Here is a 72,089-nt window from a genome sequence, read left to right on the forward strand (position 1 = left end):
GAGAGCTTGGGTTCAATTCCCAGCACCTGGCTCTGCCTCCAGCTTCCTGTCAATGCAGACGCTGGGGAACATCGGGGATGGTGTAAGTAAGTGGGCTCCTACCAACTGTGTGGGAAATCTGGGTTACATGCCCAGCGCCTGGCTGTGCCTCCAGCTCAGCAATGGTTCTGGGTTTTGGGAAGTGACCCAGCAGGTGGGCACTGGCTTGCTCTCTCCCTCTCTCTCTCTCTCTCTCTCTATCTAGCTATCTATCTTTCTATCTATCTGTCTTGATCTTTCTGCTCCTCAAGCAGCGGTTTCAAAAGAACTACTTCATGATAAGTACATGTGAGAAATGATTATGACAGACATGCTGCTTGTTCCAGTGCCAAGCAATTCTTCTGGGTGTAAGCCTTGCAGAGGTGGCGTTTTGAGGTCAGCAAGAAATAGCATTGCCTGCTGGCACCACAACAGGTCAACCAACCAACTACTTATGTTTTGAGGTGAGTATGTATGTGACAGACACCCAGAGGCACAGCACACTCGTCCATGAGCGCAAGTCACGCACATAGTCATCAAAGGAACTCATCGATTATCTGTAAAGATCGGGGCTAACGAGCTGTTTGAGCCAAAGGCCTCCTTCTCTTCCATTAAAACTCTACCCTACACACTCGCAGAAGCTGCTGTCATTCTGATGACAGCAAAGCAGCCCCCAGCTCGAGTCCATATTCTACAGAACCTGTACACACACTATCCCTTTAAAGCTCATGTAGCGAAGCAGATGTTCAGCAACTACAGATATTAACAGCTGCTTTTTTCACATGTTGCTTGCTCAAAAGAGCAAGACTTGACAGAGTAAGTCTCAGTCTCAGTCTCAGTTTCTATTTTTAGCCCTTTCTATGATCCATATATCCAAAAAGTGACTTGCCCTGAAGACTGCCTGGGACCACTCATGGCCATGAGGCACCATCCCTGGAATAGTGAAAAATAGGTCCATCTTGGCTGCCAGTCTTACCCACATTGGGTTTGGAGACTCTTGCTTGGGAACAGACGTGTGTGGGCCTCTGCCTCTTGGCTGAATTTCCCTACATCAGATTGCCTTCAGAGAGGACAAAAGGGAACATGTATCTCCAAACACAGCCCCTGCCTGCACCTGCAGGAGCACAAGCTGCCTTGTCAGACAGAGAAGGTGAGCAGAAAACGTGGTTCACATAGGAAGAAAATGTTCGGAATCTTCATCAACAAATCCCCTCCCTGCTCCTTTGTCAGAACCCCGTGTGTGAGATGCCCGGGAGCTTCTCCATGCAACCAGTGCCCAAGTCTGTCCCCAAGTCTGCGTCATCCAATTTGCTCTTGCTACGTTCACTGGAAAAGGCGTGAGAGGGCCCATAGGTCTGACAGCTCAGATGGATTGGCTTTTCTTCTTTAAATGGTCACTAGTTTTCAATGTCGTTTTCCCCTTGTTGACAACAGTCCCATTCTCTGATTTTTTATCTTTACAAAGTATTTGACCCCCTTTCAAAATGTTAGCTGCCCAACACGTTGGAAAACCTGTTTATTCAAGAACATTTTACCAACAGTTATATCGGTAAATGTCAGAGGTACAAACTCTAAAGTGCACACTCTCTGTAACAACACTGATGCCCGCAAATTGTTTAGGAGAAATTGAGGAATCTTAATAAGGAAACTCAGTGATTTCTTTTCTAAATAATTAATTATTTATTCCAAATGCAGGGTTAGAGAGAGTCTGAAATCGAACATTCTCTGGTTCATTCCCCAAATGGCTGAAACAGCCAGGACTGGGCCGGACCAAAATGGAGAGCCACGAACTCTACCCAGATCTCCCGCATGCATGGAGGGACCCAAGCACTCGGGCCATCCTCTGTGGCCTCCAAATCACATTCGTAGGAAGCTGGATCCGACGTGGAGCAGCAGGGTTCTAATCAGCACTCGTGGGATGCACTGCACGTGGTGACTAACGTGACAAAACACCAGGCCCTTGAGGCATTTTGACCGGGGTGTACTTTAAAGAAGAAAGATGTGTGGGAAGGAGAGACCAATGGCCAGTAGCTGGATTACCTTGAGAAAGAGTCATTGCATTGTCAAAAGGTACCAAATGTCACGGACAACTTGCCAGGTGAGTGCCAGCTGTTAACGTGACAAGGTTTTCCTTAGGCCACCCTCCTTCCTGGGGCTTGCACTGTGCTGCATTTACCCAGGCACAGGCCTGTCAATGCAGAGACAAGGTCCAGGCCTGCTTCACTGTAAACAGGCATGCAGTCACAGCTAGCTGGTGCAGGGTTGTTTATGGAGCTCACACTGCACCTCCTCATATTGGCTCGGATCTTGCAGATAATTTATTTAAAAGACTTAACTGGCCCCTTACGGCTGGAATCCATTTTAATCTCTAAATTGACCACTCTTCTCGATTGAATTTAAAGATGAGGAGGCTTGATGTTTCAGACTGGAATAATGAAGAGGCTTCTGATGAAGACTGTAATTCAGGCTAATGCACGGCGTTAGTCAACCACAGAAAACGTACAAAAATAGAAATGAAGTCACCGCAGCCCCCACCCCCAGCTTGCCATCTTCTGATGTTAGAATCTGCTTGCTTCAAGGTTTTGATTTTGAATCACAGTGGCGCCACATAAATGGCCCTGCATAAGTAATGCTGGGGGTTTACAGTTTTAGACTTGGAAATGTAGCTGGACATGCATGTCTGTCAAGGAAAAAAAAGATACGTTGGCTAAAATGAGATGCAGGAAAACAATGCCCGTCATGCAATGTTTGCATTAGAATATAATTCTCAAGCTGGTAAAAATGAAGTCATTCTTAAGCTACGTTACATAGATGTATGTGTAAATGTCCACAGAAGTCGGAATTGAAACATCTATATATACATATATGTGTACAAGCATGTTTCAGTTCCAATACACTTGTATGTGGGTGTGTACATATGTTCTTCATTCTCTGTGTGTGCGGATACAGCTGTATTCATGACAGTCCTTCCACCAAAAGGCCACATACAGGATGACAGTCCCATGGGATGATATCACGTGGTGCTGCCGTACCATCTGAGTTTCTGAGTACCCTCAACGTTCAGTCCAACTGGCCGTGTTAGATCTATGGCCATGTGAGACATGAGAAATTCAATAAATCTACAGCAGGCGAACTTTCTAAGCAAATGCTTGTGTATGACACACAAATGGTGTCACAAACATCCAAGCAGTAGCTGGCACAGAAAAGAATCCTCACTTGTGCTCTAAGATTGTCTCAACACTGAAATCAGTCAAAAGCACAACCCTCAGAGTGCAACTAAACCAGACATGGCTGCTTTCCCATAAGCATGCTTTACACGCACAATGTGCAACTGACACGTTGTGTTGGCTGTGCCTCCCAAGGCAGCCTGTCCGCTGAACTCCTCACATATCAGCACCAGTGTTTGCTGTCGCTCACTTGCTCTTCTAAAGTCACCCTGGCACAATCCCCTTGGGTACCAGGATAGCTCACAATGTCAGATGAACCGGCTCAAGGATAGGCATCATAATTCTATCGCGTCTCCCTCACTGGTGATAGAAATCAGATACATGACCTATGGAAGACTCACTCCAGGTCCAAGTACATGGCAGCAAGGGGCGACTTTGCAGGCCAGACCTCCCCTACATCACAGGACCCTGAGCTACACTCAGCAGGCCTAGGCCAGGTAACAGTGCCCCCCACCCACAGCACAGCCACAAACACTGGCTGAGGTCATTGTGCTCTTCTGGCCCCCTCAACGGGCTGCCCCCCGCAACGCCACTCTCCTTGAGAGACTGCGAAGCCCAAAGGAAAGGCAACAGCTTCAAATTATTCATTGGAGTCAACTACTGAAGCCACTGATGCTTCCAGGAGTATGTTTCTTGCTGGAGAGGAGAAGAATGCAGGGCCCCCAGGAAGAGTGGCTCACAGGCTCCGGGGAAGGCAGTGGCAAGCTTGAGCACTCTTATCCCTACCTTTATTGTCATCCAATTCCAGAGTAGAAAGAAAAGTTGTAAAGAAACTCCCAGCAAAGCCACTTGCAAAGACAAAAACCATGACCATCCGTGCTTTCAAAGATTCAATCACTAGTGAGCTTCAGAAGTTTGAATCAGGCTGTGCACAATTAATGACCAGAAACACCAATTTCATGTAAATTGATTTTAATTAATTAAAATTTTCCCTATGCTTATCTACAAGGGCTTATTGTCAGTGCGCCGGCAGTTTAATCGTTGGGTTTCTTGCATCACATGCTTTGCCTTTGAAGTTGAACAGTAAAACAAACCTCCCAGCAGCAACTGAATAGTCCTTCAGGGAGCAAGAAGATGGTGATGAGACAGTACTAACAGGGGGTGCAAAAGCAAGCACGTGAGGGGGCACCGAAAAGGCAGGAGGCCCATCCAGGACACCCCAACAAAACCTGCCACAGCATGATCAGACTGTTCAAAATTGAGAATTTAGAGTGCTGTCAATGAAACCACATCAGCTGTCAAACTCCAAAATATCCCACTTTCCAGAAAGTGAAGCATCTGTTTTGGGTCTGGGGCTCGAAAGCTGCACAGAAAGGCTAAAGGAGGAGGTTCTCTGGGGATGAGAAGTAACTCAAACTGCAAGTCAGGGCATGAAAAGAAGTTGGGTCTGGGAACCAACCTCCTTTCTCTGCCCCACTGTCCTCAGGAATGTCCCACAGGAGGACAAATAGACACGAGAGGAAAATTCGGCTCTCCAACCACACAACACCTCTGTTAGACTTCTACTTTGTAAACTTTGTAAACACCCTCTTTGAGGAAGAGCTGTGGGATTCATCTATTTTAAGTCTCTCCCACAACTCAGAATGGAAACTGTCGATTTTCTTAAACACCAGTGACACTTGCCAATGTCTTTGGTTACAGACATTTATCCCTGCTCCTACTCAAAGCCCTCATGCAGAGTGTAGAGGCATCCTGTTTGTTTTCTTGTATTACTGAGTTCTATCAACTCAGCCTTACCAGTGGAACGAGGTTTCCCTTGAGCACTCCCGTAATGATTCTCACAAGGCAACAGCTGTGGGCCGAGGGATCCCATATATTTCTGTGGACGCTACAGTTGTTTAGAAGGTCAGCCATCAAACAGGGCTCATTTTTCACTGGAGACAAAGGCATTGCCAAGGTCTTTTCAATTTGTACAGAATTAGGCCAGTTGTGCAGGAGTGACAACAGGAGCATTAGAACCATTTTCTTTCAAAAAAAAAATGCAGTAGAAGATTTATCTTTAAAAATTTATGAAACATTGATCAAGCAGTAAAGTTTTAATGAGATTTGTAAGACAAATGGTAAAACAAAAGCTATGGCTGTTTGTAGCCACAAAGGTCCTTATTAGTGAGATAATATAAGAAAATTTGCTACCGACTACACAAGAATTGTTATAATTAATGAGACAATAGGCCTCCAACACGGAGAATGACGTAACAGAAAGAGTACTAAGAGAATAGCTTACTTTGCATTTGTTCAGGTAAAATTTCCAAGGAAATTCAACATGGTCTCCACGAACAGTTTGGGGCTATGTCTCAGTCATCAACATAGGTTCATTGTTGGGGTCCGTGCAGTGGATGTGGGGGACACGAGGGTGTGAAGACATTGTTCCATTGTAGGCAGGGCCGCAAGGAACCTCCCGCTGAGGCAGGGCCCGGCGGATATCTACAGCCACCTGGATGCAGCTCCACCTTCCTTTGCATGGATACCAGACCACCCTGCAGAAGAATTCTAATCTGTCCAGGCATTTTTGCTTCTGTGAGACAGGCTTTTTACACAATGTGAGCTTGGAGGTTAATGTCAATAATAATGTCTTACAAAAGGGCCTTCTATTATTCCTACTGTCTTGGCTGTCCCCATTGACCTTATGCTAATCAAGGGACCTGTATTTAGGGTTTCATTCTTTCCTTAATCTTTAGGTTCTCCTTTTCTTTGTGATACAAGATTAAGTTGTAGAATAAGAATTGTAGCAGGAACTTCTATTGTTTTTGGGTAAAGCAGGTGGCAGGGTTGTCCTTAGAAACACCCACTTGACCATGACGTGGAAAGTCTGAGCCAGAGTTGGACTGATTCTGCTTAAATAAAGCGGACGGCATTATTGCAAAGTCCACTATCATCATGGAATCCTAGTGGTCCGTCTCTTTCTTTCTCTCTTTGCGCCGACTCCACGCACACTTCACGAGTTCTGAACCTTGGCTGGAGCTGGACTCTGGCAGTTCATAGCTCAAGTGTTCTGATTACACTTTCCTTTCTGTTCCAACAGATGACTTGGCCTGTTGTCTCGCTTATTTTTCAGCTTACCTTCTCCTCTTCTAGCATCTGGCCTCACACTCACCTATCCTACTATGAATTTTTTTCCCCCAGACAGCCATTATTCACTAGCTGGCATCATTCTACACACAGCACATGCTTGTGTATTTGTCTAGAATGTTCCGGAAATTCAGAACATTTCTCTTCAGCTGGCTTCTCTCGTTTAAACACAACCTACTGGAATTATCTGCATCTGCTGGCATGAATTCCTGCTTCCTAGTATCGGCATCAAAGAACTGTCTGACACCAGCTCCCTCAACATGTCAGCAGACTAACCTGATAAGTACAACTGAGCTGGTTTTCCTGTTGGCGAGGGAGCGAGCCAGGATGGCATCTCAGACAGGGTCGCATGCAGTCAGTAGATCGATCAAGGTCTGAAGTCTGGCTTAAGCAGACTCTGAGTTGAGGCAACTGGCTAGATTCAGCAAGGACCATGGAATGATTTTCCATTTCGAAGTGTTCTGAATTATCATTTTTAGGGGTGTACTTGCTATCCAACAGACCACATGTCTGTAGTGGAGGATTACACATGTTTTGGCATGTGTACACCTATGAAAGCACCACCATAGCCACGACCCTCTCTCTTGTTAGGTCTTACATGTTGCTTGAGAGCCCATCTCTCCTGATCTTCTCTGACGCTCTACCCTGCCCAACCCTGGACAAGCTCTTGTGGCAAGAGACTCATTTTACACAGATGGGATCTGATGGTATGTCTGGTAATCTTCCGTGTGGCACAGCTATCTTGAGACTTACCTGGCACGCACCACCAGCTTGCTCTCTTTACTACTGGAACAGAACCACAGTGAATGGGCAGACCACAATCAGCTGAAGCACATCTGAATTGTTTTCAGTTCTGTTTTTACAATGAATTTTAAAATATTACATATTTCAATACAAGTACTTGCAATGACATATGCTTTGATTCCTGTTGTGCAAGAACTAGTACAATGGTCAGATAATTCTTTTGGGGTTATTTCCTGAAGGAATTGCTTGGGAGTTTTCCAAAGTTAGGGGGTTAGCATTCCCACTAGCACTGCATGAAATTTCCAGTTTCTCTATATCCTCATCAACACTTCACGTTACATTTTAAAGTTTTACCCATTTTAAAGGAACATACAGTTATACCTTGGTGTGGAACTAACTATACCTCCTTAATGACTAGTAATGTTGAAGATTGTGCTGTTATATAGTGTTCTAATGAATGCTTTAATCAGGTCACATTGCTTTAAAGTATTGCTCGGGTATACAAATCTGACTTTCTGTCTACTTGTTTTACTCATTTTGATAAATGCCTATTGAAATTTAATCATGGATTTGCAATTACCTTTTGCAGTTCTTTCGGTTGTCAGTTCACATGCATTGGTCTTTCATCTTCAGAATTAAAAGGTTAAGTTCTTTTTGACTAATTGCCTCCCTTGTCATTATGAAATAAGCTCCTTTATCCCTGGTTATAATATTTCCTATTCTTAATGTTAATATAGACATTGCAACTTCTGCTGGGCCAGTCACAGAATGGGATGTATTTTTCTTTTTCTTTTCTTTTCTTTTTTACTGTGGAGTTCATCTCTTTTGTTTCACAATAGCCACTCTAAACATTGGCAAAGATGTAGCCATTTGGTGTGTGAGGATAGCTAGAACTCAGTAAGGTTGCCTAAGGGTGTTCCTGGGGCGTTTTCTTCCTGTGTAAGCATCTACTCTTACAGCAGCCATGGAATACACAGTCCTCCTGCACACACCTCTCCTAACTGGGCTCCTACAGAGTCAAGAGCTCTGGTTGGTTGCAAAGCGTGGACGTTCCCAAAGCAGAGCAAATGCCAGTGCCCCGGTGGACCTTTTGACCACGTTCCTACCACCTGACCAGACGCCACCTCTGGAAAGAAACCATTGCTTAGAGGCAGGCTGAGATTTGTTTCAGCTTAACTGCTTGTGACACACCAACACTCACACCACTTTTCCTAATGGGGCTTGAAACAAATTTTATCAGGAGTACAGACAGTTCAGAAACAGGTTATGCTTCTCCTTCTTCAAGAAAATGGAGACAGAGGAGTACGGCTTAAAGGACCGATTGAATTCCATAAAATCTAGGCCTCCTTGTTGAGAAGTGTTATGCATGTTTAGTGAACACTAAGTTTGAAAAACCATGATAGACTAACTCAAGCAAAGGAGACCCCAAAGCCATATTGGTAAGGCTTCTCTGCGGTTATGGTTTATAAGATACATAGAAGAGTTGTACCACTGAGTCAAGAGAAAGTCTCTGACGATCCTTCTGAAATCAAGCCAGTGACTGAAGGACTTTCATTTCCTGGAGAAATCCATAGATGATTGGGTAAGCAGACTGAGAGGTTGTTAAAAAGTTCATTTTAACTCACAGAAAGTCTCTGTCAGTGTCTAAGCTGCTGAGAAAGATATCTGGTTGGTTATCAAGAATCGGTTAGATCATATAACAGTGTGGCAATTTCAGACAAGTTGGGCAGTCATCGGCCGTAGTACCCTCTGAGATCCAGAAATCTCAACTTTGTCTTCATTACCGGCCTTGGAAAACCTTGGTAAGTTCTGTAGATCATAATAGGTAGGAGATTCATTTACTTGGGATCAAGTTTGCCCTAGGAGTAAAGTCCAATATGACAAAATTATAACTTCTCATTGGAAAGCTGCTGTTTCTTCTAACCTAAACAGTGAGTGGATGTACCTTAGAGGGTGGCCTTGTCTTCTCACCACCTCAAGGTCGTCTGTGCTGGCTGAGCGCACACAGTGGAGGAGAGCAAGCAATGCCTCTGTGTTTCCTCGAGGCATAATACATTTGACCTTTGTTGATTTTCCCAAGAGAAAGCAAACTCTGTGGTTACAATGGAACATGAGAAGAATACAATAAATGACTATCAAATGTGTGTTCTCAGTAGGAGCCAAAAAGAGTATGTGGGTTTGTTTTCCAGGGAAGGTGGGAAATGACTGTTGCACTTGTGTCCACAGGTCCTGAACAAATCTGCCTCTCCTCAGAATTGGTTTCTCTTGGTTTGTTTGCTTTTGATTTTGTTTGTGTTTGTCATTGTTGTGGCTCCTGCGGCTGCTCCTGCAACAGTAGGAGTGTTCTGAGAAGTGGCATGGGGCACCATGAGACCCTTCCTGTTAGATGTGCTACCACTGGCCCTGGGCCTTTCTCGGTTTTTGATGTATGAGGCCGGTGTCCAAGTCTGGAGTACATGTTGCATTTTTCTTACTCTACTTTCCCAGCCCTTTTCCATTTTTTTCTATTTATTTCAAGTGTCTTGAATGAAAGTTTTACTAACTCAAGTTTTTATTAAGACTTACTCTAAAGCTTACCATTTTCAAGCACACAGCTGAGTACTTTGCCATATAGTCACTATGCTCTGTGAGCTTTCAGAATCATCTAACTTCACCACAGTCTGTCGCTGCGAACAAAAAGCCCCTCCTCTGTTTGCAGCCGGATCTAATTCCCATGGCCATTAATCTATTTCCTTCTCTGTGAAGCTTCCTCCTCTGAATATATCATGTAAATGGAATAAGGCAAAGCATGGGTATTTCTGGCTGGCTTTTTCCTTGTGCTTTAATGCCTCCAAGGGTCATCCAAGTCATCGTGTGCGTCAATTCTTGATTCCTGCATGGGACTCACCAATGCCCCTTTGTCTGCAGAGTCACCTTATTGGTCAACTCCTCAGCTAATGGGGAATTTTAAGTTGCTTTCTCTTTTTTTGCAGTTATGAATAATGTTGCTGCAAACATTTACATGCAAGTTTTCTTATAAATATTTTCTTAAATCTCTTGGCTAGATCTTGGAGTTGAATTGCTGGTCAAATAAATACTAGCTCTGTGTTTAACTACTTGAGGAACCAGCAGATTTCTCACAATGCTTGAGCCATTTGCCATTCTAATTTTTCCACATCCTCACCAGCACATATCATTTGATTGCTTTTCTGATTGTTCTGATTAATACCATCATTCTGCGTATGAAGTGGCATCTCACTGTGGCTTTACTTTCCCATGGTTCATGATCTGAGACATCTTTCATTTGTATGTTATCATTGAAGAGCTATCTATCCATTCACATCTTTCACTCATGCTTTAATTGGGTCACTTGTCTTCATGTTTTGAATGCTAGAACCTAATCAGATATATGATTCACAAATATTTTCCCATCTCTGAGTCCCATCAAATTCACAAAAAGACTACACAGGCTACATGTCCTTTCCCCGAGATTTCTTAAATCTTCAGAAATTCTAAAAGCTGAGTACTCCCATAAAATAATAAACACTCATTGATCAAAGCATCAGTGATTTTTTTCACTGTGAAATATCTATTGTTATTTGAACTTTAAACGAAAGGCAAAAAAGGTGAGGATTTACAATAAATAACAATTTTGAATGTTGAACAAATTAAAAGGCAAATTATTAACCAATATACCTATAAGAAACACAATAGAGCTTATAGTTCAGTTCATTAAATAGCTTCATGAGAGACTAAAGGAGTCAATTAACTTCTCCCCAATGCTAGGTGCAAATTTCAAAACGTAATTATTTTTGTGTCTAATGGGCAACAACATAAAAGCAGCCAAACCCAGCACCAGGTATTAAGCTCAGTCCCATGATTGGCCAGTATCTACAAATTAGGTTTTAGGGCTCGATTAGAAATAAGGAACACATGGACACTGGCAGAAAGACAGGGACATTTGCCTTTGACCAGTGAGTGCACTCACTTTACAAAGCTGCTTCATTCCTCAAAAGGCCTTTGTAAATTATGTGAGTCTTAATTAAACTTATTTTATGTAGACTAGAAATTTTGCTATTTAAAGATACAGAACAGCAAATCGTTTTAACAATAAAGAAACTTTCATCTTTGAAATTTCTTGATTTATATGAGAGATAGAATGACATAGTGCAAGGGAGAGACAGAGAAAATCTGCCTTGTACTCTTTCACTCCCCAAAGGCCCACCATAACCTGGGCCAGGTGAAGCTGCAGCCAGAAGCGTGGAACCCCTTCTGGGATTCATACATGGCTGACAGTAACACAAACACCTGGCCATCGTCCACTGCCTCTTAGGGTCTATATGAGCAGGAAACTGGATCCAAAGCATGGAGTATCTGGGGCACAAATCCGGCATTCTGATATGAGACGCACCTGGTGTCCCAGTAGCGTGTCTGTCCCACCCACATATTCTCTGAGTTCTCGGGAATGTCAGGCCCTTGAGTGGGTGCCTCTGGAGAGCTAGAATGCTTTGTAAATAACAACTGCTCGACAGGTCATCCATGATGTAGATGTCTCCTTAAACTAGGGCACACCCTGCCATGAACCAACAGCTGAATGATCCAGGTCGTTCTGCCGAGATGGAAGCTTGGGGATCAGCACGCACTGGGGTGCAGCCTCAGCTTTTCACAGAACCTGTGGAGTCTGGAGGGAATCCACAGATGGACAGCTGGAAGGACTAAGTCAATGGACACCAGGACCCTTGAGGAAACCTTGGAGGATTGACAGTTACTTAGTTTGGAGCAGAGAAAGCTAAGGTCTGCCCTGCTTACTGTCTTCAAAATTATGCAATGTTGGGGATAAGTCTACAGTAAAATTCAAAGTGGAGAAAATGTATATAATGTAACCAAAGAATGAAAAGAAAAATAATAACACTACCTGTACCCACAATGCCATGCAGAATATTGGGCTTATGACTGTTGCTGAAGGACTATATATTGTGATAATATGGGTGAAAAGAATTGGGGGAATGAGGGACTGAAGGTGGAATCGCTGTGGAACTGTATTATAAAAAATAATAATAAAGATATTTTTAAAGCAATGTGTTCACTAAATATTATGAATAAATTATGTTTCTGCATAATGCTTCCTTTAATTTTATAATATGAAAATGTAAGATATAAAAATCTAGCATACTAGAATAGATAGACAGAGAACAACAAGGAAAGCTTAGAAACAGACAGGAAACGGCCAGCGTGGATGCACTTATAACTTACTGGGTGGGACAAAAAGATTAGTTACTCCTCACTGGGGTACGGAAGATTTCTCTGCACACCCCTCCTAAACATGCTCACCTAAACTGTTGACATATATCCTGTTAGAATTATAGAGTTAGACCACCTGAAAAATAGCCAGGTTCAGCGAAATCATGCTTCAATGCTATAAACTGCTAAATACTAAAATTAAAATAGGCATGAGACAGCTGAATAACAATCTAAGCCATTTTAAGGTGTATAGAACATGGTTGAATATAAACCAAAATTGAAACGTCTATGAAGAAGTCACAGGTTGTGGTTGAGAACCTGCATTTTCCTATTAACATGTTGGTTAATCAATACCATGTCAATTAATGCCACAATGTTGTAAATGGTTGGAAATATTATGTTGGGGCTTTTAATTGATTGGGATGATACTCTGCCGGCTCTACCTTCAGACCAGTGATGGTCTCACCAAGAAACCATTGAACTTACCAGGACAATAAGATGCTGGACTTTATGCTTGGTAAATACCTCCAATGAAAGAATGTCAACTGAATTTGAACTATGGAAATGCAACAAGGTGGAGCAATCCGCCGTGGGGGGAGGGTGTGGGGAGGGGTGGGGGGAATCCCAGTGCATAAAAAATGTATCACATAATGCAATGTAATTAATTTTTAAAAAATGAAATGCAATAAAAATATGTTTAAAATAAAAAAAATTAAAATGTAGCATAATTACATACTATAGTGCTATACTCGTAATGACCATGGGAGTATAGGAAGACTCTCCTTGCCCCTCTCCAAGTCAGCTTCCTTCCTAACTACTCCACACTGATGCTTCACCAATGTCACCCTCAAGGGTGAATATTACCTCCCATGGTCATATGGAGACATCATACGCTTTCATTTACTGCTTAATAACAAAGATTAGCTCACCACTTACCATACACTGGACTCTGGACTATAGGCTAAAGCAAAAACACGCAGCATCCTGCCCCGATTGAATGTTCCATTTGTATATAAGTTCATCATGTACATATGCAAGAGGACATGCTTGACCTTCCTGTATGTGGGTAAGTCCATGACGCAGGTATGTAAGAAGACACAGTACGCGCAGAGACAGCACCAAAAGAGGATACTGATGGAGAAAATAGAGGGGTGACTGAATCCCTATTTCTGGTGCTCCATAGGTCCTCTGGTAAAAACAATATGACAATCAGCAACAACGTATGTTGGAAGACCCACAACAGGCAGAAGAACAGCTGGAATGTTCCGGAAACTAAGAATGAGTGATGAAGGTAAATGATAAGTTGAGAGGGAAGAAACTGCCAGATGGCGAGAACTTTGTAAGTTGCATGAACGAGTCTGACATTTATCCTGAGTGAGCTCTCTGAGAGTTCTGAGCAGGAGGAGGACATGGCGAGAGCTGCCAGGTGCCCAGCAGAGAACAGACTGCAGAAGGGAAATCACACATGCAGTGGGCAGGGGAGAAGCTGGTGAACTGACGGACAAGCTGACAGGTAGAAGGGGTTGAATGAGGATTCTGACTCGCAGGGTCATGCAGTTCACGAAGAGCCCCCTGACAGAGCGCATCTGTGTGTGGGTAAGGCCACAAGACAGGCCTCAGGAGAGTGACCTCGTAGGGAGATGAGTAGGAGTAGAGCCCCCTGACAGAGAGCAAGATGCTAACCCCAAGCTTCCCCTCAACGATGCACACTCAGGGCTCCCACAGTGAAACACCAGGGACCCAGCGACAAGGGCAGTCACCATCCTGGGTGTATAGCCACCATGAGTGGCCTGGAGGATGCAGTGGCCCTCCCTGTCCCCAAGCTCCCCCAGGCCCTTCAGAGATGAGTCAGATGTCGCCATGTATCCTTCAGGTTAACTTGTCAGTTACTTCACAGCACTCTGCAAGGGAGAGAGAGACTGACGACTGTGACAAAATATTTGTCTTTAAGGAGTTCCAGGTGTTGGATGCGGCTCAGACAGCCTGGGGCAATGGCCATGACAGTACATGGAGTGCAGAGGTCAATAGCACAGGAGCCAGGATGGACAGCCAAGGCTCAGATATGGGTGAGGTACCAGGGGTCAGAATACCTGAGGCAGGTCTTCAAGGTCTGTTTTGATGGAAGCTGCATAAAGAGAAGGGACAAAAGACGCAGACTTGGGGACTGGCAGCGAAGCATAGCAGGTAAACGCGCTGCCTATGGTGCCAGCATTCCACATGGGTACAAGTTCATGACCCGTTGCTCCTCTTCCAATCCAGCTCCCTGCTGATGTTTCTAGGAAGCGCAGTGGAAGATGTCCTTGGGCAAGTGCTTGGGCCTCTGCCACCCGTGTGGGAGGCCCAGATGGAGTTCAAGGCTCTTGACTTAGACCTGGTCCACAACTTCCTGTTGCAGTCATCTGAGGAGTAAACCAGAGATGGTCATGCTCTCTCTCCCCAACTTTTCCAAATAAACAAACCTCTCAAAAAAAAAGAAAAAAAGACTTGGGTGGTGCAAAGCTGTAGAAGAGAGAGAATCTAAAAATGGGTGTGTAGGTGAAGAGCCTGGCACCTCAGTGGAAAATTGGAGTGTGAAGTGGCAAGGAATGTTGATGCAAAACGTGGAGAACTGGGCGATGGCAAGGCCATGCAAGTCCCCTGTGTCTCTGGAAACATCTTGGCACAAAGAAGTATTGTGTTCAGATGTGCGTAAGAGCAGAGATTGCTCACACTCTTACACATTGAAGCATGATGAGATTGGTCATAATTGTAGCACGCTTTTCGAATACGACCAAAGCTTTCTTCAGTCCAGGAATGATCATCAAAAGATGCTACAAAATGACTACTCCTAGGCCTTCCCTCTGTAATTATACCCCAGGAATGACGTGTGCACACCCTGCAAAGTTCTAGAGGAATAACATCAAAGTCCCTGAAAAGCATGTGTTCCTTCCACACCCAGAGCGTCATCGCTTCTGTTTTCTTGCAAAGGCTGTCAAAGAGATATTCAGCCTCCCCTGTCTTTTTGCCTTTTTCCTACAACATTTTCTCTTTTGTTACAGAAAGCACCATTTCCTTCTTCTTGACAGGTGCATAATTTTTTTTTCTCTATGAATGTTTCATAATTGATTTAACCATTTTCCCGTTGTCATCTGATAACACTTTTGCTCCTGTGAAAAGGAGGTACAATGAATATTTTTGCACATACATTGTTTTGCCTCCGTTTGAGAGTGTATATAGGATAAATTCCTAGCAGCTAGAATTGTTCAAGTTGGTATGCATGTTTTAAATTTTGATGGACTGTTGCCTACTTATTCTCTATAAAGACTAAAAATATATACTTGCCAAGGCAATTAGTTCCTTTCTCTACATTATTATAAAACCCTTAATACAAAACTTTTTGACCATAGCTGATTTGTAGGGGAAATATTTTACATCTAAAATTTAACTGAACATTTCTTCTTCTAGGGCCAAGTATCTTTTTCTGTGTTTAAGAGTCACTTGATTTTTATTTATTCCAACAGATCGTATCTTTGGCTCATTTTCCAGTGGGTTGCTGACAATTTTCTCATAAATGTGTAGGCTGCTTTTCTATGAAAGCAAGGAGACCCTTTGTGAAAGAGCTGTGGTAACTTTTACACTTTCGTATTGCCACGCCCAATCCTATGCAGTTTTATGTGACCAATTCATCACTCCCTCTTTATGCATGGTTAACGGATTTGAGGTCAACTTTATAAGAACTTCCCTGGGCCACAGGTGGTTTCTAAAAATGACTATTCATGTTTTAAAATGATTCTATCATTTTAATCATATATCTTAAACTTTAATCAGGAGCTGTGTTGGTATTAAAATAAGAAATCCCACTTTAATTTTTCCAGACATTGGACTATAATTATACCAGTCCCTTTGTATTGAATATCAACATCTTCCCCCTGAATTTGTGTTACAAAACATGGAGGGTATTGGAACTACTTTGATTCCATTGCCTTTTTTGAATACATAGTGAAGCATGATGTTTTAAATTTAAGAACACTACCCCATCTTTATTCTATTTCAAAATTTCAAAGATACATTCATGTGTCTGTTTTCCAATAGAAATCTTTAAAATATCTGTTTTTGCCTCCAAAAGAATATATTCATCTATAGTATTATTGAATTCTCATTAAACTTGTAAAATGACCAAGACAGAATTGAAGCTTTGTGTTATCAAATCTATTTAAGACAAAAATTAAAATTTAATTGTTAAAAAAAAGTATAGGATTTCAGATAATATTCCCTCTCCTCCCCAACTTGACATTGGTGCTCTCTGTATGTCGTTTTGCCAAGCGCCTCTCCACAGCTGGGGGTAGGAATACAAGGTGGATACAACGTTACTGTCCTCACTGCCAGACACCTGACCTGACACATCACTGACAGGCTCACTGCACGCTGGGAGAGCCATGAGGTGGGAGGTGTGTTTATCTTCCTATGCCTTCTTTTCAAAAATAAGTATTGAATGTCAGTGAATGGCTTTCTGCCATGTTTGGTAAAGTCTTAACATTTTTCTCTTTTAATCTATTGCAATTACAAATCATATTGACTTTCCTAATGGTAAACTTCTCCAGACTTCCTGGAATAAACATAATTTTAATTGATTTGTCTTTCTGTGCTGCTGCTGGAGTTTATTGCTCATATATTATGTGAGATTCTTTTCATTTCATATAATTTTTTTCCTTTTTCATTTTTTGGAGATTTTATGTGGAATTGACACTATGACTTTCTTACGTGTCTGACAGGATTTTCCAGTGAAGCTATTTGTGCCTTCTAAGGAGATTTTTTTTTAGTAAATTCAATTTTCAGAATAGATATGAAACTATTCAAATTCTCCATTGATTTGATTCTTTCTTGGGCCTTTTATGTCTTTGATTAGGTTTATCTCTAAGTAGTTTACAGTGTTACTTGCTCTGCAGATTCATCTTTCTTCATATTTTGCGTATTGGTACAAACAAATGTGGCAGCTGTTCACATATTCCCTATTTTAAAATGCCTCGTTTCTCTTATAACTTATACCTACCGGTTCCACAGGCTTGTTCTGCGGTGCGCGTTCACAGCCGTTCTCTGCTGAACTATAGAGACACGCTTGCTCACACTGCGTACTTTCCCTCCAGCATAAAATGTTGTCAAGATAGTGCTAAATTCCTTTAATGGTTTCTAGAAACTGCCTCTTTCCTCTTGGCATCTTCTGGAACATTTGAACACTGGTAGAATGGCACATGTTTGGTTCCGTGTGAAATAAAGGAGCCCTGGTGCTGCTTCCCAGAGGCAGGGCTGTCAGCTCTCTGCCTTTCATCTACATTACCTGATCTCACGCAAGCTCACGCTCCTTCTGGGTCAGTTTTGATAAGCTGCCTGCCTTAAGGTCTCAGATTCCTAATGTGAGTGTAGCACTTCCCAGTGACTTTAACTTCCCTGTACAGTTGGTAACTATTACTGATGCTTGTATGCCTTCTCGCTGTTCATCTTAACGGAATTCGCCAACACTTCATCTAGATTTTTATTTAGTGTTATTCAAAAAATCTGTCTTTCTAATGTTTTGCTTAAGTTTTCCATGATACAGCTTTGGGAGTATAGGGGTTTCTTCATGAAACCCTTTTGTCCCCCCATTTTCTCTTGTCCCCCTTTGTTCCCACATTATCACAGCGGTAGAGTCCCTAGTACAAGTCACAGGTTTCACTTTCTGACATTTAAATATCTTATGACATGGGAAGTAGCGGTCGCTAGAAAACCTAGTATCATAATGTACACTGGGAGTCCTACCTTTATTTAGCAATAGACATGTAATGGATCTTAGACTCCATACAACTGGGTATATTGGTCTCCCTTGTACAGTTCATATCTTCGGGTGCACAAGTTTTATGTGTGTATATAATTTGTTCTCTATGTACTGTCCAAAAATGTATCTTTTATGCACATTTTTACTTGTGTCACAATTTCTTTTCTAATTTAATAATATCTGTCTTATGTTTATTAATTGCTTTCTTTTTAATTTTTAAGCTTTATTTGTTTGTTGAAGAAGCCAGAGACACAGACAGCTCCCAAAAGCTGATTCAATTTCCAAATGCTCCCAACCACCAAAGCCAGGAGTTAGGGACTCAGGTTAGGTCACACACACACACATACATGTCAGGCCATCTCCCCAGGAGTTAGAGACTCAGGCTGGGTCCCACACACACACACGTGTCAGGCCATCACCCCAGGAGTTAGGGACTAGGCTAGGTCCCACACACACGTGTCAGGCCATCACCCCAGGAGTTAGGGACTCAGGTTAGGTCCCAAACACACATGTCAGGCCATCACCCCAGGAGGTAGGAACTAGGCTAGGTCCCACACACATATACATCAGGCCATCACCTCAGGAGTTAGGGACTAGGCTAGGTCCCACACACACACGTGTCAGGCCATCACCCCAGGAGTTAGGGACTCAGGCTAGGTCCCACACACACGTGTCAGGCCATCACCCCAGGAGTTAGGGACTAGGCTAGGTCCCACACACACGTGTCAGGCCATCACCCCAGGAGTTAGGGACTAGGCTAGGTCCCAAACACACGTGTCAGGCCATCACCCCAGGAGTTAGGGACTAGGCTAGGTCCCACACACACGTGTCAGGCCATCACCCCAGGAGTTAGGGACTCAGGTTAGGTCCCAAACACACATGTCAGGCCATCACCCCAGAAGTTAGGGACTCAGGCTAGGTCCCACACATACACATCAGGCCATCACCCCAGGAGGTAGGGACTAGGCTAGGTCCCCCACACATATACATCAGGCCATCACCCCAGGAGTTAGGGACTAGGCTAGGTCCCACACACACACACGTGTCAGGCCATCACCCCAGGAGTTAGGGACTCAGGCTAGGTCCCACACACACACACGTGTCAGGCCATCACCCCAGGAGTTAGGGACTAGGCTAGGTCCCACACACACGTCAGGCCATCACCCCAGGAGTTAGGGACTCAGGCTAGGTCCCACACACACACGTGTCAGGCCATCACCCCAGGAGTTAGGGACTAGGCTAGGTCCCACACACACGTGTCAGGCCATCACCCCAGGAGTTAGGGACTCAGGTTAGGTCCCACACACACATGTCAGGCCATCACCCCAGAAGTTAGGGACTCAGGCTAGGTCCCACACATACACATCAGGCCATCACCCCAGGAGGTAGGGACTAGGCTAGGTCCCACACACACGTGTCAGGCCATCACCCCAGGAGTTAGGGACTCAAGCTAAGTCCCACACACACGTGTCAGGCCATCATCACAGGAGTTAGGGACTCAGGCTGGGTCTGTCATAACTGTGTCATCATCTACTCCTGTTCCTGCATGATATGAGAAAGAGAAAATGGAGCGTGCAGCCAGGACCCAAACCCAGGAACTGGGGTAGGAGATGCTAGGTATGATAGAGAAATGCCGACCTACTCTGGAAGTCAGTGTGATTGTCCAGGGTGAGCTTTGATGCACATTTGTGGGACGTAAAGTTGTACATTTTGCTTTACGGGCATTCTTCAGATTTGTCACAATTTGCTCTGCTTTATTGAATTGCAGGGATTTTGTCTGACGGATTTGCAGGAATGAGTCAGTGCCTGTTTATTCTTGCACTGCTGCTTTTGTGTGTATTTATGTGTGTTTTAATATCAAGGCTGCATGATTGGGACACAGCACATTGTGTCATCCTTGGCACTGATGGCATTCTGGCTCTCCCAAGTGCCCTTGTTTGTCTTGTTGGCACGTCAGTTGCCCCGGGTTTAACGTGTGACTGTGAGCCACGGCTTTATGCTTGCTCTCATTTGCTTAGGAATCCGCTGACATATGTGTGGGACCTCTCCGGCTTTCCTCGTTCTGGCTGCGTCTCACATTCAGTCTTGTCTGCATTGTGCCGAGAGCGCCTGGGGGAGAAGTCCAGCCCAGAGAGTGTTCTCGAGCTCAGGTTATCAAAGAATTACCTTTTTTTTTTAAATTCTGTGACTATCGTATCAGTTTACATCAGTTTATCACAGGGTTCCATTTGTCCTCTGAACCTGTGGATTTTGCTTTTCTTCTGATAGTGGAACACCTTCTCGGGCTGTATTTCTTTCTTTGTTCCAGTTTCTTGATATGCTTCTGCGGGAACACCAGCCAGTGAGATGGTGAACGCCACGTGTCCCAGGCTTGCTACTCTCCTTCGCTTTGCTTTGCTCACTTCTCCAGCCCTGTCCTCTAACAGGTTGGACACTCAAGTCCTCCCACACACCACGCCGCCCTCCTTCTCACCACGCCGCCCTGCTTCTCACCACGCCGCCCTGCTTCTCACCACGCCGCCCTCCTTCCCCTCACCACGCCGCCCTCCTTCCCCTCACCACGCCGCCCTCCTTCCCCTCACCACGCCGCCCTCCTTCTCACCACGCCGCCCTCCTTCCCCTCACCACGCCGCCCTCCTTCCCCTCACCACGCCGCCCTCCTTCTCACCACGCTGCCCTCCGTGCCCGCAGCACCATGTCTTGCTCACTGCCCAGATCTCTGCTTTCTGTTCCACTGCTCAGATTTCTTCATTCTTGCGTTGGCTTACAAATCTAAATCCTCCCGTCTGGGAGGGTGGTGATGTGAATCCACCTCACAACAACATTTAAGGTCTTACCTCCCATTTGTTTCCTCATCTGCTTTCATCTTCATCTTTTCTTCTTCTTAAGGCTTATTTGCTGAGCAGCATCATAGCACAGTGAGTTAGGCTGCTGCTTGCTGTGCCAGATGCAATACTGGCGCCGACTTGAGTCCCTACTTCTCAGCTTCAAATCCATCTCCCTGCTGATGTGCCAAAGGAAGCAGTGGACGATAGCCCACGTTCTTGGGCTCCTGCCACCCACAGGAGAGCCAGACACAGATGTGACCATTGCGGCCATTTGGAGGAGTGAACCACCAAGTAGAAGCCGTCTGTCTCTCCCTCCATTCTTTCCTCACTCCCCAAAAAATCAAATCTCTTTTTTAATATTTATTTTTGTATTGAAAGTACAAATTTACAGGAAGAAGGAGAACCAGAGAGAAAGATCTTCTAGCCGGTGGTTCACTCCCAAGTGGCCACAACACCCGGAGCTGAGTCGATATGAAGCAAGGAACCAGGAGCTTTTTCTGGTTCTCCCACATGGGTGCAGAATCCCAAAGCTTTGGGCCATCATCAACTGCCTTCCCAGGCCACAAGGAGGGGGCTTGATGGGAGGTGGAACAGCCGGGACATAAACAGGCACGCATATGGGATCCAGGCATTTGCAAGGTGGAGGATTAGCCTCTAAGCCATCATGCTGGGCTCATAAATACATCTTTAAAAACAAAACAGGACTTGTTTGCATAAGACTCTGTCATGCTCCTGGTCAGGGACCTCCGTTCACCTGCCCCAGGCCTGTTCCTTGCAGAAGGTTGTGTGACAGGGTTTACAGGGGCCGTTCTTTGGTGCCCTGTATGAGTTCTTTGGCCTCTCGGCTCCCCTGAAGCCACTAGGAGCTGCAAGTAACCATTTCCTGAAAATGCAGACAGCCTTTGGGCTGTCTCAGCTGTCCCCACCTTGATTCTCTTCTAGACAAGTCTTTGGAGCAGCTGCTTTTCAGAGAGGCACTATGGGTGTCCGCCTCTGCTGAGGGCTCCTTGTGCCTTGGAGAACCTGCCCTCACAGTGCCGCTGCCCACTCCCTTCTGAGGCTCCAAGGGCCTGTGGTGTGTTGCCCTGAATCATTCATGCCTCATGGTTTCAGCAAAGTGTGTGTGTGTGTGTGTGCGTGCGCATGTCCGTGTGTGCGCGGGGGCGTGTCTATGTGCGCACGTGTGTGTGCTGAAGTTGATGTTTGAATTGCATGTAAGTTGCGTGCACTCTTGCAGTTCCTTCTCTTTGCTGAGTAATGTGATCTCTCAGAAGAGGCGATAATACCGCCTGAGTCCAAAAAGTTCCCTTCCCATCTTTTATCAGTCTTTTCAATAACATTTATCTAACCTAGATCATTAGTCCTTCATTTGACAGGTTTATCATAAGAGCTCACCAAACATCATGTTGTGATGGGTGCTGTGCCTAGCACCTGACTGGAGGGATTGGCATCGTATGTTGATTAAAGAAAAACAGACAGGAAGAAGCTTTGCTTCCGGCTCTTCAGATGGGAAGAAAGATGGTTGGGGAGGGACTGTCAGTGAAATCTGAAATGACCCGAGACATCTGGGGTGCTGACCAGAGTCAGCTCCACCAAGCCAACAGCTGCAATGCAGTACATTCACGTACCATCAAAGCCCTGTGCTGGAGCCAGCCATTTGTCCTGGTCGGCAATCTAAGCCCCAGGCCACAGCTGTTGGCAACCCGGCCCTGGGATGGAGCCTTTCATACAGGCGGCCCTCACAGCTGGGCCGCACCAGCAGTCTGTCCCTGCCAGGCAGTGGCTCTCTGTGTCATCTGCTAGGCCTTTCTGAGCGCCAGGACCAGCACTGGGGGAGCCCAGCTGTTGTCAAGGATTGAAACTCAGGCCAGCTGTCCCCCCAGGTCCTGTAGCGAAGCTGGGCTCCCCCAGCCCACGAGGCGTCAGCTTGCCTGCAGCTGTCCTCAGGAGGCCCATGGTCCCTGAGTGCAAGCCCATGAGTCTGAGGATCCCCCCCTCTCCTGGTATGCTCGGCATCCACGGGCACAGAGATGAACTCCCCTGTCAAGGTAAACGTCCCAGACTAAACAAGACACGCTTTGACACGATGTTCTGTCTTGAAGGGGCTGGAAGGGCATTCAAGCCCAGACAGACTTCCCTGACTCAGTCCCCACCTGGCAGAGTGGCTAAACGTCATGAACATTCCTACCTTCAAAGCAAAGCAGACGGGTGAGTGATGGTCTCCGGAAGGAACAGAGCCGTGCAAAGGGTGCTGAGCTGGTGTCCCTGGGCACTCCGCTGCTTCAACACAAAGGGGAGAGCGAGAGGCCCTTGATTACGTGTGTCCTGATAAAGAAAGGTGACCTTCCAGGAAGGACATGTGTCCACGCTAGCCAACGGTGAGCCATAAAAAGCCACCTCAGCTGGAGAGGACGCATGGTAAGCGAAAGCAAGCTCTGCGAAGGCTCTGTCCCAACTGGAAACAAGATTTTGATGGGAACCACAGACCAATAAAAATTTTTATGCTGGTGTTTTTTCAGGCTTTTAAGAGACATTATTTTTAGAGTCTTATCTAGTCAATCTCTAACCTGTGAAAGCTTAAACCAATATGAATAAAACTCCTTTTTTCCAATGCCTTTCACAGTTTAAACTTCTTTTCTCCCTAGGCATTGAAGAATCATTAAATAGCATGTATGTACCTAAAGCCAAAGCAAAACAAATATCAAATGTGTGCACACAACGGAAAGGACGGGAGGTTCTGAAGTACCTAAAAGCTTGGCTTTCTCTCGAGCTCCACTCGGCGCAGGACCTTGGGTTCCAAGACAAATCCCCGGAACAGTCCTTGCAGAGGCACATTCATACCTGCACTGAACACATGAGAACATAAAACCACCCCTGTTGTTCACTCTTTCAGGAGTGAAGGAACAAGAAGGCAGGACGGGCTGCTGGACTCCTGCAAGGTCCACCAGGGCCAAGCCCAGTCCAAGATGCTGCTGTGTCGAGACGGGCATGTCGGTTAGTGTGCCGGCTACCAGGCGACAGGAACACGTGGCACCTTGAACTCACCTGAACCCCTTTCTCAGGCAAGTCAGCCGACTGCTCTGCCCTTGAGGACCAGGCTAGGCATGGGACCCAGCTGGGAGCTGTCAGGAGAGGCCAAGGCACAGACGCAGGGCAAAGCTCCCCACCCAACGCTCATCAGCCTCAGCCCCAACCCCTGTCTCTTCCAGCAGCCACGTGACCACAGCACACACTCCTGTGACTGTTCAAGCACAAACTTTTTACACATGTTCAATGTTTTATTGGTTTTTATTTGTGATGGCTGGAATGTTATTTTTCCTGCTCATATTCTGTCTTTGCAATGATTCTCAGACAATCAGAAATTTCCCAGTCACCAAGCTGTGTGAACTGAATCAGATGCTTAAAAGAAAATCACACAAAAATGTACAACTTATATCTGTTAAGCCAGACAGTGGGCATATTTCTCCAGGTAGATGACAGAAAATGACAAATTATATAAATCCATTGGCTAGGTCAGATGGACAGGGATTGATGATAGATGAGAGATTTGAGACACCAACCTTTAAATGTAGCTATGATAGAGGCAAAGGCAGCGGTACTTTGGGGTCAAGAAGTATTGCTGGATTTCATCATGTCTTCTGCCCCATCCCACCTGACCCAATTTTTCAGGAAGCTGAGCCTGTGGGAAATTAAGTGACCATCCTAATCTCATATGTCTCCGGGAACAGATAGGACTGGAACTGCTTCCCTTCCCAGGCCATCCAGTCTCCCACCACACTACAGCACGCCCTCACTCTCCGGTAAGCTGCAGTCTTGCCCATTTGTAGTCTCATCCTTGCAATGCCTCAGTCCTTACTTCAAATTTTTCTATTCCAAATCACCTCATTCTTCCCCGTTACCTTTCCTTCCACCCACAAACGACTCTCTGGAAATACATTGGACGGGCGCCTCAGTGGGTGATGACCATTTGATGACCACCTGTCACCGCTCCTCAGAATGAGGCACACAGCTTAGGACTCAGAGCTCCCAGCTACAGCTGCCTAGTAGGCAATCCACAAGTTTCTGGAGCAAGAGCCACCAGAAAGCAGTGTATGCTGGGCCGTGCCTTTTGCTACCACTCTTTTCTTTCTCACCCAACCTCACCATTCTCTGTCCTCCTTCACTTCCAAACAGATTTAAAGCATCCGGGGACCCAGGAAACCATCGCATGGAAGGGTTTTTCCATGTTTCACCAGGTCTTGTCTACGTTTAACCGTGTTTTTGCTGGGTCCGTCTCTTTTCCTACTTACATCCTCCACATGTGCTCTGCCTATCTCCTGTTCACATTGTTGTGCCTGATGCTGTGTCTGGCGTGATTCCTGATCTGTCACTTACACAACTGCAGCCTTGGGTTCCAGGAACAGCTGAACATGGTCACATGGCATGAGAGTTAGCCGGAGTATTGCGGAAGCATCTTGTAAAAACTTCATGTAAATCTCCGGATAGAGCAGGTTGGTGAGCAAATTTGTTCTTTAAGTGTCAGTCTGGGAATGTGGGACATGCTTACACCCCACAACTGGGAAGATAGCACTAAAACACAAAGTCAAGATCAAAGAGCTACGCCCTTCCTCTTTCTAAACTAAGAGCAAGTGACCCATCAAGAAAGGTTGAGGCAGCACATACGGGGGACTACGTGGGCGATTCACCTCAGTGCAGTGGGAGGAGGCAGTCAGACAAGGTGTGGAAGTAGCCTGCCTTTGTTCTGATTCATGGATTCCCCAAAACAGGCCACAGGACAGAGGTTTTTTTATAAAGGTTTATTTATTGTTTTTATTGCAAAGTCAAATTTACAGAAAGAAGGAGAGACAGAGAAGGATCTCCCATATGCTGGTTCACTCCTCAAGTGACCGCAATAGCTGGAGCTGAGCCAATCCAAAGCCAGGACTCAGGCCAGGTTTAACCAATAGGTTATGCGTTGCAGAACCCTGCTCTAAATTAATCCACTGTCCCAGCTTCAGAGGTGCTGGGCCGGGTGGCATCACAAGGATGGCTCGCTGGATGTGCCTGTCCCTACCCTGGCTCTCAGTTTCTCCACAGTTCAGAGTGACTTTTTCAGGACTTGGGCAGGTGCAGCAGAGCTGGAATTTCTCCTCTGGCTGCCCCCCTGCTTTCCTGGACTGCAGCACCATTGCCATAGGGGCTGCAGCAGAGAGGGCAAATGCCACAGATGGGATTTTCTGGGCAAGACCAGTAGAAAATATAAAACCAGTTCAGGGTGACACTGTAGTATGGGTGAAATATGGTTAATTGTTTTCATGTGCTCTCAAAAAAAAAATGATCATAAAGCATTTGACCCTCAATGGCTGAATTTAAAGCACCTCACCATGTATGGATTATTCAACACGGCCCCCAAATGCAAAATTATTTTCAGAAAAGTTTAGACCTGTGACTTTAAATACAAAGATCTGGAAGCAGCAAATAAGTGCAGGTTTGGACGCACAGGAGGCGTCGGCTTGGCTCCAGCAGTTGCACTTGCGTTTCCATTTCAATATCATGAGAAATATGGAGATGCATCTAGACCTTCTGAATGCACCATGCATTTGAGCTTGAAACACTAACTAGTGGGAAAAAATATATCTGTTTTTCTGCTCAGCCATTTATCACTGGTGCCAAGCATAGTTTCTGGCTCTAGTGGAAGCTTAATAAGTAGCTGTGAGAGAAGGAGGGCAGCAGTGGAGAAAGAAGGGTGGGGACAAGGAAGGGGGAGGAGCAAAGAACAAAGCAAGGAGGGAAGGGGGGTGAATGTGAGAGAGAGAGAGAGAGAGAGAGAGAGAGAGAGAGAGAGAGAGAGAGGAGAGAGCAGGTGGAGTCAGACCAGTAAGTTCAGGCAGGTGTATGGAAGGAGTCAGGTGTGGGTAGACACATGTGTCTAAGTAACTCTTCTTAAAACTTAAGTCTCCGGGCACAGAACTGCTCTAGTATGTCCTCCACAAAGAAGACAACACTAACATGTTCTCAAATACACAGCCTCTTCCCCAACTGCCTTTACCATCCAGCCCACACGCACAGCATGGCTCTCGGTCACGCAGAAAAGTCGCTGTAGTATGAACTGATTCAGCATAATGAGAGCCAACAGCAACAACAAAAAAGACTTACTTCAGCTTCCTATGTACTGAACCCGGAGACTTATTTTTACCATATGTTTCTATCACGACAAATTTCAAACACCAAAGATTGACAGATAAATGAGTCCCTGTGTACTTAGTGCCCTGCTTCAGCAGCGGCCTCCTTACCAGCCTGCTTTCTCTGGAACCCTGCCAACTTTGCTTCGCCCAGCATAATGGCTAGTCACAAAGATGACTCCTCCTTGCCCTGTATCCACTCCCCGGCTGTGCCATTTCCTGGTGCCTGGCCCAGTATCACTAAGTGAACATTTGCAGAGCTTCCTTGAAAGTTGCTCGAGCAACCAGGCTCCCATTCAGCCTGAGTTAGGCTGCCGAGGAAGGAGAAACACATGGCACCCCAGCTGGCCATCTTAGCATCAGAGCATCTTAGATCAGCCCACAGCCAGGAACACCTCCAGACGCCATTCACAGTGAAAGGAAAGTGGAGCCAAGATCAAAAGAGCCACCACACATGCCAGCATCGTGCACCACGAAGCCCTGCCATGGTACACCCGTGACATTCTGTGGCTGTTTGCAGGGCAAGGGAATGTCCGCGTAGGTCTCATTTCCTTTTCGTAATATAACTGAAATAGTTATATTGACCCCTCAGTGAAGTTGTACTGAAGTGTAACTTGTGCATTAGTCGTTGAGTAATAACCTACAGCAGGGTTCAAGTTTCCAGCTGTCTCACAGGTACCACGACAAATTTTCTTAAATACTTGATTCAGTACCCATCATGCTCCATCCACACTTTACATTTTGGTCAGTAAATGTGTCATTTTACTGATTTTAATCTGCAAACTCCCCTTCCTTTACGTGGATATAGAACTATTTAAACAACATCCATTCAATTAGTACTGTTCTAATCCCATCACGCCATGTTTCTCTTGGCTGGAATAATACAGTAACAATAGTTTCTCCTTCACCCACAATTTAGGTATTGTGGTACAGTTTTTACAGGAAAAGTAAAAGCAATATTTGAATTTTTTGTTTCACTATTTCTTGAAACAAAATGTTGATTTTCTCTAGGTTTTCAGTGGTGACCAGTAACTGATTTTTTTCCTTTTGTTTGTTCTTTTCCTTAGATCAGTACTAAGTCCTTTACGTAAATACGTATGTGTGTACAGACACAGATACATGTGTTTACACCACGCACCCGTGCGCTGTAATCACTACCACGGAGGTGCGGCATGGCACTGCGTTCACTGGTGAGTTCTGGAATCAGCATGCTCAGGAGGTGATCACCACGGTGAATCGTACCATTGGAGGCTCAGCTTCCGGGTGTCCTCCTCAGGCCTGGGGTGAGCTGTTCCGCCAAGGATCCCTGTGTCCTGGGAACGGCACGTGACACTGCAGTCTGGGCTCTCATGGTGCTTGCTCCTGCCGGCTTGCACATTGTGTCTCAGCCTTTTCAGTGAAGAGATCCAAGAGAAAAATTATTCTTTTGAACATAAACTCCATCGTAAGTCCATATTCCAAGGCAAATCTAGGGCTCCTGTATCTTTCCTTGGTTCTTTGTATCATGTGTCATACATCAAAATCTTCTTTTTTCCACTGCAAAATTATTTGGGAATGGTAGGCTATCACACAGAACGATCTGAATTACAACACCAACATTGCCACTAGCAAAATGAGTGCCAAAAGAGCTTATAATGTAACAAAGTTTGTCCTCCATGTGTGTGAGTGTTTATATACATTACAAATGCTACCATTTATTTTTTAAATATTTCTTTATTTGTCTGAAAGGCAGACTGACAGAAAGATCTCTTTCCTCCCCTGCTTCACTCCCAAGTGGTCACAGTGGCCAAGGCTGGGTCAGGCTGAAATGGAAGCCCAGAACAGCAGGTGGCAGGGACTTGGGTCCTTGGACTCCATCCTGCAGGTACCTTAGCAGGGAGCTAGATTGGAAGCCGAGCAGCTGTGACGCAAACTGATGCTCTGATATGAATGCCAATGTCCCATAGCTGGCAGCGTAACATGTTGTACCACAACAGCAACCCCACGCTAATACAAATTAACTCACATTTTTCATTTTTTTATTTTGAAACATACTCATCTGTTAATTTCATATTAATTATGCAAAATATTAAATTTCATTATCAACTACCTAAAAAATGACATATTTCAAGGTCTCATGAATATGTTGTTTGTAAAGCCTTAGGAAGATCATTTAATGCATTTATAGCTTTCTGTAATTTTGCCATGTAGGCATATCTATAGGAAATGCATTCCTGTATAGTTTAAGTTTTGGCCCTTCTCTTTATTTATTCATTCATTTATTATTCATTAACTCACTCTTGGGTCAGAGGCAAACTCTTTAAAACTCACAGAAGATCCTGCCTTGGTCCCCACAGCCCAGATGTCCTCAGGAAGATGCCGTGAGGCCCAGGATTACACTGTGCACGCAGGGCGGCCCTGCTGCAGGGGAGGGGCCCCGGAAGGATGACCCTGCGATGGCACAGCGCTCCTCCTAGGCTTTCAAGCCTGGACCCAGCAGCTTCATCCCGGTCTCCCACATGCACGCAGGAGCCCAAAGACTTAGACCATCTTATACTGCTTTCCCAGCACATTAGCATGGAACCGGATTGGAAGTGGAGCAGCGAGAACTTGAACTGGTGCCCACATGAATATCAAGATCAAAGGCAGTGGTTTTAAGGCTACGCCATAGTGCCAGTCCTTACTAGTTAATTTTTAGTAGATTTCTTTTACATCTCTCTTGCTGTTCTTAAATCTTCTTGTTTTATTTATTTATTTATTTTGGTGTTTTATAGTTTATGTTTCAAGCATCTGTAGATTTGTGTCTTTCATTACTTCTAAGTTAATTATCAGTCATTATCTTTTTAGTATTTGCCCACCCTCAGTTACCTCTATTTCTTCTTCAAGTACCTTAGATACAAGCCAGCTTTTCTCATTCTGTGTCCCCAGGTCTCCTAACCTCTATTTCAAATTTTCCATCTGGATAATGTGTTCTGATCTTTCCTCTAGTTCAGGATGTCTTTCTTCATCTATGCCAAAACTTCCCTTTAGCCTGTTCCTTTAGTGTCATTCTAAGTTTTGAGTTTTCCATTCAGAAAATTTCATGTGATTCTTTTTGTCTTTCAGATGTGCCTTCCAACACCTGTTGCTGTCTGGTTATTTTTATTGTATTTTGTTTTACTTTAAGCATTTCATCTGTAGTTATTTTATAGTCTGTACCTGATCATTCTAGTATTTTCAGATGAGATGTTGTGTACATTTTAGCTGGTTTTCTTTTATACTAGCTGCTCTTTTCTTCGGGGAAGTATGTACTTGTAAGTCCAGTTTTATCACTAGTGACTCCAATACTCTAACACATAAAGCTTTTCATCTTAAAAGCTTTATGTTTGCTTCTCCCAAGTGCCAGAGGTGCTACTTACCTGTGACCACTGTCCACCTTCTTAAGAATTGGACCAATGGGTCAGTGGGGCCCTCATTTTTCTACCTTACATGGTCTAAAAGCTTTCTACATGGTGCTACTGATCTAGGCATTTTAATAAGAGACTACTTCCCAGGTGTCTGCTGCTCACTGCTCCATCAGATAGTCTTAGAACACCATTTTTTGTTCATTGTTTGTTTTTTGTTGATTCACATGTTTTTTCTTATTTTCTAATGAACTCAGAGATGTGCAAAAATCTCATGGCTACTGTTATGCATCTGAGATCTAACTGCTTTAGTCAAATGTCCCTCCAAATTGTTTCTTTTGAGATATTACCAGAACCACAAGCTACAACCTACAAAATGAGATTTTGGACATGAACATTAAATTATTAAAAGGTATCAAAACTTCAGACTACTTCACTTACAAAAGTATTAAAACTGAAACAATAGAAAACATATCATAGTAAATAAATAAATAGTTTACTCACTAGTATATTTTTCTCATTCTCAGAGCTGGCAGAAAAAAATACCACAAAACAGAACTGTTTCTTAACTAAGAAGGTAGAATTACACATCATGGTACGTAAGCAAAAAGCTAGAAATACTCATGAATGGTACCCTTATAATACTCAAGTTTAGAAAACATTTTTAATTTTATAATATGCATTACTACTCTTGAAATATAAATGGTTTCAGGACAATTACTAGCAATCAGACTTCTCTAACTCCTTTATCTGATTTGACAACAACTGCTGGAAGGAACGAGACACATGGAAGCAGACACGGTGAGCTCAATGACTCAGCAAACGTCACACAGCAGACACGGTGAGCTCAGTGACTCAGCAAACGTCACACAGCAGACACGGTGAGCTCAATGACTCAGCAAACGTCACACAGCAGACACGGTGAGCTCAGTGACTCAGCAAACGTCACTCAGCAAGAGTTGTGATACAAAGCCAAGACCACCGATGGCACTTCCTGGGCGTTTTTCACTACTTTGCTAAAAAACATTAACGGAATTAACCTAGATTAAAAGATTCCATCATCCTATAGAGATTGGAAAAAAGGGCTATAAAACCCTAACAACGTGGCAAAGCTAAATAGAATAACCCACGTAGTACTAGATCTTCAGAAACCAAAACTTCAAGTTGTCAACATGATTTTAATAATGCCATCATCAAAAAGAAAGCAATGAAACATAGCATGGTGAAGTTCGCCCAAATTTGCATTAAAATATTTATAAATCAGCAAAATCTGACACCGTTGTGTCTGTAATCCATGTAATTGGCTATATTACTAATTGTGGTGAGGCATTGGGGCTATGAATAAAAGACAAGGATCAGTGTTTCCCACCCCAGAAAGTAACTACTTGATGGTTAGTTCACTGAGAAAGCCTAGAGTGACCAGCATCAAATACAATAGGGCACGACTGTGCTACTGTTCAGTCTGCCTCTTTATGAACAATCGTGGCATTGTAGGAACATATGGAGTGGGGGGAAAGAGCTGGGATGTGAAAGCTCCAGCAAACCGCTGAGGTCTCCTCCCCAACCCACATGACCGTGTGGGTAAATGAGCAGCAGCTCTGGGTGATTCACACGGTGGCAACTGTGACCTCTGTGGAACAGTGTGGCTCAACAAGTCCCCTTCTGTACTCCATGCAGGCCCACCTGCCAGCCACCACCAGCAAGGCCCTGCCCCTAGCAATAACCACAAGCTGCACAATCTTACAAACGCGGCACCAGCACTGCTTGGAAATATCCAAAGTGGCTGAAGGGTATGTGACCCTCCCACCTGCCATGGTCTTATAGGTGATCATGATATCATAATTACCATGGATCATACACCCTCTCCCATCATGCCCTCCTCACTGGGTGGTACTCCAGCCTTGCACTGGCCATCCAAGGAAGACAGCATTTGCCTTGGTGAAGATACTTAGCAGCTTCTAGGCTGAGTTCAGAGCATACCAGTCCCCTGGGAGAGCTGTCTGTCCCAGTTACCTGACAATTCTTATTTGAAAAATATCCTCAGGGACCAGCGTGAGGACTCAAAGGTTAAATCCTTGCCTTTTATGCACCAGGATCCCATATGAATGCTGGTTCATGTCCCAGTTACTTCACTTCCCATTCAGTTCCCTGCTTGTGACCTGGGAAAGCAAGAGAGAACAGCCTTTAAAGCCTTGGGACCCTGCACCCATATGGGAGATTCAGAAGAAGCTCCTGGCTCCTGGCTTCGGTTCAGCTCAGCTTTGGCCATTGCTGCCACTTGGGGAGTAAACCAGTGGATAGAAAATCTTGCTCTCTGTCTCTCCTCCTCTATAAATCTGCCTTTCCAATGAAAAATAAATAAATCCTGGGCCTGAAATCCTTACCTTGCTCCACTTCCCATCCAGCTCCCTACTTGTGGCCTGGGAAAGCAGATGAGACTGGCCCAAGGCATTGGAACCCTGCGTCCACGTGGTTGACCCAGAAGAAGCTTCTGCTTCGAATTGGCTCAACTCTGGCTATTGTGGCTGCTTGGGGAGTGAACCAGTGGACAAAAGATCTTTCTCTCTGTCTCTCCTTCTCTCTGTGTATCTGCCTTTCCCACACAAAATAAGTCGTATAAATACCCTCAGACTGCAAGCCTAGAAAAATAAAGACCAAGCTGAATTTACAGGGCAGCCACACAATCAGACCAGAACCAAACCGAGGCATCTACTACCAAGTACCTACTTCAGAACAGGTTAAAGAATGAAAAGAAAACATTTATAATCTGCTTGGCCATTTTATAATGACTCTGAGTTCTTTCCTGACAGCAGACACGCAGCAGCACCACACTTCCAATGGCACACGTGCCCAGCTGCGTAGGTTCCAAAAACCCTCCTCAGAGTCACGTGCTCATCCATGTGTCCATTAGGAGCGCCATTCGGCTCACGGAGCCCAGCGGCTCTGCAAATCGCTCCTTCTTTGTCCTCCGGAAGGCCGCAGCTGTTGCTGACAGAAAGCAGACAGAGTGGCAGGGCACTCGGGTCAGCCCCATTCTCTGTCCTTCTATTTGAAAAGGGAAGAAAACTAGCGGGGAAGAGGAAAGGCATCTGCTTTTGCATTTTGTTTCCAATAAGCTTATTCCCCAGCTGTTGTCCATGACAACGAACCACAAAGCCCTAGGGAGCGGTCTAAACTGAGGGCCTGCCCAGCCTTCATTGGAAAATGACTTGGCCGTTTCCCCACCGCAGTGTGGCCTTGCAGCTTTCGCAATTCTGCCAGCCTGAGCCGAACACGGAAAGGCAGGCTTTCCGTGGACCCCAGGCGGCGTGGAGCACACTTGCACTAGTATTTCTAATGGCTGTGAATGAACAAATCTAGAAACAAAATCCGGGAACCAAACCTTCCCAGACCTGCACTTGAGATCAACATGTCCTCCTTGCCTTCTCCCTCTCTAGTGCCTGTTCTTCCTGAACCAGCTTCCTTAGGGGCCCGTGGGCTGAGGAGGGAGCCTTCAGAACTCCACGAACCGCTAAACAATTTCATCCCACCCTTCCTGAAGCCAGCAAGGATGTTTGCAGAAACCCAGACAGCCCAGGGAGGGGTCAGGAAGTGAACCCAAAAGGCATGCTGTTTATAGGCCGGTAACATTGCTGGGATTTTATTCTGCTTTGCTTGTTTGGCTTGTGAGGGGGGCACTGCCCCACCCAGGGAAATGCCTGGAGTCTACAGGCTGTCAGTCGGAGAAACGACCTCCGTCATGTCTGGCCACAGGCTTCAGGGGGCCGACAGAGGGAGACAAATGATGAAAGGGTGGTCAGAATAGTTCCCTGCTTGGTGCAGGATAAAGGAGAAACCAGGAAAACTCGTGGAACATACTTGACAAACTCTTACATGCCGAGACTTGCCCGGTGTTTTGCCTACCGAGTCTGGCAAGGTCACAAACTGTCATTGCCCTAGAACCAAGGAAAACAGGAACCTAGGCAATAGGAAGTATTCCTACAGTATCTGGCAGCATTCAAGGCATAGGAAGGCCCAAGAACCACTCACCAAATACCAGCGTTTCACGGGCTGACAGGGGCACGCAAGGTTTATGTTGCTTTGTGGATCAGCTAGAAGCTGAGGTGTGGATGATGGAAACTTTAGAGCTAAGTGATGCCTTCAACATCATAAACAAAGACTCCCAGAGTTTCTGAATTTATTGTGACTTGGAGACGACTCAGCCAGCTGAAGCCATCTTGTAATCTGAAGTGTCAGGCTGAAGGAGAGGGAGAGACAGAGATGTCACAGCAGATGAAAACAAGGCTGTCACCAGAGGAGGGTGTGCCAAGTGTCAGATGGAGAGGGGAGGGTGGGGGCAGCAGTGGGATTAGGGGGGACGCCACTGAGAATGTATACTCAGGAGTCATTGAGTATGAGTGCTATTGGAAAGTTTCCTTGTTTATTATTGGAGCTATATATTACCAAAATCACTCTGTAAAAGCTGAAGTGATTTCTAAATCCCACAATGCAGCAAGACTAACCGGTCTGTGACCTTGAGTATGACCTCCAGGGACAGGGGCTGTGGAGCATCCATATCAGTGTGTCGTGGCTGCTCTGCTTCTGTCTAGTTCCCTGCTAGGGCAGCAGAAGACGACCTGAGTAGTTAAGTCCCTGCCACCCAGGTGGGAAACCCTGATCGAGTACTGGACTCCTGCGTTTGCATGGCTCTTGCCAGCTGTTGCTGATATTTGGGAAATGAACCCCCACGGAAAATTCTTTCTCTCTCTCTCTCTCTCCCCATGCTACCCCTCCTCCCCCTTTTTTTTATGTCTGTTAAAATCATGTCTTCCCACAGGATCAAATGACTAAGAAAGATCCTTAGTAAGCCTGGAGTTCAGACTCACATTCCGGGCTCTCACCTGGAACACTAGCAGATCTCCCAGGAGAGTGATACTGTCAGGCAAAGAAAAGCAACGCTGCACAGTCAGCTGCGCCTTGGCTTCCTTCTGGCCCAGAATGCCAAAGGAAGGCCCAGGAAGCCATGCCCACCTTCAGTCCCAGCCAGCCCACTGGGACCGTTGGCTTTTGGTAACAATTTGAGTCCCTGGGTTTTGAGTTTTTGCTTTCAAAAACTTAAAGCAGAAAATATTCAGCCCAAAATAGCTGATAGCATTGTGAAATAGTGCTCTATAGGAATAAGATAGCTTGAGGATTTCTTTTCTTGCTTGCCTGCTTTGTTTTGTTTGTTTGTTTGTTTGTTTGTTTGTTTAATATCTAAGAGGTCCTTACAAAGATGGTGTCAAACAATTCCTGGACGTATTGAGGCCAAAGCATTTGTAAGCAGGCTGGTCTTAGAACAGCCATAGACTAAGGACTGTGCCTGGAGCAGTAGGCTGCTTCCTCTCCTTGATCCTGCATTCAGGAAGTGTTGGTTCTCCTTTAAGCATTGTTACCTTCCTTCTCAAGTCACCACAGTCAAGCTCAGAAAAAAAAATGACTCCAAGTTCAACTTCCTGAGTTGACCTTCGAAGCGAGTAATGTATTACTGGCTCATCATTAAATCCTAACCAAAATGAACATGAATGAGGCCCACTTTCCACAGCTCCCAAAGGTAGCACACCCAGACACTGATTTCCATTTCCCTGAATGTGAGTCAAGTTCATGGTGGCATTACTGAACTTGGGCAGCACCTGCAGCATTGAACACAATGGACTTCCCATACATTTTGATGTACATGTTAACCAATTGACACTGTATTTTGACTTTGCAGTTGTGAACTAAATTTTTATAACCCCAAAGTCCATATTTCCAAGTCCTAACCCCCAGTACTTGAGAATATGCCTGAATGTGTGAAAGCAGGGTCTTCATGATTAAGCTGAGATGAGGTCAAAGGTCTGGTCCCTTATTCAATCCAATGTTATTCTAGGAAGAGGAAACTGATAAAAACACAGAAAGCTGCTAGGCACTTGCACATAGTGGCATGACTGTGTGAGGAAGTAGCAAGACGAAGCGCTCGGCAGAGGCCAAAGTTCTGATCCTGGGCTGCTAGCCCACAAAGCTGGAAACAATTACACCATGGAAGCCACCATGTCCATGATATTTTCCTAAGGCAGCACTGGGAAATTAACACACTAGTCACTTCCTCTACGTAACAAGATTTGGAAAATCTCAGCCCATCGGCCAAACGCTCAGATGCCTGTTTAGCCAAGTTATTCTAAGTTTTACTTTTCCAGATTGGTTCATGCTAATTTGGATACACATACATTCCAACTGGTGACTGCTGTGAACCTGGAAATACCTAAAAGGATTTTTTTTTTTTAAAGATTTTATTATTATTGGAAAGCCGGATATACAGAGAGGAGGAGAGACAGAGAGGAAGATCTTCCATCCGATGTTTCACTCCCCAAGTGAGCCGCAACGGCCGGTGCGCGCCGATCCGATGCCTGGAACCAGGAACCTCTTCCGGGTCTCCCACACGGGTGCAGGGTCCCAATGCATTGGGCCGTCCTCGACTGCCTTCCCAGGCCACAAGCAGGGAGCTGGATGGGAAGTGGAGCTGCCGGGATTAGAACCGGCGCCCATATGGGATCCCGGGGTGTTCAAGGCGAGGACTTTAGCCGCTAGGCCATGCCGCTGGGCCCAAAAGGATTTTTTTTCTTGGAATTTTCAAGGAGTATGGAAGCAGAAAACTGGCTCATCTCTCAGCTAAGTTTAAAAAATCTCTTACCTCTATGTCACCTGGCCTAGTTCTCATGTTTTCCTCTACATCAATAGCTGAAAATGAACATGATTGATCCTTAGTTCAAAGTTTGTTCCAAGGAAGAAGTGAACTGCAGGAACTGGATGTGTCTTGAATGACATACAGCAGACTGTGGTATGAATGGAGGGGAGAAAGAGGTTGACTAGAGCAGGACGGTAAACTTTTGTATGACTCTCATTAGCTGACAAATATTGCTAAATGCTCTGCCTGGATTACCTCATTAGGAGCTCATAATAATCTGGCAGAGGAGGTAGCATCAGTAACTTCATCTTACAGATGCGCTTGCTAGCATTTCAGAAAGGTTAATTTACTGTCTCATTTACATTACTAACAAGCAGGAGATCTAGACCAAAAAAAAATCTCCCAAATGACTACAGTTGGGACAAAGTTTGAACTTTTCTATTTTAGCTCCGAATTTCATGCTGATTTTTCAGACTTTGATGCCTGTGTCTTCTACAGTGGAGAAGTTCTCAGTGTACACAAGCACATTGAACCTTTTTCTCCTCTTAGGAAAAGGAACAGGACAACGGACAAAGAAAGGACACTGGGAAACAGGAGGAGGGAGGATCTGGCCGTGGCGGTGGAGAGAAGCTCTGCACAGGCAAGTCCCAGTTGCTGTGGCATGAAGGGCCGGAAATGAGACGTGGAGCGCAAGCAACAGGTCCACAGATCAGATGCTTTCTGTGTGCGGGATAATGAGACTGGCAGTGATAGAATAAGGACATTTAAAAGATTATTTTTTGCATATTGAAAATGTACACTTAACCCACTGATCTGCTATTTCCTTTATTAATGAGGTTAAATATTTAATTGCTGCAGATGACTTCTTGATTCTAACAGGTATTTGAGCTGATAATAAGAAAATGCTGTCTGGTTATAGTGGGTGACAATTTCTGTGTTTATTTTGTGGGTCTGGTAAACTAAAGCCAAGTTAGAACTGTTCGCTGTACTCTGCTTGGTCGGCTGTTCTGACCAAGAATGTATATTGAATATCCGTTATGAAAATGATGGAATGGAGTAGAAGGGACTGGATTCAAGCTATGTAGGCTCTTCGCAAAACATCCAAGATCTGGAAGGATATTCTAACCATCAGAATAGTGCAGGTTATTATTTACAACAAAACAGAACCAAATTTTCAACAGCCAAACTGCCACCCCCACACACACTGAGATGTAGTAAGACTCATGGAGGAAACCCTCCTGGGCACCCCAGAATTCAATCATGTGGCACCTCTAAAGCTGTCCAAGATGGAAAGAAAGCCTGCTAAGATACAGGATGGGTCTGAATGGTCTAACCTGGTTCTGCCTCACTGCAAAGTGGATCAGACTTTTCAATGAAGTCTTACCAGTTCCACAAAGAATAGAACTGGAATTACTATTAGAAATGGATAGTAATAAAAAAAAAATGCGGAGGTGTTGTAGTTTGACAACTTGAAAGGAAATTTTCTGGCTAGCATTCACTGTCTTATACCGCAGCAGATGTGTGTGGTTACACCACAAACCAGCAATGTCTGACCCAAACTTCCCACGCACCTGTTTCCTCCAGAAATCGGAGTCAGTCCAGAAGTTAAGGGGACAATTGGCCAAACACACTTGGGTTCACTCAAGCCTTTGAAAGATCCACCCACCAGCTCCCTCAGGAGCCTGGCAGCTGCCAGAGGACTTAAGATTGAGTCTGACTTTTGAACAACTGGCTTTCTGCTATGAATCTGAGAAGTACACAGGACATGGCAAGACACAGACTCAAGTCAAAAAGCTCTTCAAGTCATGGTTGGAGCCAGTACTGAGACAGTACCAGCAGGAAAATCTCTGGAAGCTCGGCCTCCCATTTGGGTCTCAGTGTGGTAGGGAAAAGATGCTGGAACCTGATCATCAAATTCTGCTACGTACTTAGTGAGAACCATGAGGCATGAGTGGTAGGAGCCGGGGAGCCGGAAGTCGGCTGCCTTGTGTGAGGAAGGCAGAGCTGTTATCAGTGACAAGAACATCAGGAATGGTAAGAGAGAGAAGCCAAAGAGATTTTTTTAAACCTTTGTGGTTAAATATAATTGTGCTCGCTTTTCTGCTTCCTCAAGAGGCTGAACAAAGATATTGAGTATTTTAGTGGTTTTTGGACTTGACATTTTTTATTCATATACTGAGTCATAGAAAACCCTGTTATCATTGATGTGCAGGTGGTAGCAGCCTTTCATGAGTTATCAGTGTGCTGCACCACCACGTTGAGAAGACATACTGTGTTAGTCACCTTGGCTGCCATAATAAAAGACCATCAACAGAGTGGCTTGAGCAGTTGGCACTTCTTCCTCACAGTCATGGAGCCCAAAGGGACCACCTTGAGATTGGAAAACCAGCAGGGTCCAGTTCCGGTGAGGATCCTCTTTCTGATTTGTACATAGCCCCCTCTTACTCTGTGCTCACCTGCCTAAGATAGAACGTATCTCTTAATGTCCCCTTTTCTAAGGACACTAAGTCATCTAGTCACCTCCCAAGTTGCCACCTCCAAATCCTGTTGCATTGGGAGTTACAGCTTCAACAAGTCAACATGAGCGTCAATTCAGACTGTAGCACATGCTGTATTTATCTTCAAGTCCTCCCAGCTACTGCTGAGCACTGCAGAGTGAGAACACAAGTTGGCTTCTGTACACTGGGAAATTTTTAGGCTTTTACAGATATATTTATCTACTTGGAGGGAAAAGACACAGAATCAGAGAAAAAGACATGTCTTTCATCTGCTGGTTCACTCCCCAAATGGCCTCAACCACCAGGGCAGAGTCAGACCAAAGCTAGAACTCCAGCCAGGTCTTCTGCATCACTGACCGGGACCTAAGCCCTTGAGCCATCTTCCACTGCCTTCCCAGCGGACTCAGCAATCAGCTGAATCAGAAGTGGAGCAGCCAACTCAGATGGGACGCTGGCATTGCAGGTGCTACCTTAGCCTGATATGCCATCATGCCACCCACACACTGGCAGACTGTTTCTTCATCCTATGATCTTAAGTCTCATTTTCATAAAACATCTATACCACTCACCTAAGACTCACTCAGTGTAAAAGCCAAGGCATCTTATATTGCTTTTGCTTCCTAAAAACTACTTTTAACTCTAGTTCCTTAAATTGCTGTAATGAAACTAATTGCAGTCTAAATAAGCTTTCGATTGTCAGACAAATACTGACCACATAACAGTCTTCCCAACGTTGAAGACTCGCCAGTTAACAGCCTGGTCCTCCTAACCTTCCTGCACAGGACATAGGCAGCTGAAAAGTAAGTACAGAAAGAGACTGTAGGTCCAGATGGTGAGAGGGACGAGAGGCACGTCAGCCATTGCACCCACGGCAGGGCTGTTGCCTATGACATGTCCGTCACAGAGGCCTCTGAGCAGAAGTGACATTTGAGAGTAATCTGAAGATGTGAGGCCTTTATGAGCCTGGAGAAGCATCTTATGTGCAAAGGCCAGTGACCTGACAGCCACTGTCCCACAGGCCTAGCGCAGCCGCGAGTGACAGAGTGTGCACAGTCAGAGAATCAAGCGAAGTAACAGCACCACGCCTTCCTAGACAAGGGTTCTGAGCCTGACCCCAGCACCTTCATGGAATTAAGTTTTCAAGAAATTTAACCATAAAGACAACTTCAACTCCCACAGAGGTGCATGTGTAACTCTTCTGAAGTGAAAAGCTTTGTGTGTATTTACAGAGCCTGTGGAAAAGCAAAAACTACAGGTGAGAACACGTTTTACACATAAAATGTTGAGAAACTGGCCTATGATTCAACAGCAGGTGTTGGTTATAAAAAAAGCAGCTGGCTGTAATCCAGAGACAATGCCTTCACCTCTGACCGCTGTCCTGTTGCTGGTGCTGGTCTCTACCATAAATGTGCCTTTGTACAATTTATTTGTAAGAGTCCTTAAATCTCTGGAAGATACTTTTGAAGTCTTCAAAATTAAGTGTTTCCCAAAGACAGTGCGTGTTTCTCTTCTTTCAATCATGCATTTAACAACTATCTACTCTGCACCTGCCATGAGCCAGCCACTTGTCTACATCCCTTGGTAGTGCTAAGCAGCCAGCACTCCACTCCCACAGGTCTGGAGGTCACCACAGAGCAAGGAGAGAGGAGCCGCCCAGGAAACTGCCACAGGATGCCACGTGGGATTTCATGGACATGTATGAAACAGGAATAGCTAACAGCAGGGAAAAACCATGAGCCCTAACTCAAAAATGTGTAATCCTAAGAGGCCACATCTTGATGCCAGTGTTGGAGATTAAGTCACCGCCTGGGAAACTGGCATTCCATGTGGGCACCAGAAGTGAACGATGGCATAATTCAGATGATCCTGATAACCAGCTGGATCAGGGTGCCTTTCAGTGCAGGGGGAAACTGAGGCGGAGCTGCGACCCAGCCAAGCGGGAACCCACTCTCACAGCATCAATTGTTGCCTTCCATGATGAGAATTAGCAAGAATCCGGATCAGAAACAGAGTGGCTGGAATCGGAATACAGGTGTCCCAAAAGACAGATTCTCCCTGTGCCACAACACCCCTGGCCAGGTTCATTTGCGTAACGTGAAGAATCATTCTTAAGTTATGCAGGTGGAAATGTCAAATGGATAATTACCTAATACGCATCTAGAATTCAGAGTGGCAGACTTATGAGAAATTTAAATTCTAGAGTCCCTGGAATTTTGAAGTCTGCAAAGTGTCCATGGAAACTGTGTATTATCTTCCAATTCCTTTCCCCACAAATATCTGGAAGCCTCCTCCTAAGTGGGTTAGGCTTAGGCTTAGGGTTAGGGTTAGGGTTAGGGTTAGGGTTAGGGTTAGGGTTAGCAGGATGAGCTCTCACAAGCACACTCTGAAAAGGAAAGTGTGTAGCCATGCGTGGCAAAAAAGCCCAGAAGAGGAGGCGTCCCAGAAAAGCGAACTGAACGTAAGGGAGAGGAAGAGATGGAAGCAGTTCACGCTGATATCAGGGAAGCCCGTGGCAAGAGAGGGAAGAAATTGATCCTGTCAGGTGCTGCTGGGAACACAAAACGCAGACGCAAGAGCATCCACTACACATGACCACAAGCAAACATGAGTGGCACAGGAGAGAGCTACTGTTTTCTTGTTAGCAGAGCCCAAGGATACGTTGAGGAGTGAGCAGGAAGTGAAAAAAATAAGCCATTTACTCTCACAAAAAAACAGACACTCCATTTTAGAGATTGATAGGACTCCATTTCTCCATAGATATACCAAGAGCGAGCAAGTAATGAAAAGATATTCCAATCAGTTGATGGTTAAGAAAGCACAAACCAGTACCACATCACACTCATCAGGATGGCTACTATTCAAAAAGATAAAGGAGAAAGAAATAGCAAGCATTAGTGAGCATGTAGGAAAATCAGAGGCCATGTGCACGGATGGTACAAAGAAATAAAAAAATAAATAAAGAGCTGCAGCTGCTTTGAAAATAGTGCTAAGGATCCTCAAAAATTTAAAAAAGAGAATTAGCATATTCTACTTTTGGGTACAAATCCGAAGGCGTTGGAAGCAGTCTTCAAAGGAAGTGTGTATACCACAGTGCTATTCACAACAACACAATGATTGAAGCCAGCCAAGTGCCCATCAATAGGAGATAGCTAAACAAAATGCAGCGAATGCGTTGCACAGTGTCATTTAGCCTTAAAAAGAAAGGAGATTCTGACAAATGCAACTGCTTAGATGGTCTTTACCTATGCTTTACTAAGTGAGAGAAGCCAGTCACAAAATGACAAACACCGAGTGACTGCCTTTGCAAGAAGCATGCAGAGTAGTCAAACCGTGGAGACGGGATACAGGGGCAGTTGCCAGGGGCTGGAGCTGGGGAAGAGGGGGTTGCTTTTGAGTGGATGCAGCATTCATTCCGGTTCTGCCAAAGGAGAGGAGCCCTAGGGACTGGTTGCAGGGTGTGAACGTGTGTAATCCTCCTGAGCTGTACCCTTAAACACGGCATGGTGGTTGCATGTGTCTTATCACAGTTACAATTAAAACTAGCTTTTGAAAATGTAATCTTTATAAGAAAATACTTTAAAATTTGTGAAAATCAAAACTGTAAGTATACTTTGGCAAAAAATTGAAATCCATGTATAATTTTTTCAAAATGCACTGTCCATAAACAAAGACCTGCATTATGTATAGAAGGAATACATCACATATTTCAGTAGTCAAAAAAAATCACAAAAGCTTCTTTAAAGGAACTTGGAGAGACAGAGAAGGTTGTCGCTGAAAGACAAACCTGGCATCATTGGTTTCTGCTACTGCTGTGTAGAGCATCTACAAGATGCGAGGAATGAGCTGGAGAGAATAATCCACAGGGAAGCACCTGTCAGAGGTGGAGGATGACGTCAGAGCACCTGCCAGGAGAACAGAGCAGGACACACATACAGGAGCACTGAACAGCAGAGCTGGATGTGTCGGCTTGAGAGCACAAGGCTGGTGTGTTTGGCGCAAATGCTGCCATTTGCCTACAGAGAACCAGGGTCCTCTTCTGAGAGGGAGGGGAGGCTGAGACCTTGGAATTTCCAGAAGGACAAGCAGGTCTGAGCCACCAAGGAGGCTGGGAGAAGTTGGTGAAGCGCAATGGGACTGCTGGAGAGGGTGAAGGTGCTGTGACAAGCCAACAGCCACATACGCCCTGTCACCTGACTCCCTCCGTCATTTTCAGGGATGTGTATATTCAGGCAGGGGGAAGATGTGTTGTTAGGCTGACAGGGACCTGGGCTGCAAACTTATGTGGAGTTCACTGGGTGACAGGTAGACTAAAATAATTTTGTGGACAAATAAATCAAAGGTAGGCAGAGAGAGAATACAATGAAGGCTTGGAGCCACCAGGTCACCGAGCATTGCTGAGGTTCCCAGATAGATAGCAAAAACAGGATAGAGAGGAAAACAGAAAAGTAAGTGAAAAATCCTAGGCTTAGCAGAAAAGTGGGAGAGTCTGCCCATCACACAGGCGACTGGGTAGAGCTTTGTCCTGAAGAAATTGTTCTCACACCCAGCTACTCGGAGTATGGCTGTGTCTGGAGACAGGGCCACCAAAGCAGGGCCTGGGGATGAGGGAGGGGAGAGCTTGGACTTGAACTCGAGCTCTGCTGCGCCTCTGCTCTTGGGAAACATCCTCCCCTTTCCCGAGCCTTAGATCCCTCACTTGTAAAAGGAAGAAGATGATGCTGACCTTTGCACGGTCGTTGCATAGGCTTCTTCCACGAACACACAGAAACTCCTTGGTGGTTGCAAGGAAGCATGAACGGAAGCTCTGCTGTCCTCCTGTCGCGGGCTCCACCTTGTCCACCTGCCATAGGCTCCACTGTGTCCACCTTCCGTGGGCTCCACTGTGTGCACCTGCCGTGGGCTCCACTGTGTGCACCTGCCTTGGGCTCCACTGTGTCCACCTGCCATAGGCTCCACTGTGTCCACCTGCCGTGGGCTCCACTGTGTCCACCTGCCGTGGGCTCCACTGTGTGCACCTGTTGTGGGCTCCACTGTGTCCACCTGTCATGGGCCTCACCGTAGTCGGGGCTGCCTTCCCCCCACTCTCAGAGGGCTCCTGGCCCTCCCCTGATGCTGGCCATGGATTTCCAGCTCAGATATTTGACTTCCACAGAGGTAAGAACACAAAGCTGGAAGTGGCATTGTGTGTAAATAAGATGAGAATGTATTTGGCAGTGGAGAACTCCATGCACATACATGTGCAAGTATGGGCCACCCCACACTGAGAAATACCCAATGTGAAGGGGCCACAGAACTGCCCATGAAGCACAGAGAAAAACTGGCAGTTACAGAGACCATATCCCTCAGCAGGTGTACAAGAATTCAGCTCACCCAAACTTTGATAAGCTGCCACATTACAACAAATCACCTTGGGCCCGGCGGCGTGGCCTAGCGGCTAAAGTCCTCACATTGAACGCCCCGGGATCCCATATGGGCACCGGTTCTAATCCCGGCAGCTCCACTTCCCATCCAGCTCCCTGCTTGTGGCCTGGGAAAGCAGTCGAGGATGGCCCAAAGCTTTGGGACCCTGCACCCGCGTGGGAGACCTGGAAGAGGTTCCTGGTCCCCGCATCGGATTGGCACGTACCAGCCCGTTGCGGCTCACTTGGGGAGTGAAACATCGGATGGAAGATCTTCCTCTCTGTCTCTCCTCCTCTCTGTAAATCTGGCTTTCCAATAACAATAAAATCTTTAAAAAAAAAAAAATCACCTTACTCTCGGAAATTCCTACTCTGCTTCTTGCTGTTGTTGGTCACCCTCCTGAGAGAATATTCCAGACTCTGTGGTCAGACCCCTTGGGCTTCCCCTCCCTTCCTCCTGGTGACAGCCCCTGCTTCTACCCTGTTTTCTGCAGCGCTGGACCACAAGTGCCATTCCTGACTCATGCCACACCCTCTGCCAGTGTCAGGCCTCCGCATGGGCCATGCCCTGGACCTTGTACCAATTTGTGTCATTGTCATCTGGGAAGGGAGAAGGCCTCCATTGTCTGGCTAAGGCTTAGATGTCCAGTGAGGGTGACCGCAGGTTTCCCATCTTCCCCTGTGTACCCCCATCCACTCAGAGATGTGTATCCATCATTTGGCTCAAGCTCTGGGGCACGGCCAGAGCTGAGACCAAGTGCTCGCCCTGGGCCACGTGTCCCTGGAGCAAGCCAGAGAGGCAACAGGTCAGCCATGAAGCCGTGGGCTCAGAGGACTCAAAGACTCCTGCTCTGGTCCAACACCACACCTCGGCGGAGGACAGGGGCTCCTTCCTGCAGCTGGCTTCCTCTCATTTGCAAGCCACTGCCAGGACCTGCTCTCCATGAAAAGCACTGAGAGGCACCTGCGCTGGACATCACTGCTGCCCACAGCCGGTCACTAATCCCACCTGACTTCAGACAAAGAGCGCAAGGCAGAGGGAAGGCGGCTGCCATGGGGGTGTGGTTTCCTGCAGAGGTGACCCAGCCGAGTAGCAACACGTTAAACAAGGTTGACGATGTGTGAAGAGGAAAATGTCACCAGCAGAGGAGAGACACCGTGAACTTTAGTTTTGATTTAAATTAATGGGAGCTCAAAAAGAGAAAATCCTTCCAGTGTTCCGAGAAAAGTCGAAAGGTTGCAAGTGTGGGCCCGCCTGAGGAGCCGTGTGCCTGAGTGTGACAGTCGCTGACACAGAACTCTTGTGTGTTTGTAGACAGCAGTGAAACACGCATGAGTGAATTACTTGGATGTCATCTGCCTCCCGAGTAATGCAGCAAACTCGGTGGCTTTCTCCCTCTGCTTCACCCTTCCTCTCTTCTTTCTCTTCTTCATTTTTGCCAGCATGGCCTGGAAGAATGCAGAAAGCTAAGAGTCCCAGTAAGCAACCAGCAGCTACGGGGAGTAAGGCAGCACAAGATGGTGCCAGCTGAAAAGCCACCCAGTGCTGTGCTGTGCCCTGAGTAGGGTTTGCCCAGGTCACACAGAGTTTAATCCCCAAAGTCAAATGCCAATGGCGCAGGAGGGTGGCAATACAACTGCTTCCTGATGGAGCTCCCACAATGGAATCTTGGTACTTTATGTCTTTGTTTTTGTTTGTTTGTTTGTTTGTTTGTTTGTTTGAAAGACAGAGTAAGACACAGAGAGAGAGAGAGAGAGAGAGAGAGAGAGATACTCCTGAGGTTCCCATCTCCCTCCACGTGGGATGTAGCTAAGGGGACCGACACAGAGCCTGCGACTGCTGCTTCAATTAACAGACTTCAAAGTCACAAGACAAACAAGCCTCTTTCCTTGGCAAAGCAGCCCGCCCTGGGCACTCCATTCCAGACTCAGGCATGGGGGACACACATGCAGTGGGGGTTCATGGCCCAGGATGGCCTAGTCCTTGTGGACATAGCAGGCCTAGTCCACAAGGCTGAAGCTGTTAAACCACACCCCCTCCCTTCTCTCCCGGCTCCCTTCCGGAAGCCAACACACCCAAGCCAGGCAAGTTCTTGTACCAGAACAGCGCCCAGCCAGGCTTACCCAGCTCTCCAGTGGGACCCCAGGAAATATGAGTGTAGGGAAGAAACTCCTGGGTTTGAGCTTCAAGTCGCAAGGCACACCTGCCTCACCTGGGCGTTTCCAGAATGTCCTAACAGTCATGGATCAGCTCTGCAAAGAGAGCAGTGGGTTTCTGTCCCACCCTGGGATAAGGAGGCTACCCATTCCTCTGGTCCCAAGGCACATACCTCACACAGGACTATCTAGAATGCCCATCACACTGCAGACCAAGGGACCGAATCCAATTTATTACCACCCAATAAGCCGGTGTCCACTTGGAGAGAGAGAGCAGACCTCGGTAGGTGACAAAATGCGCAGCCAACCTTCAAGCAGCTCTCAGAGAGGCCCAGGCTCTGGGGTGTCTCCAACCCCGCCAGGCCTCTGGCCTCACCCGGGAGCCAGCCCCCCTTGCTCCCCTCACTCCAGGCAGGGGTTTTCAACCATGTAGGGCAAACTGCCCCTGCAGGCAGGACTCCCACACCTTGGAATGCTGGAAAATGGGGATCAGAGAAAGTCACACAATATAAAGTGATCCCGGTTAGACGGAGGTTGATGGTGTCACCAGTTACTACACAGCATCTGTGTGCCAGGTGACGGATGGCCCTTCGGCTGCACTGCAGCAGGGCAAGCCTTATGGTGCAGTGTGCTGGGCCCCTACTTGAGGGGCTGCACCCCATGTCAGAAAAGCCCTTGGAGCCCTGCCTCCTCTGCGTCCAGTCCAGCTCCCTGTCAACGAGCCTGGGAAGTGCTTGCCAAGTGCTTGGGTCCTGCCACCACATGGAGACCCAGATGGAGTTCCTCACTCTCGGCCTTGGTCGGAGCAAGCTCTGGCTGGTGCGGGCATTTACAGAATGAACCAGCAATGGAAAATTCTGTGTCTCTCTCTCTCTCTCTCTTTCTCGTTGCCTTTTAAATAAATTGTTAAATATTAAAAAAAATAGATTGTATAATGAATTCTTTACCCTGATTTATTTTTGCCAGAAAGCTAAATCCTAAATCCTTCCTTGACTGACCCAGGCTGTTCCATGACGTCATTGAGCCCGGAGCCAAGTGCCGCCAGACCATGGAGCGACAGAACTGCCATGTACAGCCTCCTTCCTCTCATCACCTTCAGGCCCACATGCAGTTTAATCAGAAAGACAGCATTCCTGCCTGATGAAGACTTGCCAGAATGAAAACACGAGATAGGCACCCGTGTCTAGTGGGTGTCGCGCAGGCTGACGACAGCTGGCACATAGCTCTACACATTCGTCACCCTCCGCGGAGGTCCTCCTCTCCTGCTCACTCGATGGCAGCGGGAACATGATCATGCCTGTCGCCCTTGCAGTCCACTCCTCAGAGGCCCAGGCACCAGCCATCCTGCCTTACCAACAAACCAAGGAACATGCTCGGAGTGCAGGCGCAAGGCCCAGGTCCCACTGGCACAGCTCCCGTTGGAAAAGTAAGTGTGTTGGAAGTCCACTGGAAAAAGAAGACAGCCACAACACCACAATGACAAGGTCAAAGCAGCAACCAATTTAAACACTGCCTGTAGCACGGTTAGCAAGCCATCGCTCACGCACCTCTAGTTATTTGGAAGCTGTTTCTTTATGGGCACATGGAATGTGGGCAGGCCAGACTGACAGTCGTCGTTGAACTATCTTTGAAACAGGAATTTGTCAAGTATGAGGTGTAGTTGATACCACGCAGAACTGCTCCATTTCAACACAGCCAAGCCTTCCTAAAGATATTGACCCCGTTTTGTTACTCTAGCATCCGAATATTACGTTTCTCGAAGCAATGTGAAAATTAACTTCTGGAATCCTGTTGTGCGGTGGGGAAAGCTACCACCTGCAACTCTGGCAACCTTTATGACTGCCAGTTTGAGTTCCAGCTGCTGCACCTCTGGTCCAGTCACTGCTAACGCCACTGGCAAAGCACCAGAGGCTGGCCTGAGCTGGTTCCTGCACACACATGGGAAACCCACATGGAGCTGGCTCTGGCTTCAGCTTGGCCCAACCCTTGCTGTTGCAGCCATTTAGGGAGAGAATCAGCAGACAAAAGCTCTCTCGCTCTCTCTCGCGCTCTCTCGCTCTCTCCCTCATCTCCCTATCTCTTTTTCTCTCTTTTTTCTCTTTCTCTCCTCTCTTTCCACCTCTCTGTATAGGTCTGCCTTTCAAATAAATAAATCTTTTTTTTTCAGCTTTTTAAACGTTAGTTTAATAAAATTTTGACAACATTCACACTACATTCTTTTGATTTTGAAATCTAATAGAATGCATCGAGAAAGGAATTGAAGCCCTGAGACAGGGCCAAGCTGTCAGATAAAGTTGGAAGTTTGGAAGGTATGAGGGAGCGCCCAACCCCAGCGAGATGTCACCATGGGGACTCCCAAGACACTTGAGCACACAAGCTCTGTTTGTCCTAAAAAGCATACAGTGAGCTTCCACCAGCAATCCAGCTCTCCTTTCCAAGCTGTGTGTTGGATGACATTTTCTCTAACCATTTTAACAAGTGTGGGGTTCAGGGGAATACTGTTTGGCTGCCAAGACTGAGTCCCAGGAAGAATGGATAAAACAGGAATAAATGTTGAGCCTTAGGCAAATAGCACTAATCACCCTGATCCCAAACTACAACAGCTGAAATCAGAGACTGGGCCTTGGGCACCATGTCTTGGATCAGCCTCTAGCCCCTTGGCTGCCCAGACACACAGGGAAGCAGCCCAGGAAGCACCTTTCCCCGAATCGGATGTCCTGTGGCCGCCAGGGTCTCATGAGCTGACTCTGGGACGTCTCTGGCTGGCTGCATATCCCCCTGTCACCTGCCAATGTCCTGAGAACCTGCAGTACCCCGAGGCACCTGGGGTCAGGATCCCACACAACTGGAGCTTTCTCCAGACTCCTACATTCAAGTCTAGCCCCCAGGCCTCTGTTTAATGTAAGGTCCCATGGGCAAAGCACACACAAAGAGAGAAGGTGACATTGTGAGCCCAGGAGAGAGGCCTGAGGGACACTGTGAGCCCAGGCTTCCCGCCTGTGAGGGCAGAAACGGCCCGTGTTTAATCTGCTGCAGAAGCCCAGGCAAGGCTCTTGCCTTTAGGTTCTTTACATAGAAGCAGAACACCCCCTGCGTATGGTCAGTGCTGGCCTGGCCTGGCCGCTCTGTGTAGGGATCAGGCCTGCCTCATTGCAGGTCTGGGGGTACCGAGCCCCCTTGGGGACCAGCAGTGGGGATGAAGCACATGGCCAATGCCCAAGCCATGGTCATGAGTCAACTGCAATCTCCCGCGGCCCGAGGCAGCCAGGGCAGCGGCTGCAAGCTGTCTCCAACAGGGTAAAGTGTTGAAGAAAAGCAGGGCACGAAAGAGTAGACACCAGGGCTGGGGTGGGAGGCTGGCAGTGATGTCTCAGGGGGACAGAGCATCAGTTTTGGGAGGTGAGCAGGTTACACCGAGCGTAGTGGTGAGGGTTGGGCACTGGGTGTTGCTCAGTGAAATAGAGCTGCACGCATAAAACTAGTTAATATGCCCAGCTTTATGCTAGCATCTGGGGTGGGGACTCTATTTTCCTCTAACAAAAGCCATTTGCACACTTCTGGGTTTTTTTTAAGTTATCTTTATTTGAAAGACAGACTTGCAGATAGGCAGAAACAGATGAAAAGATCTTCCATCTGCTGGCTCACTCCCTAAATCAACACAATGGCAGAGCTGAACTGATCTGTAACCAGAAACAGGAGCTTTCTCCTGGTCTCCCACATGCATACAGGGTCCTAATGCCTTTAGCCATCCTCTGCTGCCTTCCCAAGCCATTAGCAGGGAGCTGGAGTGGAACTGGAGCAGCCGAGATACAAATCAATGCCCATATGGGATGTCAGTGCTGCAGGTAGATTAGCCCGCCATGCCACCACAGTGACATATTTCTAATACCATTCCTGGGCCATACAAACTCTAGAGATTTATTCAGTTTCCACCTGTGGATCATGGCAGGGCCAAGCCATATGATTTCATGGGCTTTATATGGTCTCCACTCCGTATCGCTAAAAAAAAAAAAAAAAGAAAAGAGAGAGAGAAAAAAGAAAGGAAGAACAAGAAAGAAAGAAAGAAAGAAAGAAAGAAAGAAAGAAAGAAAGAAAGAAAGAAAGAAAGACTCCCCAGAGTATAGAAACTCACTCAGCTAGTCTCCCTAGAAAAAGCCCCTTCCCATATAGAACTGCTAAGAATGTTCTGAGCCCTCAGCGGCTGCTCCACAGGCATAGCATCCTCTGCCCCACTACAGGCTCCAAGACTGACATGAGATCCCAGAGTGCACAAGCCCAGGGGTCTCCTAAGGCATGCCCAATGAATGGCCACAAACATCTGCATGCCTGCAGCCTAGAACTTTGAGGGCTGAGAGCCTCAGAGCAGGGCCAGGCGCAGGAGAACACTGACCCCACAGTCTCACTCACCAGTTAGGGATGGGGACACTGGACCATAACAGTAACTCCTCCAGAAGTTATATGCTCCTCAGTAGTTTCCTCTCGACCACTTTTCTGATTCAGGATCCTAGAGATGTTTCCTGATTGGGCAATGGAGTGGGGAAAGTGAAGCAGAAAGGTTACCAAATGCATAATTCATGTGAAGTCACACAGATAAGAGAGCCCAGCTCTCGCCATCACAGCCTTAGGAAGCCAAGGCTTGGAAAAGGTGTCAGGTATTCCATGCACAGACAGAGTCACAGGAGGCAGAAAATCAATGTCTCCTCCTCACTAGAATGCCATTACAGGTGGCTGCTGGCTGGGTTTGGGGATGCAGGCCCAAACGCTCAAGCCACTCATGCAGGGGGTGGCGAGGAAGGACTGCACAGCCCCACAGAGCATCCCACAGAAGGAGGGCACAGGTGGCTCATCCTGTAGAGGTACAGCTCTGAGAAGGGAGCACAAGCCCACCAGGAAGCCATGGGAAGCTGGCAGAAGGCGACCAGCAGGACCTGCAGCCCGGACTTTGCTGTGAGTAAGCCCGGGCACTTTATGTAAGTCAGCATCGCACCTGCTCTCCTCCTGACATGCACACACTCACCTGCATGGTTGGCCTGGACTGATTCCCTCCCACCAGTTGGTGTTGCTCAGCCTCACTTTGGAAACTACCAAGAAGAGGAAGCTGTCCTCTCCCCTGGCCTTCCTGGAGGAGCAGGTAGCTGTCACTTCCCCTTGCAAGCCAGCTCAGGCCCTGGGATGCAAGCTCCAAGGGGCACACTGATAGGTGTCTGCGGGGGTGCCCACACCTCTCCTACATACCTGTGCTTCACATCCCAGTCTGAACACCACGTCCTGCAAACCTGGCACAACCAACGAGCTGAATGAGCAAATCACAGAATGAGTGGTTTCTGGAACTTGGCCATCATCAGGGACTCAGATGGGAATATGCAGCCTGTAGCTGGATGGGTAACCTGAGTGGGGGTTGCTGTTCATGTCCTTAGGAAGAGACGGGGCCTGGAAGTGACGTCAGAGAGACTGTTGGACAGGGACGAGTCCTCAGCTTGCTGTGTCCTGAAGGCCCTCGCTCTGAAGTTTAGACTTCATCAAAAGTGGAGGCAGAGACCACCATTGTGATAAAGTGAGTTCAGCCCCGTATGTGACGTCAGCATTTTCTATCACAGCTCCTGTTCACATCCCAGCTGTTCCACTTCTCATCCATCTGTTTGCTAATGCCTGCTAAGGCAGCAGATGATGGCCCCAGTGCTTGGGCCCCTGTGCCCTCTGAGAGACCCAGATGGAATGTCCAGCTCCTGGCTCCTGCCTGGACCCACAAAGCTGGGGAAGCCAGTTAGGGAGACAGAGAACAGGAGATTCTCTCTCCCCCTCCCACTTTGCTCTCTCTCTGCACTGCCCTTCTCTGACTCTCTGCCTTTGAAATCCACATTTTTAATAAAATCATAATGTGCACAATCGCACACAGCATTATCCATAAGGAGAGACACAGGCCTGCTCGAATCAAGTGGGGAAACAGCTGCAGTTTTTGACGTCAAGTTAACAATATGCACTTGGCTTAAAAAAGGCTGAAGCGCATTCTGCAATTTGACTCAGGACCTCCAGCTGTAGGAACTTACCCTCCAAAGGCTTGGGAACTCATGCCAAGCACATGCAGAGATGCCAATTAATTGCAAATGATCAGGTTGCAAATTTAGAAACAACCAAATCAGAAAATATTAGGTCATCATTAAAAATCAGGCATTTGGGAAATACTGAAAGATAAAGAAAAGGGCTCATGATACAGAAGTTAAAAACAGAAAAATATGGATGGGGGCCTGTCTGATAGGTTAGTTACCAATACCTGACTGGGTGGTGAAATAGGGGACTGGTCACACTTAGCAGGTCAAGGCACTAACCAGCACATGAAAGAATTGGACCAGGGGTAAACTCTGTGGGGGGGGAGAATGGACCCAACCCTGTGGAAATACAAGTCCCGCAGGTTAGCTTGCGAGCTGCGGTGTTGATGGGCTGAGCTAGATGTGACCGTGGCACCTGCCATCACTTACGGGTAAAGGAACCGATAGCAGTCTGGGCAGGTCAAGGCAGCAGCACCCAAAGGTGCATCCTAAAATAGGATGTGGGGTGGGCCAAGCTGCAACTGGAAGGGGGAAAACCAGGCAGGGCCAAGCAAACCCCAACTCACAAGAAAGAATAGAAATCAGGATGCAGCACATGTCATACCGAACTAGGTTCTTACACCAACTGGTCTGCAAAAGCCAGGGATCCTAGGCCACAGCATTAAAGGCAAAGATTGAGACAGGTGGGGGTCTTAGCCAATTGGGTCAGAATAACCACTGGCATGCACGTAATCTAGGGCTAGGAATAGACTCGGTCGGGGAGCTGTGAGAGTATACCCTTGCTGGGTTGAGGTTTGCACGGGAGAGTGTCGGGGCCAGAGTGGGGGCTGCGTTCAGATCTGGATATGGCTACAATCTCCCTAGGCACAAGTGTGAACTGGAGCTGGGCGCACCGAACTGGGCTAAGTGCCAGCACCATCTGGTGCTCTAGAGAACCTGGGTAGATGTAGAAAGGACTAGGCTGGGTCTCTGTCTCTACTGAGCCACGTGTGCGCAGTGTCTGGGTATGGATAAGCATTGGCTGGGCTGAAACATCCAACATCAAGAACTGGAATGGATTGAAAGCCAGCAATGAGTGCTGACCCATGGAACCACCAGTATGCGCAAGATCTGACATAGGGAGAGGTTCTGATGGAGGAGCTTGGGAAACTCCTGTCAGGACACAGTCCCTGCAGGTGAGCACAAGAACCACGGTAGGCAGCAACCCAGACCAGGCCAGAGGAAGATACCCACCGGTATACATGTGGCATAGGACGGGGGCAGACCAGGCTGAACCCGTTCACAACACCCGCTGGTGAATCTGAGCACCAGAATAGAGTGTGGGTTCGGGCTGGGTTAGGTCGCAACACAAACCAGTGCACATTACGGAATGCCAAGGTGGGGTGAGCCGTACCAGATGTGGTTGCAGCACCCAAACAGCACACGTGAGAAGCAGGGAGGATGGGCAGAGCCAGCAGTGAGAATATGGGCTCCCCTGCTGGACAGCTACTCCCACTGGAGAGCATGAGTTAGGATGGGGGCAGACCAGACCAGGCAGGGCTGCAACACCTGTGGGCCTCAGGTGAGCTAGATCAGCAAAGGGCCAGGTTGGGCTGACTGTTCCAACTGGTACAAGCATAAATCAGAGTGGGTGAGGGTTGGTTGGGCTTTGCCACAGCGTCAGCTGGCAGAGGCTGGCATTGGAAGCTTAATCTATCAAATTAAACTCCAGAACCACCTGGAGAGTGCATAATCCGGAAGTTGGAATGGCCTAGTAGGGAGATAGTGGGCACCTCCGTCTTGGGTTACCACTCCCACTGGAGAGCATGAAAACCAGGACAGGGGCAGGGGTAGCTAGACAGAAAGGCACCTGCCAGTATGTGTGTGGGCTGGATAGTAGGGTTTGTTGGGTTGAACTAGGCTTCAATGTCCATTGACATGTACGAGAGCTAAATGGGATGCGGGACAGACTGAACTAGTCTGTAGTACATACTGGCAAGCATAGGAACCAAGGTAGGGGGCAGGCCTGGTGGGGGTTATGGGGAGTTGCTTCAACTAGGCTGCATTTCCCACCAGTTCGCGTGAGGGCCGAGTATTAAGTGGACAGGATCAGGCTGGACTGTAACACCCATCGGTTCACGTGGAAGACAGGGCTGGAAAAAGAACTGACCCAGCAATTGAAACAACCAGCATGTGCATGGGCTGATTGGGGCGATGGACTGTGTTGGACCCTGTACTGGCAAGCACACATGGGAATCAGGTCTGGGATCACCTCAGATGAAGAAAAATATAAAAAGTGTTTACATAGTTCAGTCCTAGTTGTGTAAGTGTACTCTACTTGCCCTAAGAGAAGCACACAGACTGAAGGAAAATGCAGAAGATGCTAATGGACCAGTTGGATCACAGGTTAATATTTATGTTTCTCTTGCTTTTCCAGGAGTCTCTAAAAATACTGGTGTGGGATTCATGTTGTCTTAACCATGGGAATGAGGGAAGCCAAAGCTGTATTCAGAGGGAGAAACTGACAATTTATTGTCAATGTTACACCCTTGAGTTCAGCTGGATGCTATACCATTCAGGCATGATGACTGGCAGCCATCCTGGACAGCACTGGAGGGCACTAACACCTTCCATGCGCGGCTAGCATGTGTGAGTCAGGTTCTGCACCTGGCCTCGCAGGATGCTGAGCCCATGAACACCCCTTTCCCCCACCCCAGCCCTGCACTTCCCCAGCTCTTCCAAAAATATTCCAATGTGGGTTCCACCACTCTCCTGTAAGACAGGTCAGCAGTTGGAAGCCGCTATCATTCACCTCCATCCTCCGTCCCCTCTCCTCCAGCTGGGGAGAAGCAGCTGCACAGCCTGAGTCAAACTCACACGGAGGGATGGATGGGAACAGTGTCAGGTGCAAAGCAAAGATGGACACCAGTGGGCTGCTAGGAATCCGCCATCCCCTGGGTGGCTTCCCCTGCAGAGTCAGGGGAGGGGAGACACTGCACCTGATTTCCCAGGAGAGATCAGGGTGACAGAAAATCCTTTCTTCACTTGAATCTCTCCTCCCTGTGGAAAAAAAGGTGGACAAATGATTGTTCAAACTGGCGATGAGCGCCCTCCAGCTGTGTGCAGTCCATGGGCAGGCGTGGCCCGGCCAGCCATTGATCTTGCGAGCTTCATCTTTCATAGCAAGTGCCAGACTATGTAGGTGGTACCACGGAGGGCGAGGCACCAGCAAGCTCCTCATGAGCCCCAGTTCAATTTCTCTTCTCCAGCCCACCTTCCCACTAACAAATGTCTGGGTCTGATCTGTACCCAGTTACGTCTTTGTGTTTTTAACAACCAGTTGCTTACTAAAGAAAGAAGGGGAAGTTATCGGAATTCGGAAATAAGTCACATCCTAGGAGTGCAGCATCTGTTGTTTGAATACCTATATATGTATCATATTTTACATATAATATCATATTCAAACATGTATACTTCAAATATTCCCCTCAGTGCAAATTCAGGATGATGGTTTAGGTTGAATGATGGGATTTGGCTGAGTGACCCGGACACTGTGTGTGCAGCAGGACCTGAAGGAATCTCTGCATTGCATCTTCACTGGGCCCAGCGGCCTCCAGCCCAGGTGACTGCTGCTGAGAAGTTGCCTGCTAGTGAATCAGACGCTCTTGGGCGTGTTCCGACGGAGAGCAACAGAGGTGCCCCAACTCCTAAGAAAAGGTACTGCAAACTCATTACAGCTTGTTGAGTCAAAGCATTTGAAAGCCGGTCTGATGAAGAAAATACTGCCAGGGTGCTACTGTCCCTGTGTATGTGCTAGCACTTTTCCTGATTGAAATTTGTATCCATATTTTTGAATGTTCTTGGCCATTGTGATAATAATTATTAAGAGTGCTTGATATGCTCAGCAGAAGAACTCATTGTTCTTTGAGGTTGAATCCAATGTCGTGCTAACTTTTGGAAAGCTTTACAATTCACAGAACTCCTCCAAGAATCTCACTGCACTGCATGCTCACATGTTACTGTGGATGACACATATCATCTCCCCTTCCACTTACAAAGAATCCACGGTTCAAAGAGGTCAAGTGACTTCATCAGAGCTATGTACCAGAAACACGGAGAACAAGGAATAAAATGCAGACCTCCTGATTTACCCCACAGGTATGAGAAGTTGGCTAAGCTCTAATCCTGTTCTCACTAAACGCTTCTAAAGGGTAAGACCAATGGCTACTTGTTAGAGCAGGTGCCTCTTGAGAATATAGAACAAACTCTACCAGTGATAGCATCTTGACTATCTGGTCTTGACTCCTTCATATTATTCTCTGTCCTTGCTTTTGTTTACATCACTTCTCTCTTGCAAAAATATTTTTTCTCCACTTCAGTACTGTGTATATAAACAGGATGACTCATCATTCTGAAAATTATGCAAATAGGAAGTCTTCCAGTGCCATTATAGAGATACGAAGAAGGACAACTAAGACACCAGCTATAAAGTAAATACATGGTTTTGTCGAAAAAGATAGATCTCACTTTTAATCAGGTGATGCACTAAATTACACAAGTTTTATACACCAAGAGATTAGTCTCTGTTATTCAATGCCTCTCAACTGAATGCTCAGGCATGTAATTAATGTTATATTTATACCCTGATTCCAGATCCTTGATAAAGATGTTAAGTAGGGCTGAATTTAAAAGCCATCTTATGAATAACACCTTACTATGCTTATTTCCCTAAAAAATGGCCCTGTCCTTTGTCCCCACCACAAACACAATGCAAGAAGCCAAGAGCTGAGTGTCGCTGTTTAGTTAAAATCCCAGGGTAGACCTCACACTGGACGGTGATAAGCAGAGGGCTGGGGAGACTGGGGACTCTCCCCTGCCGTGGGGAAGAGTCATCGTATTGGAGGAACCAAGTTGTCGCCTGGAAGGGACCCAGTATCAGGGCCTTCTGGGGAAGCGGTCCTTCAGGAAGTCTGAACCCCAGGTTAGCCCTTTCCAGATCCTCTGGTCTGAGTGAGGGTAGGAGCAGAAGCATGAGCAAAATGGGGAAACTGAAGACAGTGGGACTGTTTCTGACCCTTTTTTCTCACTAAGATGTAGGTAGAATTCCTGAAGACCTCACCGGAAAAGACACACAAGCCTTGTTCCGTAGGGTTTGCTGGTGTTAATGTGTAGGATGTCATACGTAGCGACTGAGCATCAATTACATGTTAGGTATGAGGTTAAGAATCGCAGATGGAAAAGGAAATAACATTTTAAAATATTTATTTATTTGAAGGTCAGAGTTAGAGGGAATAAGAGAAAGACAGAGAGAGAGAGAGGGCAACTCTATCTGCTGGTTCACTCCCCACATAGCAGGGCTAGGCCAGACTGACGCCAGGAGCCAGAGCTTCCTCCAGGCCTCCCAGGTGGGTACAGAGGCCATCCTCCACTGCTTTCCAGGGGCATCAATGGGGAGCTAGATTGGACATGGAGCAACAGTTGGGACACAAACCAGTTGCCAGTGGGAGTTGCAGGGCCAAACGGAGCTCCCCTGCAGAGAGCCAAGCCCTCCAGAAGCGCCTGCAGAGGCCTGGTAAAAAGCAGCACAGACCGCCCTGTTCCACATCATCTCCCAGCTGCAGCCTGACATGCTTCCCACCAATCTCTCCCCTCTGTGCCAAGTCCAAGAGGAACGGCCCCTTCCACTTTGGAGTACTTCTGCCTGCAGCAGAGAGGCAGGGCACTAGCCCTCAGCTCTCACCACCTTGGGGAGGCAGGAACACATGGTGGAGTCTGGAACTCCCCTTTTCCCGGGAAGAGAGGCTGATGCTCTGCCGTGGGCATTCACTGTCCCTAACATCCCCACTTTGGGCCTCAGGTCCCTGCTCTGGACCCATTCCAGGACATTGATGGTGGTCTGCTATCCAGCTGCCCTGGACTGCCCTGGACTGCCCTCCGTGCTGAGCACCATGCTCTCTCTTTCTTCAGTCCAGGCTGCCCTTGGCAGGCCCGTCTTCTGTCAGTCCTGGATAACATCCACTCCCCCCATGCAACGCGGCCCTCTGGTAATCAGCTCTAACATTGGTACTGTCGAGGTAGGTACACGTATTCACACAAACAAGGACAGAGCTATATCCTCTGGGTGAGCTTGCTTCTGTCCAATCAGCCACTGAGTCCCAGCTTGTCCAGCCACTCAAGGAAGGTCTGCATGCGAGTTCTCCATGCCACAACAGGTGTAAGCAGTGCCCGCAGCCATGGTGCCACAGAGGATTCGTTGGAACCTGGAAAAGCCGTCAGTGCCATGACTGCCAGCAGCTGTCTCCTGCCTCAAGCTACCCACCCTGCTGAGTCGCTGCCAAAACCCAGAATAAATCAAAGGATATTGTTCTTGAAGGGTTAAAAACCCAGACAGAACACACAAGGAGGCTCAAGGACCTGTCCACCAGCCTGAGAGGCCAGTCTCCCCCACCACCCACCAAAAGATAAGGATGCCCAGGTCGCCACTGCATGTCCCCTGCCAAGCTGATGTGCAGCGTAACTTCACAATAACAGCAAGCCTCCACCAAAAGCCACTCTCCAAACAGCCTCAGCCTTCCAGCATCTTCTTGGAGGAACAAAAGCACAGGGAGTAAGAATACAGAGCATTTCCAATCTCAGCGAGTCTTAGTGCCTCAATGTTCGTGTTGATTTTGCTTTTTAAACATCTACTCATTTGAACGACAGAGTTGCAGAGGATAAGAGACAGAAAGACTAACCGGTGCCTGTACCGGATGCCGACAGTGCAGGCGGCAGCTTAGCCTGCACCCAGATGCTCCAAGGCCTTGGTGTTTAGCTTATTGTTTACCTCCCTCCTCTCCTTCCTGCCTTCCCTTCTTTCTTTCTTTCTCTCTCCCTTTGTTTTCTGTCTTGCTTTCTCTTCTTCTTTCTTTGATTTCCTTAGAGGTGGAGATGGAAGGTCCCCAGCAGACAGAGGGTTGTCTGCCCCTAGTCACCACTCAGGATATCCGGGGCTGGAGGTTCCTTCCAGGAAAACAGCAAAACTCCTCTCAGGGCTGGCTTGGCCACAAGCCTGGATCCGAACCAGCTTATTTTAGAGGGAAAACAAGCAGAGAAAAGCAGGACGTGGAGTTCATCAGGAAGGAAGAGAGGTACGGCCCCCAGTTCATGCTTCTGGGGTCTGGGATGCAAACTGAAACTTATGCCATCAATTTCATCAGAGTCATGCTTAAACTCTAAACACGCAGCAAACTTTCTCTTGGATGTTTTCGACCTGAGGAAAATAGGAGGGTCACCAGTTTCTCTGCTTCGAAGTTCAAATCCTTGAGGCTCATGTGCCATAGCCAGTGAGGCTGCCACCACCCATCCTGCCGCCAGCTCAGTTCCCAGCAGCTCCACTTCCAATCCAGCTCCCTTGTAATGTGCCTGGGAAAGCAGCAGAGGATGGTGCGAATCCTTGGGCCCCTGCCAGCCACATGTGAGATCCAAAAGAAGCTCCTGGCATTGCAGCCATTTAGGGAGGGAACCAGCAGATGGAAGAGAGAGAGAGAGAGAGAGAGAGAGAGAGAGAGAGAGAGAGAGTAACTTTACCTTTCAATTACAATAAATAAATCTTTTTTTAAAAATTTAGGTCCTGAAATACCTAATTCACTTCACCCCGCAGGGCTTTCCTTGGAGGTGCTGTGGCAGAGAGCTGATTTTGTAAGTCCCCCTGGCTCCCACATCTTTCCAGCTGACAAAGACAGCCCTGGGCTTGCCATCAAGCAGGGCTGCGCTCTGGGAAACTTCTTTCAGCCAGAGAAACCAGTGAGCTATATGTCTTCCACACTAACGGAAGGGACTCGGGCCACAGCTCTCTTTCTCGATTGGTGACGGAAGCTAATAGGAATTGATAAATTGTTTCCTGTCCCACTGGGTAAGGCATCAACCGAGCCTTAGATTTCAATTGCATGAGAAATGACTTCTGCAACTCAGCCAGCGAAAGTGTACAGAGCTGTTTTTCTCATCTTACCAGAGTGTGACACAATCAGAAAATTCATAGCTTTGAGACAGCAGCACGTGAATGCGCCCGTTCCGGAAGCCCAGCTGCACAGTCGCAATGAATGCAGCCTGCTTCTGCACAGGGCTCATCCAAATGTCCGGGGTTCCCGGACGGCTACAATGGGGCTCAGAGAACCCCATGCACGTCCTGCCTCCGTTAGCCGGCACCGAGTCTGTTCTGCCTCTGCTGCCCCAGCTTGCACCCCCGGGCACTGGGGTCGGCCTCACAACCCTTCCAGGTCGTGCTGTGGCTCTGAACCTCCCAGGCCACAACCTGTAAAGAGGGTTTCCACCCAGAGTGCGGCAGGCAAGGCGCTCGCACGCCCTCTCTAAGAGGACTCGTGGTCCCGGGTGAGCCTAAAGGGAAGATGAAGTCCCTGTGCTAGCTCGCCAAGCACTTCCAGGAGTGCACCCGGAGACTCACCGGCCAATGATGCTGAGGACTGATGGCCAAGCAAGCACAGAGCACAAAGCAGATGACAGCAGAGAGCAGCTCCCAGGTGTCCACCGCACATGGGGGCCACCCTCTGCTCGTCCCAGCTGTCACAGCTCACACAGTGGCCGCTCCTGGAGGCCAGGCAGCACGAAGGAGGCCGCAGCAAGGCCAGAGCAGAGCAGGGGGAAGATGGGGTGATTAAGTAAGCAGGAAGTATCAGCAGGGTTTGCCATCCATTCTATGGGTCAGGACACACAGGAGACAAAGCAAAGGAGGAAGAGGCACTGCCCACAGTCACACAGTGAAGGCCAGTTGAGCATACATCCAGCATTTAGCATCTCTCATTTTGGTCACATTCTAACATCTCCTGCTCAGGGACAATCTGTGAAAGAAGCGCACCTCCCTTGGCCCCAGAATGTCCCTGTGTCACTCACAAGTTCAGGTGTGACTCACCAGCACTATCAGAAGAGGCCCATGCTAGACCGGGTCCCTGGACCGAGGCGTGGCCCTGGGATAGTAATGGCCACAGCCAGTTGTAGGTTTGCTGGCATCTCTGCTCACATCTCTGTTCACACAGGCAGGGAGTTGGGAATGGAGGTAGCCCCCGGAGCACTGGGCAGGAGAGGGGCCTGAGCGCACAGTGTTAGACTCATGCTGCAGGAGCACCTCCGTCCAGTCTGATGCAAAGCCTCATGTTGGACAACCGGGAAGGGGACACACCCAGCCACCCAGCTCAGACGCTGCAGTTCCTGGAACTGGGACCCTGTGCCCAGGCTATGCTACACCGAACGGGTACCCAAACCTCCAAGCGTTTCCACATGCACCTCTGAATCTGAAAGCTGAGCTCCTGAACCTGCATGCGAAGGTGAATCTTCCGCGTCCTCTGTGGTTGGGAGAGAAGAGTCAAATAGAAAGCTGCTTTCTTCCATGGGTCAAAGCATAAAAATTAAGAAAAAAACTAAGCTGATCAACTCAACGAGGCAAGAATAAGGGGAGAAGGCAGGTTTAAAAAGCTAACGGCTGTCACAATTTCTGGAATGAATACAGGTCCCTGAAGGTCACACACCTGACTCTCCACTGTAGAAGCCCAGCTGCTGAGGACCGCCGTGTGAAGTAAGATCTCTCAGCAGGAAGAGGACGAAGCCAGCCTTGAACTCGGGTCTGCTGCTGGAAGCCGGAGGTTCTTTCTGCCGTATCGTGGGCCTCTCCATAGATGTGGCTGACTCGTGTCTTAATGACTACCGATTTATCTAAAGAGAAACACGGGTTCTATTTTTTTGTTAGATTTATTTATTTCAAACAGAGAATCTTTCATCTATTGATTCACTCCCCGAATGGCAGCAAGGGCCAGAACTGGGTCCGTACGAAGTCAGAAGCTTCTGGAACTTTCCTATGAGTGCCAGGGCCCAAGGATGCTGCTTTCCCAGGCAATTAGCAGGGAGCTGGATCGGAAGTGGCACCACTGGGGCTCAAACAGGTGCCCATATGAAATGCTGGTGCCACGGTCAGAAGTTTAGTGTGCTACACCACAGCATCAGCCCCTATTGCACTAAGTAATTATGGCATGGCTAGATCCCCAGGCATGTTGAGGAGGACTAATGAGTCCTTACCTAATGAGTTCTGTGTGTGTGGTTTTATCACATGTGCAGATCTGCACAGTCACCTCCACGGTCAAGGCATGGAGCAGCTCCTGCAAGGACACCTTCCGCTCACATAAAGCCCACGAGAGCCACCCGGGGCAGAGCCCTTGGCTCAGAGTCCCCTGCCTCAGCATTGGCTTCCCAGCTGATGTGCAGCTTTGCAAGGCGTAACACCTGTGTCACGGGGGGAGTGGCTCTGTCTGCCGGCACTACTCCTTGCCACTGCATGAGAATATAGAACTCTAAAAATTTGAGAAGACGTTTTCAAGTGTTATGTGAGTTCCAAGATTATAATTTGCTGAAACTATTTTGTAATGACTGCCCCCCAACCCAGCCCTAGGACAGGTGGAGCCATCACTGTCACCAAGAAGCTCAGTGCACAGCACACATGGCAAAGTCACACAGTGGGGTCCAGGGACTTCAGGGACAGGCAGGACTCAGCCCGCAGGGATACTGAGGGGCAGGGTGCGGTGAGTCTGCTGTTTGGCTGCCGAGGTGAAAGCAGTTCCTGAGGCCGAGGCGAGCCAGGGGCACTAAGTAGGGAGTCCCACCTTGATTCCAACAGAAACGAAAACGAGCACCTCCCCAGTGTGGGATGTGACTGCTTCTAGACAGTCTCCTAGCAACCCCAGGAGGTCAGAGATCACACCCACCTGCAGGACTCTGGTTGATACCACGAGGCAAGCAGGGATGGCTCCCGGCAGCTGAAGAGCAAAGCCCCCTCACCTTCGCTGGTTTAGAGCAACCATCACACTGCTCCTGGCCCCGGCCCCAGACCACCGCTGCCCTGCTTCCAGCCTCACCTCTCCTCCTCCTGACCCTGATACCCTTCTTAAGAACACCCCTGTGATGACACTAGGACCACCAGCTCCCAGGGCCACTCCCATCTTTGAGATTCTGATTGGATTACACCTGCCAAGGAGGGTGGAGGGTGTGTGACATCATGGGCACAGACATCTGAAGAGCTAAGCACAAAAGGAATGAGAAAAGGCAGGAGCTGGGGTGACGAGTCAGTGCTGTGGGGACTGGTTGCAGGACAGCACGGGCAGCCCCCTGAGAAGGCCAAGGGGAACCCTGGATGCTTACAGGATGATGCTGGAGACGTGTGGGCCTGCAAGGAGAGACCAGCAACGGGGGAAGGCAAGAACAGCTGAGCCAGGACGTCATGGGCTTATCCAGACCGGAAATGCAGCCGCTGGGGCTTGTGAAGGAGGAGCGGCTCCTAACTGGGGCTCATCACAGCCTCCTGGGAGAAAAACCAGGTAAAGGCAGAGCCAGAGGCACCAGCCACTGTCATCCTGCCCCGTGGGTCCAAGATCAGAATCCCCCATGCACGTGCACAGTGGCCCGGCTCAGCGACACCTGGATGGGGTCATCTGCTCCCCAGCCCACAGTCAGCCGTGGAAGCAAAGAGCTGACATCTCACAGAGTCTACACCCGAGAATGGTTTACAAGCCACAGCTGTGGGCTGCCACGCCTTGCTCTGGCCAAATCCCAGACGCAATCATCAGCTCCCCACCCAGATCCTGCAAACCCCCAAGGAGGCCGCAGCGACATCGTCTCACGGCGCAGCCGCGAAGCTCTTGAGGATAATTAGCCCTCAGCTCAGGGACAGATTAGATGCATGTGTCACCGGGGACAGATTGTGCATCGACAAGAGGGCGAGACCACCCCCCAAAGGCCCCTCAGCTACAGGCACTGTCTCCACATCACTGCAGCCGCTGCACGGGACCTGCCTTCCCACCACTGGGAGGAACACATCTGACGGCTTCTGCTGTCAAATGGTGCAGAGAATGTCTTCCTGCAAAACCCCACTTCACCCTCGCAGGCCTGCACCATTCTTCCCACCAAATCCTGCGTGCAGCCTGGCTTGTTCTCCAATCAATGCCAATTATGCAGAGAAGAGCTTATTCCATAGAATTATAACGAAAGCCAGATGGGCCCCAAGGGATCAGGCCTGGCTTTTATGGAAATAGTCAATGGCAACTCAAACCACCTCAGGTAGGTTACAAACAGCCCACCCTGGGCCCAGACCTTGGAAACAAAGCAGCTAGGATCACAAAAAGAAAGAGGAAGGGGGGGTGTTAAAGAATGGGATAATTTCTTTCCTCTCTCTCTCTCTCTCTCTCTCCCTTTCTCTCTCTCTTTTCCAGGCACAGAAGGGGCCAAATTGTTGCATGGCTCTGCCATCTGGACCCTTTTTCTCCTAAGGAGCCTTCCTGGTCCCTCTTGAGACCCCACCTCTGCTTCTGCCGCCCGCCTGCAGCTCCCTCAGGCCTCCTCCAGCCCTGGCAGAACAGCAGAGCAAGATTAGATCTCCCTGCTATAGGAACCAAAGGCTTGAGGTCAGGGAGCAGCCAGCCCTGCCGGCTCTGGCTGCTGTCACGCTCTCCCCAGGCTGCCCACCCTTCCTCCAGCCGCTTGGGCTCCCGGCTGCGCTGGCGTCCTCTAGCACAGGCCCCCAGCGCTGACTTCCTGATGCCCACCCCTTTCTCAGGAAGGAGGCTTCCACCAGAGAAGGCCACTCCTTATCCACGCACACATCCAGGTTTTATCCCACTTGCACCCCACCCCAAGATGCGTTGGGGCTTGCTGGATCCCTGGGGTCCTCTGGTCCTGCAAACCTTCTGCTTCCTGGTAAAAAAAAAAAATGCTCAGGGCAGGATTCCTCTGTCAGGCACTGTTTGTTGATAGCTGTTGAAGTGCAGGGCTGGACTCCCTGCAGATGGGGCCACTGGGGCACTGGGCAGGGTGGTGGCCCTTTCGTCCTGTGGTGACAACCCAAATATCGCCAGGTGTCCCCTGAAGACAGCCCCCAAAGCAACCACCCATTCAGGACAAAGAGAATGGGCAGTGCTGTGAACCCATCACCCTGACCACACCTCATTGGATCAGGCAACCTACATAAAGACACATAGACGTGTTAGCAGGACAGGAAAGCGGGGAAGTGACCCCAGCTCACTTCCCCCACAGCATGTGCCAGTCGTGGGTGGAAAGTACTGGAAGCAATTATTTCCATACTGAATGTGGGCAAATTTTTTGGTTGTTTTGTCCTAAGCAGTATGGTCTGTTGATGGTTTACATAGCACTTACATGGCATCAGTTGTCAGAAGTGATTTAGACAGGATCCTAGGCAGGCCGTACATCATGGTCGATGAGGAACTCGATTGCCCACGGATTTGGGAGTCTGAATGGATTACGGAACCAATCCACTCTGGATACTGAGGGCCACCTGTGTATTGATGCCAGCCTTTTTTTTTTTTTTTTTTTGTAGGGGCAACAGTCATGCACTTGCCTCTCAAAAGAGCATTCCTGAAGATACAACTTCCTTGGAAGCCACTTAGAAAATGCAGTAGGCCTGCCCGAGGAGCGATCTCTGAGTGTCACCTGTTAAAAGGGGAAAATCACAGCCCAGCCGCGTGGCCTAGCGGCTAAAGTCCTCGCCTTGGGCGCATCAGGATCCCAATGGGCGCCAGTTCTGATCCCGGCAGCTCCACTTCCCATCCAGCTCCCTGCTTGTGGCCTGGGAAAGCAGCCGAGGACGGCCCAGAGCCTTGGGACCCTGCCCCCGCTTGGGAGAGCCAGAAGAGGTTCCAGGTTCCCGGCTTCGGATAGGCGCAGCACCGGCCCGTTGCGGCTCACTTGGGGAGTGAATCAGTGGACGGAAGATCTTCCTCTCTGTCTCTCCTCCTTTCTGTATATCTGACTTTGTTAAATAAATAAAAAATAAATTTAAAAAAGGGGAAAACCAGAGCTGCCCATGTTTGTGGTGTGCTTCCGCTTTCCAGTAAGCCAATTTGCAGTTTTCTTGCTTTGTTTTTTTTTTTTGTCATTAAGCTACTTTGAGTCTTTCTGCATAAATAATTGTACCTGTGTCAGAAAACTGACACAGACTCTATCCAAAAGAAAATTCTGCAAGGTGACCAATGGAGCAGGCACTTTTACTAAAAGTACCTGGCAACCAAGCTCAGCTGGCTCAGCCAGAGGCCCTTGTGCCTGTAAATGTAATGCTTGCTAATTCTCAACAAACAACACGGGAACGGTTGGTGGGCTTTTATGCGACTATTATATTATCATGAATGCTTATTCAGGATTAATCCCAAAATGACACAAGAAACTAGGAAATCTGCTCAAATCCTTTGCCTGCAGGAGTAATCTCTACCAGGATCACCAAGAGTAGGAACCTGATCTCAGCTAGAGCCAGCCCTGAAAAAAACAAGGCAAGATAAGATTAACAGATAAGCCCAAGATTGTACTGGTCAATGTTTCACTTGTTTGGAGTCCAGGGAGCAGCGTGATTCGGTAACCAGCAGTAATCCTAGCTGGTTCAATCTGTTTCTGCCACAGTACTGAGAAGTCAATCTCCTGTCCACAACATCATATTTTCAGACACTGAGTGCCACCCTTTAAGCACATACAGAGCTAACAGTATGGAGAACGTTAACAGTCAAGCAGAGTCCAAAGAAAACTGAAGCTTCTTCTAAAGTGGTGAAATAGAGGTCTCTGTCTTTTGTGACATGTGTTTGTGTTGTAAAATTACAGAGAAAGTCACCAACTGTTTTCAAAATGGACAACTTTTTGAACTTAAAATTATGTATTCTTGAAATATGCTTATTATGGGTCTTCATAGTTGAGACGTTCTGCTTTTTGACCCATGGGTAAGGGGAGCCTGTGCTTTGGAGTTTGGGATGGTGTCTGGTCTGGCCCTGCAGCCACGTGGTCACCTGAGTCACCTGCTGCTGTCTGTCTTTGGGGTCAGTCCAAGACTCTGGCTGAAGAACAGAAAATGCAAAACTGCACCAGTCTTTGGGCCAGGCTTCACCATTTGGTGCCATGCAGCATTTGCTGGCAGCCAACACTGAAGGAGTGATTCTATGCTCAGAAACCCGAAGCCCAACACAAGAAACTTGATCTAGCACAGCTGCAGCCTGGCCACAGCCAGTTTCTTTGCCAACCTACGAAACAGGACTTCTTTTTAGCTGCTCAAGGGAGCTTCTCCATTCCTGCCCCCAAAATACATGTGCTGTGTAGTCCTCACACATTTAGGACATCTTTCTGGAGCAAACCAAATGGCTGAGAGGGACTGAAACAGGCCTTCTTTGTCACTGCTGTCAGATGGTGGAGCAAGGGTGGGTGAGGGGCTGAGCAGGGTCTCCACCTGGGAGCCTTTGGGTCCCAGGACGCTAGCAATCGAAGGCCCACATTGGGGTGTCCCTACCTGCTCCTCACCCAAAGGCCAGAGGCAGTACCAGCTGGCTGCATCCCCGCTCGGTCCTCGCTTGCCTTCCCTGGCGGAATTTGTGTTGCCAAGAAGGAAAGAAAGCCAAGGCTCTGGGGAAAGATTGTTTGCCTGGCTGCTCAACTCCCCTCCTCGGCCGCTTAGAGGCTCCGGGGAGCCCGCAGCCCCCGGCTGGAGGTGAGGAGACAAGCTCTTGTCACCTGGAGCCTTGGTGGAGAAGTGGCGGGAGGGCAGATGTAGGGCTCTACAGGACAGGTGTAGGGCTGGCAAACTATCTCTGTGGACAGCCATGCTTCCCAGTGGTTCTGCTTGTGGCAAAGTAGATGCGGCCCCGAGCTGTGACCCCACAGAAGGCCATCAAGGCTTCAAGGCGCAGCCCAAGAAAGGACCACCAGGTGTCTGCCCTGTTTCGTGGGGGGAAGCGAGGCTGTTTATCAAGTCAGTGTCAGAAACTGACACGGCCCTTTAGCCAGAACCCAAAGCAGGTCACCCCGTGGCAAAAAGCCTGGAGAAAAACATTGCCCACCGTTCTATCCAAGTAGAAAAGGGAGCGAGGAACTCGAAGGCGGGCTCCATCCTCTCCGCTTCCCATCAGCTAGCGCCCTGCCCAGCAGGACCCATTCGACTGGCATTGGGTATCTGGAATCCAGCCACGCTGCACTCAGTTTCCATTTGCTGAGCAAAGCACAGAGCAGCCCCCATGTCACGCTGCCGGCAGGCTTCTTCACAAGCCAAGTTTCTCTGATTTCTTGATTTTGAGAACTCTCCTGCTGTTGCAGCCTGCTCCTGTCATCCAGGAGACACTGGGGCTGGCCGCCCAATAACTGCTTTTCTTGGTCTGCTTCACTCTCACTGGCCAGACTTGCAGCCATCATACCATCCCATTCAGGCTGTCAGAGCCAGAAGCCAAACACCTCAGTCATAATCCTTCCTGGGCCCAGGTTCATCGGCCTCCACCAGAGTCAGGAGAGACGCAGTGAGCAGGGAGAGCAGCCTCGCCCTCAGGGCCACCGCTACCGGCCGCAGCTGCCACTGTGGCCTGCTGTCCACTCACTGCTGCTCCTCGAGCCTCCCCCTCCCTATGCCTGCAGAGCCACACACAGTCACGCCCACACACGCACACAGGCACTACACACGTATACATTTGTGTGCATCTATACACAACCACACATACATACATATACTCCACACTTTTTTGCTCCTTGGTCTAAATTAGACCTGCTCAATTTACACATCCATTCCAACCTGAACCGGATGTGGTTACATCTCCCCACTGGCCAGCCTGGGTCAGGGAGACCCTGTGGCAAGTCTCCTGGTCCAGAAAAGTCCAGTATCGATGGCCCAGTGGACTTCAGGCGTGGCTGGGCCCTATTCCAAACACTGGGGCTCGTTGATGTTCTTCAAGGTGTTGAATAACTGCATTGACACAGGCAGCCGTTTAACCTCCCTGCACTTCAGCTTCTCCCTGTGTGAGCGAGGAGAGCAGCGTCCACCTCGCGGGGCTCCTGTGTGGCTCAGGAGTATGCGGTTGGTGAGCACTCACAGTTACTGGTGTCTGCAGCTGAACCCATGGCTCCTGTTGCTGCCTGGCTATTGCTAAGGCTGCTACCAAGAGCACTGTGCCCAGTGCGGAGGGATACAGAGGGAACCAGGACAGCAGGGTCAGGCTTTGTCCCCTGAGAGGTGAATCACCATAGTAACCATCGGGAATGTGTGAGCAAATCATAAGCCAGAAGCTCAGGCCCCCAGCCCGAGTCACTGGGAGTCACTGGCTGGCCTTGCCCACCCCTCCTCGCCCAGAGCCCCTCCCCAGTCACCTCTGCTCCAGGCCTCTCCTCCCCCGCACATGCGGCTTAGGCCACCCAAGTGGGAGCCCCTCCTCCCCCTCAAAGCTGCAAGTGTTCAGGGATGGGGAGTTCAGAAAGGCCAAGAGCATGCAAGGACACCAGGATTCTAGCAAGAGAGGCAGCCTGACCTTCCCACGTCAGGGTTCTGGGTGACCTGTGGCAGACAGGTGCACCGCGATCTTGCACAACTTGGGGGAGCCTTTATGAGAAATACAAAATGAGGGATGGAGATGAATATTTATGAGAGAAGAAACAGCAGCAGTGTGCCGAAGGCTTGGAGCTCCTCAGGCCTTCCTGGGGACGTGGGTGCCCACCAGCCTGAGGTGCTGCCTCAGGAAGGCTGCCTCGCTCCCTGAGGTCCCCTCCATAGCCTCCAGTGTCACAGCAGGAGAGGGACACGCGTGGCTGCCTTGAGCTCCAGACTGCTCCTCCTGGTAAACCCACCTCTGCCTGCCTGGACCTGTGACCGCCCTGTCACCTGCAGGAATCATCACCAACATTTTGGGGTGTCCAGGGCAGAGGATGAAACCGGAGCTCCACTGGGTGAGTTTCACGAGAGTCCTGCTAAGCTTTAAATCATGAGGATAGTAATTGCTGCTTAGTGCCACATGCATGCCCACGACTGCAGTGAGCGGTTGCTGGTGGCTTAGCTGGCAAGGCAGCAGCCTGGGAGCCTTGGATAGACCACGCTCACACCTCTGCACACCCCACTCTCTGATGCCCCCTCTCACCTTCTTCCTGCACCACCCATGGGAGGTCCAGTTGCCCCTCGCCAATTTTTTTCCCTTCTATCTGCACCACATACCTTGGTCTGGACCTCAGTACGCTTGCCTCTGATTGTCCCTGCAGAGCATTCTAGAAACCTCAGCCATGGCTCTCATCCCATTTCCACAAAACTACAGGGCAGGAAGTGAAAATACCCACCCAATGACCAGTTCCCAAAGCCCCCTCTGACTAGCTCACCTCACCTCCATCCTACTCTACCTGGCAGTCTCCCTCCTACCCCTGGGTCTTCCAGGCCCACCTGTCTGTGCGGGTCAGCGGGTCACCTCAGCCACATGTCACATGCCAATGATGCTCACCACACTGCCAGCTCTCCCAGGCGAGGCTCTGCAGAGTGAACTCATGACGGCAGAACTAAACACACACTCATGACAAAGAACTCAGGGTGGGTTTTATGGGAAACTGTAATGTAAATTATTGACGAAAAAGGTGTTCTTTGGATGAATGACACTGAGCATCTGAAGGTGCCTGTGAGAAGCTGGGTAATTCCTTTTCCTTGATGCCCCTCAGTTTTCCCAGAAGCAAAATAAGAGTGGCCACAGCAGCCATGTAGCACAGACATTAGGAGCTGAATTGAGGACCTATAAATGGACAACTCAGGCGCTCACAGGAAGTAAGCTAGCTCTGCTAGCCCGGACCACGAGAGGGAAATTCTACCTGCAGCAACAGGGTTAAATTCCCTCTGGGGAATAAGACCTGACCAGCAGGAAACCACCAAAGGGTCAGCTCCTGGGCAGGCCAGCAGGGTGGGTGGTTGCTGGTAGCTCTGGCCTGGGAGCCTAACTGGGGCCCATCTCCCCCTGACTACAAGCCCAGCTGCACCCACTGCTGAGCCGTCCACAGGAGCATCCCCTCTGTGTTCCACAGCAGCCACTCCCCAACGTCCCCAGAAAGGGCTGGTTCACTTCCCTTCTCATCCCCTTGGAGGCCAGTCTAGCTCAGTCTTGAG

This window comes from Ochotona princeps, chromosome 1, assembly GCF_030435755.1.
Source record: "Ochotona princeps isolate mOchPri1 chromosome 1, mOchPri1.hap1, whole genome shotgun sequence".
Lineage (NCBI taxonomy): Eukaryota > Metazoa > Chordata > Mammalia > Lagomorpha > Ochotonidae > Ochotona > Ochotona princeps.